This window comes from Chelonoidis abingdonii, chromosome 9 (genome assembly GCF_003597395.2).
Source record: "Chelonoidis abingdonii isolate Lonesome George chromosome 9, CheloAbing_2.0, whole genome shotgun sequence".
NCBI lineage: Eukaryota > Metazoa > Chordata > Testudines > Testudinidae > Chelonoidis > Chelonoidis abingdonii.
This window is the reverse complement of record NC_133777.1, coordinates 39279040-39349862: the sequence shown is the minus strand read 5'-3', so window position 1 is coordinate 39349862 and position 70823 is coordinate 39279040. Positions and strand designations below refer to the sequence as shown.

Genomic DNA, 70823 nt, shown 5'->3' with positions numbered 1-70823 from the left:
AGATCTCGGAGTGGTTAAGCAAACGTGGTACTTTTGCCCACATTTTCTATCTTCCTACCATCGAATAAGCTTGCTTTGGGCGCTTAATAGTGTTCTTTGAAGAACGTGCCAACTGATCTCCTCAGTTGTTTTTCCCCTCAGTCTCTGATTCCCATGGGACCTTACCTATCAGCTCTCTGAGGCTGACAAAATCTGACCAATTTGTTCCTGAAATCCATTGCCTATTCTGGCTATTCCCTTGCTCCACTCCTTACTAGTGTTCCTTAGAATTGCAAAACTCTATGATTCATGATCACTTTCACCCAAGCTTCCTTCTACTTTAAATGGTCAAAGTAGTTCCTCCTGGGTTGTTAAAATCAAGTCTAGAACAGGTTCAAGCCACCAAGTAGCTTTTTCAACCTTCTGAAATAAAAGTTGTCTGCAATACATCATAAACAGATAGCTAGAGGCTTAGATTGTTTTCTCTTAACGTATAAAGGGTTAACTAGGGAATCCAAACACCTGACCATCAGGACCCAGGAAATCAGGCATTTCTCAAAGCTCTAGGTGAGGAATTTTGGGTGTCTTTGTCCTTTGTCTTCTAAACCTCTGGCTCTCTCAGCTTCTGCGATGATTCTCTACTCTTCAGCTTTAGGGGCCTGTAGTAGACAAAGATCTTCTGCACTTCATTTCCAGTATAAATGTTACTGCATTTATCCCTGTTAACTGACATTGAGCAGTGGGTTTATGCATTGTTTGTCTACATGTTGTAGTCTGGAATGTTTGATAAAAATTGTTGTTTCATTTTTGAATAAGCTGTTTAGCTCATTTTGTTCTTTTAAGCCAATGACTCTGATTATATTGTCCACCTGAACATTCCTGTTTGTGTATGTATTTCATCCTTTCTAATTTGATACCAAGCTTTCATTTTTATAAACCTGGTTGGGATTTTTCTTTTCTAGTTGAGATCTCCAAGGGGGATAAGCCAAGCTTCCTGTTGCCACGGATACTTCTCTCTACCCAGGGAAATTACTTGCTTTTTGGGGATTAAATAGCTTTGGAGAGGGGAAGGTGAACTGTTCAACTCTCTTTGTTTTTCAAGGAGTTTAATTCCGCCAGACCTTAAGTCTTCCAGTCTCTGGTTTCAAAAGCGAGGGAAGCCTGCGGAGGAGGTAAAAGAGGGGGAAGAGAACTCACCTTTACCCTTCCTTAGTTGAGACTCAGGCATCTGAGTCTTGGGGTCCCCCAGGGAAGCCTTTGGGGAGACGAGAACTTCTCCCAACACTGGAATTCAGGCTGGTGACGGAGCTCTTATCCAAGTTCTCTCAGCTGGTAAATAAGTCTAGGGGAATTATGCTAGTACGCCCACTCATATTTTGAACTTAATAGGGTTCAGACCTTTGGAATTAACAATACCTATGTCTGCAATGCAGTTCAAGAAACTTACTGGATAGTCTGTGCCCGCAGTGTTATTTTCCCACCATATATCTGGACATAGTTGAAGTCCCCCATCACCACCAAATCTTGGGCTTTGGATGATTTTGTTAGTTGTGTTTAAAAAAAGCCTCATTCCACCTCTTCAACCTGGTTAGGTGGCCTGTAGTAGACTCCTAGCACGAGATCACCCTTGTTTTTACCCATTTTATCATCCTAACCCAGAGACTCTCAATACTCCGTCTCCTATGCTCCATCTCCACTCAGTCAAATGTGTACATTTTAATATGTAAGGCAACACTCCTCCCTTTTTCCCCATCTATCCTTCCTGAGCAACCTGATACCCATCCACACCAAACATTCCAATCATGTGTATTATCCACCAAGTTTCAAGTGAATGCCAACAATGTCATAGTTGTATTTATTCATTAGCACTTCCAGTTTCTTCCTGCTTATTACCCATACTTCTTGCATTTGTATATAGGCATCTAAGATAAAGTTTGATTGCCTCCCAGTTTTGCCCTGACCCTCCTTTCTCTCTGCCATTATAGCCCACGCTCCTCTTTTGTTTCCGACCCATCTTCAAGTCTTCATGTTCCCCACTTACCTGTGGGCTTTGCTCACCTGTCCCCATCGGACCTGGTTTTTAAAGCCCTCTCTCACTAGGTTAGCCAGTCTGTGTGCAAAAAGGGTCTTTCCCCTCCTCGAAAGGTGAACGCCATCTCTGCCTAGCAGTCCTTCCTCAAATAGCATCCCGTGGTCGAGGAAGCCAAAGCCCTCCTGGCGACACTATCTTCGCAGCCAGGCATTCACCTCCATGATGCATCTGTCTCTGCCGGGCCCCTACCTTTGACAGGAAGAATCGAAGAGAATACCACCTGCGCTCCAAACTCCTTCACCCGTACTCCCAGAGCCCTGTAGTCACTCTTGATCCGCTCAGCGTCACACCTCGCAGTATCATTTGTGCCCACATGGATGAGTAGCATCATGGGGTAGTAGTCAGAAGGCTGGATAATCCTCGACAATGCCTCTGTAACATTTCGGATACACGCGGCCCCCAGCAGGCAGCATACCTCCTGAGATGAAATGTCAGGCGACAGATGGGCACCTCCGTCCCCTCAGCAGAGAGTCTCCGACCACCACTACCCTACTTTTCCTATTTTCAGTGGTGGCAGCAGACCTCCCCAGCCTTAGAGGGTAGAGGCTCTCTCCTCCTTTACTGTAGGGGGTGATTCCTTCTCTTCTGTATCAAGAAGAGCATAACGGTTACCTATTACACAGCGGTGGGAGGGTTCACAGCAGGGGTGGAGCACTGCCCGCTGCCAGAAGCAACCAGCTGCCAGTGTCCCCCTGAGCCATCTCCTCCTCCACCAGTGGTGTGTCAGCAGTCCTGTGAACTGGGACAGCTACCTCAGCTGTGTTACTTGTAGATGTAATATGTCTCCTGAGACATTGGACACTGTCCAGGAAAAAAAAATTTGCTCGAGGATACAGAAAAGACTCTGTCTTACACAAATTCACAAACCTTTTAGCCATCCTCCTGCCTGTAAGCTCATGTTCCCACATCTGGGTAAGTGCTGCCTGGGTTTGGAGAGGATTGCCTTGAGCAGAGGAAAAGAGAGAGTGCACCTTTCAGGCACTGTGTTGCAGTATCGCCCCCTCTGGCTGCTTGTAGTCCCAGTCAGCTTTCACAGCAGTCTTCCAACAGTGGAAAACTGTCCAGGATTGTCAGATCGGCAATATGGATGCTCCTCAACCTAGCCACCGCATCCTCCCTGTTAGCTCTCTGCCACCCTGCTGCCTGAAGATTCCACCAGTAGGCACCTTCACCATTCTGCCCGCCTGGATATCAGTAAGTGGAAATTGCAAGTTACAGTCTTTGCAAAACCACACCAGAATCTGGGTAGAAGCATCCATGCTCTGGTGCTCTGTCTGGCTACAGGCGCAGGTGGAGGAGACAGAAGCAGTGCTGGCACAGGTGTTGCGGGTCTTCCTAACCATCATAAGCCTCCCTCTGTCAAACTCCCTCGTAAACTCCCCTGTCTGCAGCTCCCTTTCTGCTCTGCTCTGCTTTAAAGAGAGAGGTTTTGGATGTAGTTTGGTTTATAGGTTTTCAAGGGATTAACAGGTCACAGATAGGACCAACAAGGGACCCCCGCTCCCTTCCTACTCCCCTCCCAAACTCCCTGTTAGCAGCCCCCTGGTCGCTTGTGCGCGGCTTTATAAAGCCCTGGCCTGAGTGAATGCCCTGCCCACGGGTTAAGGCTCAGCCAATTACCAGAGGCTTCTAGCTTTCAAACCTTCCTTTGTCACTCAACCTCCAACTGCCAGCTACAGCACAGGGTCCTTCAAACAACCAAAACAAACAAATAGAATGACAAACACAAGCTCAGCACACAGCAAGTAACCCCCAAACACAAACACACACTGCAGACAGTCACTTACCCCACAGACGCTGTATTTGCTCCTCCTTCACCTGGACAACTCCCTTGCGAAACTCCTGTTATGACAGGCATGTGTTGTACCAATGTATCTTGGAAAGTGGGTTATGGGGCAGTGTTGATCACTGTAACAGCGGAGAGATGTTTGCAGGTTTTTCATCTGTTCTGGCAGCGTCTGGTGCCACTTTGAGGTGGTCTGTGGGGAACTTGCTTCTGATGACGAGCTTGGAGAGGTTGGGGGTTGTTTGAAGGTCAGAGAAGGGGGTTCAGGAAAGATTTCTTTCAGGATGGTGTCCCTACTGAGAATGGGTTGTAGTTTGATACCCTGTATGGGATCCAGTGCGGCGTGGTAGGTGACAATGAAGGATGTGTGGCTGGGAGGGGAGGGGGTTATTTCTGTATTATAGTAAGTTCTCTTGGTGTATTTGGATGGCCCATTCCATGATTACATCTACTCTGGTGGAGTGTCCTTGTTTGGTGAAGGCAGTTTTGAATGTGTTAGGGGTGTATATTCCAGACTTTCCCTTTGGAGCACATTCTGTGGAATCTGAGTGCCTGGCTGTAGATAACAGATTTCTTGGTGTATTTGGGGTGGTTACTGGATCTATGAAGACAGGTATGATGATCTCTGGGTTTCTTGTGTATATATAGTTATCTGAAGGACTTAATTGTTGCAGCTGATCGTGGTATCCAGGAAGTTGATGCTAGTGTGGGAGTGTTCCAGAGAGAGTTTAATGGACAGGTGGTAATTATTGAAGTTGTGGTGGAAATCTATGAGCGAGTTTGCTGTATGTCCAGAGGATGCAAATATCATTGTTGGGTTTTGTTGTGCATTTGTCTAGAAATTCTTCTTCCAGATGGCCCAGGAAGATGTTGGCATATTGGTGAGCTATTCTAGTACCCATGACTGTGCAAACCATGGGAAACAAAGTGTGGTGTTAAAGTAAAATTGTTATGGGTGAGGATAAAATGAATGAGATTGGTGATGTGTTTGGTGTGGTTAACTGGGTGTTGCCCATTGTCTTGTAAATATTTGAGGTAGGCAGCTATGCTGTCATTGTGAGGAATGTTGTTGAATGGGGAAGTAACATCCATGATGGCATGAATGGTGTTCTGAGGGGGGAGGTTAATGTTGTGGAGGTTGTTGAGGAAGTTGGTTGTGTCATAGGTGCTGACTTCATGGGTGCTCTGGGGCTGGAGCACCCCTGGGGAAAAAATGGTGGGTGCTGAGCACCTACCGGCAGCCCCCCTATCAGCACCTCCTAGCGCATCCCACACATCGGTGGGCCCCGTGGATCAGGGCTTCCACCTCCCTCCCCGTGCCTCCCATCCACCACAATCAGCTGTTTTGCAGTGTGCAGGAGGCTGGGAGGGAAAGGGGAGGAGTGAGGATGTGGCATGCTCTGGGGAGGGGGAAGAACTGGGTGGGAAGAGGTGGGGTAGGGCCTTGGAGGAAAGGGTGAAGTGGGGCAGGAAGGGGTGGGGGAAGTGGACAGAAAGAGGCAGGGCCTTGGGAGAAGGAGTGGAGTGAAGTGGGGGCAGGGCCTGAGGCAGAGCCAGGGGTTAAGCACCCCCCGACACTTTGGAAGGTCGGCGCCTGTGAGTCGTGTCTTGGCGGAAACTGGCCCTTGGTATGGTGAGTGGTTTGAGGATGGTTCTAGGAGTCCCAATATTCCTTCAGTAAGAGTGGCATGACCAGATATGATAAGTCTGCCTGGGTTCCCTTGTTTGTGTATCTTGGGAAGTGTGTAGAACAAGGGTTCTCAAACTGGGGGTCAGGACCCCTCGGGGGTCATGAGGTCATTACATGGGGGGTCGTGAGCTGTCAACCTCCACCTCAAACCTCGCTTACCTCCAGCATTTATAATGGTGTTAAATATATTTAAAAGTGTGTTTAATTTATTAGGGGGGTCACACTCAGAGGCTTGTGATGTGAAAGGGGTCGCCATTAAAAAAGTTTGACCCACTGGTGTAGAAGATCCCTGGGGTGAGTTTGTGAGGGATGAGTTTCTCTTGGAGTTGTTTGGGGAAGGATTTTATTATCTTAAATTCCTGGGTAAATTGTGCTGTGGAGTCTTGGAGTTCTTTATAGGTGTTGTAGAGTTGTTGTTGGCCTCATTGACGTAGTTGGCATTGTTAAGGATTACAATGGCAGCACCTTTCTCTGCTGGTTTGATCACTATCTGGTAGCTAGATTTCAGGGACTATGTGGCTGTCCTCCTGGTGGTGGAGAGATTTTGGTGAATGTGATATTTGCTAAGGATTTCAAACCCCCCCACCCCCCCCAAGCAATAAATGTAATGATCGAGTGGTTTCATCCACCCTGTGGTGTCAAGTCAGATGACTGTCCTTTCTTATGATTGTCAGTGGGTACGTGGTAATTATGAATGGTGTTGTTGTTGCAAAATTCTTTTGAGGCAGAGATGGTGGATGAATTCTTCTAGTTCTCCACATGTTAGTATGGTATCAGGTTGTATGGTGGGGCAGACGTTCAGTCCCTTGAGTACAAATAATTCAGTTCCAGTGAGGGGCAGACTTGAACACTATACAACATCAATTTATCATGTGGTGGGTACTGGTGGCAAGGTTTCTCCTGGAGGTAGTGTTCTGTGGGTTGTGGAGTAGTTGTAGATGGCCCCACTTTTTGTGTGGGATTGCTATTGTCAGGAGTTTTTTATATAGTCTTGGATTTCTTGCATGACTTCCAGGTAACTTTTTTTCCTGCGGTGTGTGGTGTGGCAAAGCAGAACTCTTGGAACATACCCTGGACAGCTGACCATCCCACTCAACCAAGTTGGTTCCAGTGGAGGCAATATGGCATGAGGGTGCTAGTACTTCCACCCATGACAGTGTCTTGTTACCCGTCACACTCTTTTTGGTCTCCTCTGAACTCTCAGGAGACAGTGCTCCAGTAGCACAAGTGACATGATCAGGAGCACATGATTCTGTGTTCTCATTGCTGTCTCATCTGTCACCACCTGCTTCTAGCAGTAATCAACCAGAACCAGTATTTCAGGGGCTCAATCTAAAGGGTAACTTTTAAATGTGTTTGTGCTGCCACTTCACCCCTGCTCTGTCCATGTAAATTACTAAGGATAAAAGGCTGTCTGCTCCCTCTACATGACTGCAGATCTAACAAAGAGGTGCATTCCCCCAGGACAACACCCAGCAGCTCCATACCTATGCTGCAATTGTCACAAGGTTGCTACTAATCACTATGGCCTAAAGAGAGAGAAGCTGCTGTAGAAGAGAGAGGAGTAGACAGTGCATGCGCCTCTTACTAAAGGTCATCATGGAAACAACAACAGATAAATTCCATAGTGTCAATAAACATCTGTTAGTACTTCCCTAAAACTGAACCACAATGGAGGAGGCAGCAAATGTGACACTTCCCTGGGGTACCCAAGATTGTGAGGCACCTCCCTACCCCCACCCTTAGAGCAGTAGTTCTCAATCTCTGGGCCATGGGCCACTTGTGGCCCAGTCACCACAGAGCTGCGGCCTACGTAACGTCCTCAGGGTCATAGAGGTAGTATTGGATGCGGCCCACATAACACATTGTGGGCCACATATCTGACCCACAATGGTAAATAGGTTGAGAACCACTGCCTTACAGTAAGGAATTCTTGTCTAGTCGCTGACACCTCCAGCCTCTGGCAGCACAAGCACTGCCCTTCAGGCTTCTGCCAGACCTCCTCTCTTTACAGATTAAGGATGGATACTTTCCAACATCTGAGTTCTCTGAGCATCTATCTGGAGATTCTAGCCTCTGATTCACTGGATACTCTCAGAACATCTTCTGTTCCCAATGGGACAGTGCACTCAGTCTTTTCAGTTCCATTGCAGAACGCGGTTCTGCTTAATACAGCATTTACACTTCCTTTCTCTATAAAGAAGTCTATGTTTATTTAACAAAGTACAGAGATTCAAATGAAAGCAAGCATAAATATCGGAAACAAAGGATACGATAAAATCATAACACACACAGCCGAAATTTAAGCAATAGGACATAATGTCCTAAGAGTTAAAGCTCACCCAAAAGCCTTCCAGTGTATTACACCCAGGCTTGGCTGTGATCTTCCATTCAAGATGCAAACCCGCTCTCAGCTTACTTTCTAGGTTAAAGATACAATAGTGTCCTTTTGCAACTGCAGATATATCATACAGTCCTTTGATCTTCATTCATAAACCGGACCCCTCCAGCTGTATGTTCTCCATAGATTTTTGTAATTTCTTGTTCATTTGTTACAAAATTGTCATATAACTAGATAGATGAGTGGTGCCTGCCTGTCAGAAAAAAGCAACGTGTTTGTCATCTCCTAGTGACCTTCTTTAACTCAGACCTGAAGGTCGTAATTTCCAGCCTAGGAACATAGCTCCTTACATATTATCCTAACCTACATTTCACAATGGTTATGACGACTGGTGTCTTACTGGCTCTGAGATCTCATATATCACCTTTTAGTGAATTATGCATATAACAGACCCAGGGATCCCTGTAAAATTCCATGCAACCCCTGTGCCCTCTGCCAGTTAGCTTCAAGAAGTTCCTGGGTCACAGCAGGAACAGACTCTAATCACACAAGTCTCCCCTGATGCTGAGTGGGGGACACTCCAATAATCACCCACCTTTCCCTGGCCCTATCAGAGAGAGGTTATACTACCTAGGACTCCAGTCTGTAAAACTGCCTCAGTTCCCCTCACACTACATTGAACAACTGGGGCTGCCTACTGAACCTACACAGAAATGATGACTGGTGAATCTGGACTGCCACCCTGCAGGTTCCCCAGCATCATCACCCAAATTCCTGCATTTGGGCAGAGAAGGGGTTTAATGTGAGCTCTACTTGCTACCTGCAAAAAAGTCTGGGACTGTTCTCCTAGTTGTCCCCAGCACCTTCCACACATACCCTGAGCTCTCTGCCAGTCAAACAAATATTAGTACCTAAGAATGGTGGGTTGTTTTTTTTTAAATTGGGGGTGGGAGGTGGAATCTCTGCGTGATTTCACATGAATTCTGGCAGGATCCACACTCAGAAGTGCAAGAGCAGTCATCTACTCTGCTTCTCTGGGCAGAACTGAGCTCTCCAGTACCCGCTCTAACCTTTCCAGAATTTGACTGCTGCAGCCTTGGATTAATGGCCCTGACAGCCCTAGCCACACCAATGCCGTAAGATTTTTTTGGAAGTAGGCTTGAGAAATTTCCCCAAAGCCTAACCCGGGGTGGGTAAATATTTTTTTTATTTAAAAAAAAAAATTACTTAAAATTAAATTTGAAATGACAACTTATATTAAGGCCTAAATTTATTATAATCTATTAAAACAATTTAAATTAAATACAAAAAATATTAAGCAATCCATGTTTGTTGCCCAGTTTTAAAGAACACACTAAACTGCTGGAACTCACTGGCTACGCACCTGGAACTAGAGTTGATGAGTGAACTCAGCTTTTGACAGCACTTCACCCTTCTTCTCAGTAGTACCAGATGACAGAATGAGGAGTAATGGTCTCAAGTTGCAGTGGGGGAGGTTTAGGTTGGATATTAGGAAAAACTTTTTCACTAGGAGGGTGGTGAAGTACTGGAATGGGTTGTCTAGGGAGGTGGTGGAATCTCCTTAATTAGAGGTTTTTAAGGTCAGGCTTGACAAAGCCCTGGCTGGGATAATTTAGTTGGGAATTGGTCCTGCTTTGAGCAGGAGGTTGGACTATATGATCTCCTGAGGTCCCTTCCAACCCTGATATTCTATGATTCTCCAGATGCAGAGAATATTTTCTTCACTTCAATTTATTCAGTTCAATGACTAATTCATTCAACAGTGAGAAAACCATTGAGTTGAAAAAGCAAAAGAGTCACTTTTCTCTTTCAATCTTTGAATAAAAATGAGGTGTGGGAGGATGAGCTTGACTACTGTTAAAATCTTTAAAGATATGGTGTCCAGAAATAATTTAAATTCACTAACGCTATAGAGCAACTGTTTCTTTAATAAATTTTAAATGCAAAACATAACTTTGATAAACTTTTTTTCTTCTTTCCATCAAATTCAAAGTACTTGTATTTAAATTTTAAAAAAATAATGCTGTTTTTGTGTTTAAGTGAATGTGAATTTCTATCCAGAGCTTGGCACAAAACACAAGTAAAAAATTTAACATAATCTAGAGTAAATAAGAAATATATCATTCAACATTTTCTATCATAGAAATGTAAATTGCTTAAATGTGTACTGATATAGTGTATTCTTCTGGTTAGCAAAAAGAAGCATCAAATTTAGTGTAAAGGCTATATTTAGTTGCAAATTAACATGTTATAGGTTGATTCTCATTTGTGGATAATCTTTCTTTAGGAAAATAACTAAAATGTACAAATGCAAAACACAATTATTAGTTAAATGAGGCTTTCTTGCTTGCTGAGGTAAATCATGATTAATATTGGTGATTTAAATCACTTTCATTTAAATGAAAATCAATTCTGGCCAGAACTGCAGCAGGTCTGGAGATAACTCTGCCTCCCGGATCACATCTATGCTCTTGCATTTTTCTAGCAGCACCACTGAGGTTCCTGTCAGCCCAACTTGTGTGCCTACATTTTAAGGGCTTGTCTACACAGGGAGACTAGAAAATTAATCTTTGAATTAATTAAAGGTATGAATTTGAGCGGCAATAAACCTCTTTGTGGACATTCTCAATCAGAATTAAAGCAGTCTATCAGCTTAACCGTGAATTAAAATAGATCAAATGAAGGCTGCTCTAATTCTGAATGAGAGGCATGTCTACGCTACAAAAGTGCTCTACCTATTTCACATCAGCACAGAGCCCCAGCAGTAATCACCAGAGTCCCACCCCCAGGACCAGTGGCCTCTTCAGGGTTATGGGGTGCACCCCAGAGAACTGTCGGGGGATGGGTCACTGCGGGGTGAGGGTTTCTGGAGTCGGGGTATACAGGGAACTCTTGGGGCTCGGGGGTGACTCGCAGGGGCTCGGGGGTGACTCCCAGGGGCTCGAGGGAGGTCACTGTAGAGTGAGAAGTCTCGGGGGGGGGGGGTATCACACTAAGGGCTCTAGGGCGTGAGGGGTCACTCCGCAGCTTGGGAAGTGTCCTTCCGCTCCCCCCCGCCAGGGCTAGAGGAGGCGCCGCGCCCCGCCCCGGCCGGGCTGAGGCGGGGCCCTTCCCCTCGGGCGGGGCCGGCCTTGTCAAGCCGCGGAAGCCTCCGGGGCGGGACTCGGCGGCCAGGGAGCCGCAGAGGCGGCGATGAGGTCCCGCGGCGGGAGGAGTCCGCTGCCCCGGGCGGCGATGCCAGGATAGCGCAGCCGGTGCCATGGTGCGGGCAGCGGCCCCAGCGCTCGGGCTGCTCCTCCTGCGGCTGCTGCAGCTTCTCTCGCTCCCCGCCGCCCGCAGCGGCCTGCCCGGCGGTGAGTGATCGGGGCGGAGCTGAGACCCCCCCGCCCGGCAGGGCCTCGCCGTGTGGGGCAGAGCCCGGCGCCCCCTGCTGCCCTGCCCGGCTCCGCGCCCCCCGGCCACAGACGCACAGCAGGGGCGGTAGCTGCCCTGAACGGGCGCTGGGCACCGGGGAGCTCTCCCGGGCTCCTGCGGTCTGCGGAGACCTGTCCTGGGAATTCGGTGCGGCGCCGCGCTGAGGGGGCCGGGTGCTCGGTACCTACGCGAGCAGCCCCTGCCCCAGGGAGAGCAGCCCGTGCGCCAGGCCGGCCGGTGTGGGAACGGGAGCTTCCCGGAGCCCGCCACCGCGCCCCTTGGCGCTCTTCCTGCTTCGCGAAAGACTGTAGAGGCGGAGGATGCAGGAAGCGGGCCAGGCTGTGCAGGAGCGATGCTGATGGCCTTGGACTAATGCCCTGGGGTCGGGGGGTGGAGTGTGGGGCGGGGGGAAATAGCCTTAATACTCCCTAAGCAGTGCCTGCGTCTCCACGCTCCATGGCTGGAGGAGGGGAGTCAGCCTCTCTCATGCTGCTTCCTGGCCTCAGCAGCCGCTAGCAGCCTAAGCCTGGAAACAGGGCAGCTGGCGGCCTGCTGGGCGGTATACCTAGAGCAGGGGTCCGCAACCTTTCAGAAGTGTTGTGCCCAGGCTTCATTTATTTGCTCTAATTTAAGGTTTTGCGTGCCAGTAATACATTTTAATGTTTTTAGAAGGTCTCTTTCTTGAAGTCTATAATATAGAACTAAACTGTTGTTGTGTGTAAAGTAAACAAGGTTTTCAGAAGGTTTTAAGAAGCTTCATTTAAAATTAAATTAAAATGCAGAGCCCCCTGGACCAGTGACCAGGACCCGGGCAGTGTGAGTGCCACTGAAAATCAGCTTGTGTGCTGCCTTCTGCAACTGTGCCATAGGTTGCCTACCACTGATCTAGAGCTTGTTGACTTGCTGTGCAGTGAGAATCCAGGAGCCACTTTGCTCTGTGTTCTGAGCTGGGTGAGGGGGCTTAGCAGTTTGTGCACGGTGTCTGTCCTCTTTCCTTCTGTCTTTCCGTGCTCCAGCTGGCTGACCCTATAGAAATTGAGTGTTGGAGGTGGCTCCTAATTTCAGCCCTTTAAACTGTGGCGATTATTCACATCATTGCTGGAGAGATGCTTGTGAGGAGCTGAGTACGCTGCGTTGGCTGAGCTCCTGTTACTTGTGTATGTGGGTTCTCCTGACTTAGAGTCCCATATGCTAACTATGTGTCATCCTTCCTGGAAGAGAGTGAGATTTCTGAACCCCTGTCCGTGCGGAATTATCACAGCCAGACACTTCTGTTCCAATGCTGTGAGCATTGTTGGAATTTGGTGATGGCAATTGGCTTGTGCAGCTTGCCTCACTCTCATTTAGTAGTTGCATCTGTGGGTATGTCAAATTATGATCTTTTTCCATCTCTTGCATGTGCTGGCAAATTCTGCTGCCTGTATTAAATATGTTCGACTGAATTTACTGCCTGGGAAGGCCATTCAATCTATAATCAATATTAATTAGCCCTGCCAGAAGCTCTCTAAATGTTTATATATAGCATAGTTTCAAAGCTGCAGAATTCTGTCTGTGTGTGTAAGATTTCATTCTGATTCTCAACACTGCCTCCTCCCTATCTGTGTAAGCACTGGGAAGACTTTTCAGAATCAGTGGGAAATGGCTATCTAGGAAAGTTCTTTGCAGTGTTAGTTGTAGGCATGTTGGTCCCAGGATATTTGAGACACAAGGTGGGTTAAAGTTAAGAGCATTCAGTCCATATGCCCTATCAGTTGAGACTCTGATTAGCATAATCAAATTCCATGGTCAGTGAGTCATTCTGTGGTGCCTTGTGGTGTTTGCAAGGACTGGAAGTGGACCAATAGAGGGTTGGTACAACAGACCTGGCTTCTGACTTCCTCACTGATCACTGGTTCTATATGTGAGTTCATCAGTGAAATGGAATTAACAGGATTTTAGGAAATTTTTTTGCTCAGCCTGTGTAAGGAGCATTTAAGCAGTGGGGAAGAAGACTCACACTGAGGGTCAGGGAGCTGGATGTGTCTAAAAAGGCAAGTCCCCTTTGCACCAAGATCACTTAAGAGGCTTTCCACACACTCCTGGTTAGTGGACAAGCTGTTCTAAAAATGTGGAATGCCATTTTGAAAACTTTTTCAAAATTGTCTTTTTTGCCCTATCCTGGCTACAAACTGGCTTGTCTGAGAAGCCTCAGAAGAAGATTATCCAAAAGATCATGGTGAGTTGTTCCCAGGCCACATCCAGGTGCCACACATTCTACTTGGAAGTCCCCTCCAGGTGGACTATCACACCCCTCAGCTGGCCTACATCCTGGGACTGCATTCTGGTGCTGTTTGGGAGGAGCATGCATCCTGCTGAGACCACATACTTCCTTTCCTAGAGGCCAGGTTTCAGTGCAAGATCCTTCCCCACCCACGCTGAGTTGGATTACGCACACCTTCCCTACTGCCAGAGGCCATTCTCCAGCTCAACTTCATCAATTAGGGAAGCATGTCAGTGATGCTGTGAAAGTTCTGTCCTGGGGCTGCCAACCCTCCCAGCATGGCATTTGCTGGAGTAATCAACCCATGCCTGTCTTGTGGCTACCATCCCTTAGCATGGCTCTTTGTTCAAATATTTGTGTTTTAACTCCTGCAGAGCTGTGAGTCCTAGCTGAAAGGGCAGATGGGGATATTCTCTGACTCCATTACAGAGCAATGGAAAGCAAACAGCACTGTGCCATTGCTTGTAATAAAGGCAGCTCAAAACAGAGTAAAATAAACGTAATTAGAAACTAAGCTTGAAAGTGGCAGGACTGATTCTTGTGGATAAAAGGTTACAAAGGTTTCTTTGACTACAGAGCCTAGCCCTTATTGACAGTTGTTCTAGTTACTCCCTCTGTATCACTTTGTCCTTGGAGTGAACAGGACTGGTGGTGACAAACAGGGCAGAACTGGGTCTTGTCATTCTCTGCAGCGGGTTAGTTCATGCCTGATCATGTTAATGCCTCAGGTTCCCTTGTCCCTGCCATCCACGTTGTTCTAATTTTCACATTGCCTGAAGGTGTCTTGCCCTCAACAGTGTCCAGACGGCAGTGACTCTGCCCTGGTTTAGGATGCAGAGGGCGGCAGGTTATAACATGGCCATGTCCAGAGAGATTCAATTGAAATAGGACCATTTCCTTCCAATCTTAGATCTGGGGAAAAACAAATTGTTCTGATGTTTGTGACTACCTGTCTGGGTTGAATTTGTCCCTGGGCTTGTCCATGAGGTATGCTGTCAGTAGGATTGCCTACGCTTTGAGAGTTGTGGTGTTTAACCTAGTGTAGATAAGTCCAGTAATGGTGTCAGCTCACGGAGTCTACTTTGTTTTCTCTCTGTGAAGTGCTTCAGCTTCTTTCCATGTAAAGTGAATCTTCAGTTTTAAGTGCATACAAAACACCATCAACTTGAAATGTAGGCAGTCAAAACATGACTTAATCATGGTTGTTCCAGATACCGCTCCTGCCAGGTGTCCCTCTGCCAAAGACTGTGATTTCAATCATGTTTTCCTATCTTACAAAATAAAGACCCACAAAAATGGGGTGTGTGTGTTTACAAGGAAGCCAATAGCACTGGTGATAGGCACATGCACAAAGGAAACAAATTGAATGCTTACTCTGTGTTACAGTGGTGCCCAGAATGCAATGCTGACCACAGGGTGGCCCAGACCATTACCTAGCAAGCTGCTTATAATCCACTAAAAAACCAGGAAGTGTTGTGTTTAAGTTGAAAGTATCCATTTAAGTAATTTGAGGTTAAGGTGCTCATAAATAGATTATTTATTTGTATTTGTGGTCTAAGACCAGGGCCCCACTGTGCTATAGGTGCTGTACACAGAACAAAGACACAGTTCATACCCCAAGATTTTTTTGGGATCCCACTACTCAGCCTTTGGAAGTAAGGAGATAATTGACATATGATTTGAACCCTCTCTTCAGACCCACCCAACAGTCTTAGCTGTCTGCTATGTTCTGCACTGAGCTGCCATTGGTTACCTAGTGGAGTTTGTATGGCCTTTGTGCTCTCTCTGAGACTCTAACAACTCCTATGGCTGTGGTACTGTATAGCAGAGTCTCCGCTGCCCTGGAGAGCCCGGTGTGGGCTGACTGCCTTGAGTGCAACAGTATTTGCAGTCATTGCTGACACAGGCTGTTTTAAGGAAGCTGCTTCTTTAAGGTTTATGTTTGGCCTTGGTTATCCTGCTGACAGAATTATCTTTCAGGCTTCCCTGGCTACTCTCTCATTGTTTGCAGTGTTTGTTCAAGTTGCTGATGAGTGCTGGGAGCCAGCTCTTAGTACAGCTGTGCTCTAGCCCCACCCTCATCTGGCATGCTGTTTGGTGGGTTAACCAACCCCGCTCTTAAGCTGCCACCCTTCCTCCCCTGGCACAGTGCACTTCTGGTGGGGGGTGGACAGAGCCCATTAGACCTCCAATGCACGGCTAGAAATCAGGCTCTGAGCTGAGATGCAGTGGGTAATTTCTGAGGGCCAAATGAACAAACTTTCCCAGCAGGAATGTCCCATTCTCAAGGATGATGTCATGAGGAAGCCAGCCCAACTGAAGGCATGAGCAAAGAAAGTGAGTTTTCCCTTATTTTAAAAAGCGAGACAACCTATCATACTTAGAGCCCTGCAAATCTGCAGATACCCACTTTATATCTGTGGACCATGTTTGTGGATTGCAGATGGGACACAGATGATAATTTTATATCCACGCTGTTCCGTAAAGCCTCCGCTCAAATGCAATTGTAAGGTCTGTAACTTGTATCATTAAGTTCTGCAACCTTTTTGCAGACTTGATAACTTCAGTTATTGTTAGCATAGCCTTTTAAGATTTGTAACCTTTGCAAGCTCTGTGGCCTTTTCAGGTTGCCACTTGTATGAACTTCCAAGCTTTGCAATATCCCATCCCTCAGAGAGAGTGTGAATGAGGGAGTGTGAACAAGGGAGTGTATGTGGGACTGGGCGGAGAGGAACTGCAAGGAGAGAGGAGCCAGGTGTGTCTGATATAATCTGCCCTAAGAAGGCAGTTATGAAGTACTGTAAAGAAAAGAAGAACTTGGTATGCATGAAAGGAACTGGTCTGGGAATGCTTCTCGGTGACGGACACAGAAAGGAAATCAGTGTACGTGACAGGAGCCGCCCAGTTCCAAAATAAGAGGAGGAAGGCATGCACACAAGCCCCTGTTTCTTGACTCTCTCAGCAGCCTGGATTCGTGACCGCAGACAGACACACCAGATCTACCATGCTTCGGCTTCTCGGCCTCCATGCTGTCTCCGGTAACACTCTGCCTGTGTAAGTGTGTGGGTGCATGAGGGTATGAATGCAGTGAATGTGTGCGTATATGAATAAGCTCCATCTCTTTTCTATCTGACCTAACAGCAGCATTGTAATAAAACTAATACAAGTGTTACCCTGGGTTGCTTTTTAGGGGAACTTAGGTAACACGCAGGGTTCTAATCATATAGCTGAACCACACCTGAGCCAAGCAAATGCCATCTCACTAATCGCTGATGAGCTGTAACTGGTGTGGGGAGCTGCCACTGGCATCACCCTCTCACTCACTCATGGGTAGGGGATTGCTGTCACCTGCCTGGGAATTTGTCATTCTTTGCAACGGCTTCCATGCCCAGCTCACCCTGTGTACAGTGTATTTCTGCTCACAATGGTTTGTCTCAATTCATCTCTTTTCTCTGCATCTCCCTTTAAATCCCACTGGCCTGACCTGTCCTCTGGATGGAACTAGGCAGGTGCTGAACTGCTCTGTGCAGGTAGCTAGACTACATGAGAACACGCTTCTACTGTGATTATTCTGTCCTTGCCCATGCCTTAATTCATCCCCATGCATCTTATGACTGACCTGAGGTGTGAGTTCTTTGGGGGCAGGGATTGTCCCTTGCTGTGTTTGTACAATATCCAGCGCAGACAGCTGGGTTCTTGGAATGCTCCTCTAAAAGATCATGTGAAAGGGAAGCCAGCTGTGATGTTTGTCTACACACACAGGTTACACTGGATTATCTATAATTGTATTGAAAACTGGTTCACTGGGCAGGGGTTTGCACCAGTTTACCAAATGAAGCTGACTGAATAAGCCAGGTGTAGACTGATTGATTGACATTGCTCCCAGCTGCTCTGTGGAGCAGAGCCTGACATTAAAACTGCAGAAAGGCTGTTCCCTGCTCAGGTTCTGTCAGATCCAACCTCTGGATGATTTAGTTGGGGTTGGTCCTGCCTTGAGCAAGGGGTTGGACTAGATGACCTCCTGAGGTCCCTTCCAACCCTAATCGTCTATGATTCTATGGTGCTGGCCTGCACCCACTGCTCTGCTCCCAGCTGCTGTCTGGCTCTGCTCAATCCTCCTGCACTACACTAATAGCTGTACTTAGCACCTATCCAGTAGATCTCAATCATTAACCTGTTCAAAGCCAAATCACCCCAAGGAGGTCAAGGAATTATTTCTGTGCCTTTGGCTATCCTTAGGGAGGATGGAGATGATCTAAGAAATGGCAAAGGCCTTGTCTACACACAATTTGTGTAGATTTAGTTGAAGTATTTTTCAAGTTCATTAAAGTGGTGCAGACACCTGTGTTGCTCTTCCATCTCTCCATATCCCTGTCTACCTGTTCTTCCCCCAAACTGGCTACTTTAAATGTTTGTTTAATTTATAAAGTGTAATGATCTACTAGCTAATCTCAAAAGCCCCCAGTAGAGTTCCTGGGAAGAGGGGGAGCAGCATGACAGTAGGGCAGGTGGAGCAATCCTGGGCAGGGAGGAGTGGGGCAGTAAAGGAGAAAGGACAAGAACTCACAGACTAGTTTATTTTTCTAAAGGGCAGGTAAAGAGAAACAAGTCTGAGTCATCCTGACCCCCTACATCACCTGAGGCTGCTCTGTGATGGTGCTCCCAGCAACTTTGAGATCTGTTGGCTGGGGTCAAAGCAGGGGTGTTGCTGTTGCTCTCCAGTAGCTATCAACTTTCTTGTGTGTTTGTAAACTTGAAAGGTGCCTGTCCCATGCTTGCCCTTGGCAATCTTAAATCAACATGATCAGTAAAGAGACCCCCTCCCCCAGTTCCCCAGAACAGATCAAATAATCCTGAGATGCAAATATGATTTACCTAGCTCTGGTATAGCACTTATCATCTGAAAGTGCTTTACAATGAAGGTAAGCATCATGATCCCATTATACAGATGGGGAAACTGGGCACAGAGAGGTGCAGTGACTGGTGCATGGTCACCCTGCAGGTCAGTAGCAGAGCCAGAAATAGAAGTTTGTAAATCTGCTGTCCACTCCACATGAACACAGTGCCCCCAGGGCCCGACAGAACCACTACGTGCTGTTCCCTACACCTGATCCTCCTGGGTAAAAGCATTAACTGAGTATGAAATATTAAAGAATATTATTGGAATGGTTCTCCTTGGGCTCAGGAGTTATCACCCCATTGAATCAAGTGAGAGCAGTTCCCCTCTCTTTAATTTACACTCTCAAGCTGTTTTTCTGCAGACCAGGGAGCTCTGTCTGCACTAGGAAACTGAAAGCCTAGTTGCTGAGTGGAAAAACTGGGCCTGTGTGCCAAGAAATTAAACCCATGGTTACCCTGTCAAATTGCAGTGCCTTGAGTGCAGGCCAGGCCCGTTACTGTTTTGAGGTATCAATCATGTTTCCTGTTGGCAATAGGCTCCCCTAGTTTCTCAGGCCCTGGGCTGCAAACACTACCTGGGGACCAGCCCAGCATGTGTTCTGCTCTAACCAGGCCCTTTATGAAGCTGCCAGAGCCTTTTGAATTACTTGACAGCACAGGTTAAACAGCACCCACTGCTCTGCTTCTTTCTCAATAGAAGTGAAATTGGTTTCAAAGGGGCCATCTTCCCCTGGTGCCAAGGAGTTTGTGGATAGAAAGAAGTAGTAATGGAATTTGGGAGGAGTGTGAAGAAGTTCCTGCTTCTCCCTTCTCCCCAGAACATTGCTGAATGTTAGGAAGCCTACACTCCCTGCAGGCTTAGAATGGTCCCGGGCCACTTGTTCCAATGCACATGGTCAGAAACCGGAGCACCGTCTGCTAATTCTCTGCCTCCATGCTCTCTTACCCTAGATGACTGGTGCTGGGATGTCTAGATTGCAATGAGAAACCCTTGCCATCCAGTCTCAGAGCCCAGGTCAGGTGACTCAGCCTCACAGGGCTATAAAATCGCAGCATAGACGTTCAGGCTTGGGCTGGAGCCTGGGTTATGAGATCCACTCTCCTGGCAGGGTCTCAGAGCCTGGGCTCGACCCCAAGCCCGTATGTCTACACTGCAGTTTTATAGACCCACAGCCTGAGCCAGCTGAGCCAAGTCAGCTGCAGCCATCCTGCAGGTCTCTTATAGCCGTGTAGATGTACCATAAGGGTATGTCTACACTACGGGATTCTTCTGATTTTATAGAAACTGGTTTTTGAAAACAGATTGTATAAAGTCAAGTGCATGTGGCCACACTAAGCACATTAATTCGGCGGTGTGCGTCCATGTATGGAGGCTAGCGTTGAATTCTGGAGCGTTGCACTGTGGGTAGCTATCTGTGACGATGTGGTTCTGGCGGGACCCAACTGAGAGTGCCAAATCAGGACCAATTGCTTAAACAGGGCAGTCACAGCCCAAGGCTGGGGTTTTCCACCTCTAAGGCAAACCAAACCAGCCAGACAAAAAGGACTTCGGTGTCACCCCACTGGCTAACCGCAAGTTCACACAAGCAATTTCCTTTAGACCACTCCAGTTCCCAATCACCACCAGTCCCACACGTCCTGGGATGAATGGGTATGAAACCAACACCATCAGTAAAAGAAAAAGGTTCTCTGATCCCAAATGGACCAAGCCGCAACCCAGGTTAATATGTTTATAGAGAATATTTAAGTAAAGATGATACACACAGTTTTGGGCGATTGTCAGTCATTAGTCCATCGGGGCACAATACACGAGTATAAGGGGATGCTGGTATTTGGTTATGGGTTTAGTATATAGTAAATACAGTACTGTATAGTCCCATGCGGGGTGTACGGGTGGGTGGGTCAAAATCATAGGGTAGGAGCAGCAGTGGAGCGGTACACGCTCATCTAATGGGTTACACATAGTATGATTAGAGCAAGCGGGCCGGGTAATGGGGACAAGGGTGGACCCTCACGTGGGAATCCAGATCGGTGGGTTCAGGACTCAGGGGATGTAGTTTTAGTAGGGGGGTTGTAAAGGGTTTCCCCCTCCCCCCCGTGGGGTGTGTGGAGCCACACGCTCACTCCTGGTACTGGCGGTGGCGGTGATTTGATGTGTTCGGTGTAAATGTCCCTGGACCACCGGATAGTGTCCGAGACCATCAAACGTCTCATGAGTCGCGCATAGCGACGGCCCACCAACAGGCCCTAAGTACACATTCGTTACAGGTGGTCCCAGTGCGCCTAGCGCCCCGACGATCAGGGCATCGGTGTAAACCTCATAGCGCCCTTTGCCCGCAAGGTGTCAGTCAAGGGCCATATTTTTCGAGTTTAACGGGCTCGGGCTTCGCGGACGCCGGGGTCCTGTTTCTCGAACGGAATCGTCACGTCGACAAGGATGAAATCTTTTTCCGCTCCGCGTCCGCGTGACGACGATGTCTGGGCGCAGGGGCTGTCGGTGCGGGGATGGTGCGTTGACTGCACTCTACCGAGGTGTGGGGCGATGGCTTTACTAGGCGGTCCTGGACGGCGTTTGTGGCGCAGGCTGCCCAGGCTCTGGCATGGGGCTTTGCAGCTGCACAGGACGTGGGGCAGGGTCTCCAGGGTGTACCCGCACTTCCTGCAGGCTTGTTCCGGTTCCCGGTACACCTCAGATCTCCCACCAAATCACGCTGTGCCAATCCTTTAGAATCTAAAATTAAAGTTATTCATAAAAGGAAAAGATAGAGTAGAGCTAGAATTGGTTAAATGGAATCAATTACATACAGTTGTGGCAAAGTTCTTGTTTTAGGCTTTGTAGCAGTGATGAAGTAAACGACAGGTTTAAATCCAGTTTCTGGAGAACATCCCCCGCTGGGATGGGTCATACAGTCCTTTGTGCAGAGCTTCAGATTGTACAAAGTCCCTCCAGAGGTAAGAAAAGCAGGATTGAAGACAAAATGGAAGATGAGGCCTTTGCCTTATTAAGACTTTCCAGGTGTAAGAACACTCCTTTGTTCCTACTGTGGAAAGTTACAGCAAAATGGAGTTTGCAGTCACATGGGCCAGTTTCTGCCTACCTTGCTGAGTCACAAGGCGTATTCGCCTCTCTCAATGGGTCAGTTGTGTAGGTGATTGGTCCTTAATGGGCACATCAAGCAGGCTAAGCTGAGGCTGGACACCAAGCTTGTCTGGGTGTCTCCCAGAACTGCAGCACCAATTTGAAAATCAGAAGCATACAGCCCTATCTAATTTCAACTACGGAAAATGATACAGACAGCATAATCATAACCAGTAACCCGTAACCTGTCTTAGACAACCTTATATGACCCCCTTTACATAGATTTAGTGCCGACTACAGAACCTTGGTTGCAACCCATGTTCTATATGGTTTCCCAAGTTATATCACTAACGTCACACTATCCCATAGTTCCTGCGCGTCTCCCACCGCCCATTGATTCTGGTTGAGAATCCGAATGGCATGATGGGGCCAAAACAGTGTCGCGGGTGATTCTGGGTAAATGTCACTCAATCCTTCCTCCGTGAAAGCAATGGTAGACAATCATTTGCGCCCTTTTTCCCTGGATGTCCTGGCAGATGCCATTAGCACAGCAACCCTGGAGCCTGTTTAGCCTTTGTCACTGTCACTGTATGTGGTACTGGATGCTGCTGACAGACATGGTACTGCAGTGCTACACAGCAGCATTCATTTGCCTTTGCAAGGTAGCGAGACGGTAACCAGCCCTATATCACCATCCTGCAATTGGAAATTGGCGATGACAGTTATCAATCCTTTTGTACACATCTACTGCTGTCATGGGTGCTCCTGGCTGGCCTCGCTGGAGTCGGCTGGAGGCGCATGGACAAAAATGGGAATGACTGCTCAGGTCATTCCTTCTTTATGTTTTGTCTAAAAATAGGCAGTCCTGCCTAGAATATGGGCAAGTCTACTAGAGAACCAGAGAGCACAGCTGCTCCATGTCAAGAACCCCAGGATCCCGCAGAAATGATGAGTTGCATGCCATTCTAGGGGTGCCCCTGCAACAACCCCACCCGTTGCTTCCCTCCTCCCACACCCTCCTGGCTACCATAGGCAGTGTCCCCCCATTTGTGTGATAAAGTAATAAAGAATGCAGGAATAAAAACACTGACTTTTTAGTGAGATAAAAGAGGGAGAGCAGCCCCCACTGCTATTATAGTCCAGGCAGTACGAATCTTCATAGACATGAAATGGGGGTGGGTAGGGTGAGGGACTCAGCCCCCAGTTGCTATGTTGAGGAGTGTTTCAATCTTTTTGCACCATCGCCAGGAATGACCAGAGTCATTCCCATTTATTGCCAAGGCGTCCCCGGCCGATCTCACCGAGGTCAGCCAGGAGCACTCACGAGATGATGAGAACGGTTTCCAAGCCTTTTGTACCGTCTGCCATCAGGAAAGGAAGAGGAGAGGATGCTGCTGTTCAGCGCCGCAGCACTGCGTCTGCCAGCAGCATGCAGTAGACATATGGTGACATTGAAAAAAGGCGAGAAACGATTTGTTTCCCTTTTCTTTCACGGGGGTGGGGAGGGGGATAAATTGACAACATATACCCTGAACCACTTGGGACAATGCTTTTGACCCTTCAGGCATGGGGAGCTCAGCCAGGAATGCAAATGCTTTTCGGAGACTGCGGGGACTGTGGGATAGCTGGAATCTTCAGTCCCCGCTCCCTCCCTCCATGAGCGTCCATTTGATTCTTTGGCTTTCCCTTACGCTTGTCACGCCGCACTGTGTTGAGTCCCTGCTATGGCCTCTGTCTGGAGATTTTTTCAAATGCTTTGGCATTTCGACTTCTTGAACGGAGCAAACAGGAAATGAAATTCAGAAGTTCACGGGGCTTTTCCTGTCTACCTGTCCAGTGCATCCGAGTTCAGATCGCTTTCCAGAGCGGTCACAATGGTGCACTGTGGGATAGCTCCCGGAGGCCAATACTGTCGAATTGCGGCCACACCAACCCTAATCCGAAATGGTAGTACCGATTTTATCACTACTCCCCTCGTCAGGGAGGAGTACAGATATCGATATTAAGAGCCTTTATATAGAAAAAAAGGGCTTCGTTGTGTGGACGGGTGCAGGGTTAATTCGGTTTAACGCTGCTAAATTCGGTATAAACGCATAGTGTAGGCCTAAGTGGTCTGTACCCACAATAGCCTCCTGGCTGTTGCATCCTATAAATTTTGGTTAGGGCTGAACTTTTCACCCCACCTGGGTGCTTTGTCCCCTAGTTACTGGGCAAAAGAAACTTGAGTTTGATCTCCATGTTTGTCTTGGGCAGCATGACTCAGACTACTCTGCTGTACCTCTCTGGTGTAATATTCAGGCCAGAACACTGGCCTGGCCCACCAGTTCAGAGTCCTGCTTCCCCAGGAGACTCTGAGATGCTGAAGGAGTCCTTGGCTGTGGACCCTCAGTGCCTAGCCCTGTGTGCTTGTGCGCTCCCTGAGTTGCCTTGAGCCACCTTGTGTGTGACCATGTCCTATTGGCCTTTCAGGGCTAGGAAGCAAGGCCAGGCATTGGAAGGTGCATTTGAGAAAGAGATGTCAGGGGCTGAGGATTGACATGGTTCTTTTCTTAGTGATGCCACAGCCAGTCACTGAGATGCAAAGTCCTATCATGCCCCAAAGCCACTAATGACTTCTGCATGCCAAGTCCAAGACCTCTGTGTGAGCCTCATCCTCCTGGGTCCAGCTATCTCATTTTGGCCCAGTTATTCACTCCATCCACCTTCCACTGGGCTTTTGTGGCTGTTTGCTTGGTGGCTTTACTGCCTCCATCATGTCTGACTGTGCCACTAGCATCTCTCTGGCTGCCTTCTCCCCTTCCCCTCCTGAGGGTCCCTGCAGGCTGTCTCTGTCCTTGGTCTCCTCCCTTCTACCTTGACTCCCATGTTATCCGGTAACTAGACTGCATGGGATGTAATGTGTCTATCCAGCTAGGCAGTGCCTTTCCTCCACCTCTGGCATATCCTGGCTACTGAAGGCTTGGCCTGCATGAGAGTGTGATCTTGCAGTGTGACGGGAGTAGTGAGATTGGCATCTGTGTCTGGTTAATGCTTACGGTGTTGACTGTCCCTCTCACAGGAGCAGGGCTAAGGTGGCACATAGGTAACTGACTGGATTGTGTCAGGAGGTGAGAGCACAGGGTCCTGTGTGAGAAGTCGGTGAAGTAACGGGGGGTTTTCCAGTGACACTAGAACGCCCACATATCCCTGTGGATAGGACCTACATGTAGGCTCCCTAACCTCTGCTCTCTCCCTTCCAGACCTCCTATACATCTCTGAGTATTTTTCTCAGAGTGCCCAGAAGCTGTCCTTCTACAGCTGGTATGGGAACGCCAAACTCTTCCGCTTCCAGGTGCCGGAGGACACGATTCTGCTGCGCTGGCTTCTGCAGGCGTCCAAGGGGAAAGGACCTGAGTGCACCAGTACGGAGATCACCGTGTATGTATAACCTGGCATCCATGGAGGTTGATTCTAATCCCCTCCCTCCTTAAAATTCCTTAGGGGCTGCCCAGAGGGGAATTTGCCTGAGCTGCAACTCCTGATTTTTTTGAAGGGTTAGTTCCTCCCTCTGTGTTTTGCACTTCTGTATGTTTCTTGTGCATTTAAAATCTGTGTATAATGCATTTTCAGCAAACTCAAACTGTGAATTTGACACATGCTCACCAAATAGTTTTGGCCAAAAGCATTATTTTTATGAGGAGGGGGTGGCCAAGGCCGGCTTTAGGAAATGCGGGGCCCGATTCGACGAGGCCCCGGCAGGGATGACTAACCCGGCAGTGCTCTGGGTCTTTCGCGGCAGTGAAGGACCCGCCGCTGAAGACCCGGTAGGGAACTGCCCAGTGAGTACATCTCCAACCCCCGACCCCCATGTCTTGCTCCCCTCAGAAACCTCAACCCATCAACCCCTCCCCGCTTCTTGTCCCCTGACCATTCCTTCCCAAGAGCTCCCACCCTAACTGCCCCCCAGAACCCCACCCCCTACCCAACTCGCCCTACTCCCTGTCCTCTGACTACCCCACCCCATCCACCACCACCCCGAAAGACCCCGGCCAGAGTCGGGGTCAGGGCCAGGCGGGAGCCACTCGCCTGAGGCCGGGCTGGGGCTGCACTGGGCTGTGCCGCACCTCCCTGGAGCCCTCTTCGTGCCCACCCCCGCCTCAGCTTACCTGCCGCTGCTTGTTTCCAGGCTTCCTGCGCAAACATCTGATTTGCGGGAAGCAGGGGAGGGGGAGATGAGCTGGGGCAGGGGCGAGGCAGACAGCTGTCGGAGCTTGGGAACAGGCTCCAGCTCACCGCTGGGCGCAGGGCCCGATTCGGGGGAATCAGCCTAAAGCTGGCCCTGGGGGTGGCCGTGTCTCCCTTATAAGCTGCAGGCCAGTCATTAGGGCACCGGCCTGAGGTATGGGAGACCCAAGTTCAATTTCTCCCTCTGCCTGATGTGGAGCAGGGATTGAATTTGGATCTCCCACACTACAGGAGAGTGTCCTAACCATGGAGCTATGAGATGTTCTGATATGATATGGGGCTCAATCTTTCCTGTGGAAATTGTTCCACTGTGTATAAATAGTCATTGAAACAAAAACATTAACTTGGGTGTCTCACCTCCCAGATGGGAGCCCTAACCACCAGACTATAGAGTCATTCTTGCTCACTCTCTCTGGCCCAGTGATTGTCTGTGTATTTATACACAGTGGAATAGCCTCAACAGGAGAGAATGAGAGGTTAGTCAGGGCCGTTCCTACCTATTCTGGGGCCCTACGCAGCCCCCCCCCCGTGGGAGGGTGTGGGGGGGCCCCAAGCCTCTGCAGGGGTGAGTGGGGCTGGCCCAAGGCCTCTGCGGTCGGGGGAGGCAGAGGGGGCTGGCTTGGGAGGCAGGAGGGAATCACCCCCTAGCACTCACAGATGGCGCGGAGCGAGCTGAGGCTGGATCCCTGCACTTCTTGCTGCCAGTGAGTGCAGGCCTGGCCCTGCTGCACTCCTCAGGAGCGGGAAGAGGTGGGGCAAGGGCTGGAGCAGTACGCAACTGCGCAGGGCACCAGGAAATTTGCTGCCCCAAGTTTCCTGGTGCCCTACGCAGCTGCATACTTTGCATATGGATAAGGACGGCTCTGGCCCTAGTTTGTCACAACCATCACCTGTCCCCAGGGGCAGTGTTCGTCACACCTCCTTTGAAGGCATCGTACCCCCCTGCCTTTGGGTTCGCAGAGGGCCTGTCTGTTTCCATGAGAAGTGTTGCTGTATCAGGAAAGCTGTAAACTCTCAATATTGTAACTTTGCAAGACTTCACCAAAGGCAAAGGATTCTGTGTGGCTGGGCAGACGAGTGTGCAGGCAGCTAGTGGGGGTCTAGCTAGGCTTCCCAGCACTGCAGATTGAGGCTGTTGGGGCTTTGAGTCTTGGCTTTTCCTGAGCTTGATTAGCCTCTGAGCTAGATCTTACTATACTGCTGCCATCCACCTCCCATCCAGCTGTGAGCTCTGACCCACAGTGGCACTTGGGCAGCTGCAAGTTTGGGCACAATGCACCACTGAATGGCAGGCGGTGGGACTGGCTGGCACAGCTGAGGTCTTAGTCTGGTAATGTAGAGTATCTCAAAAGGTTAGGTATGGTTGGACTGGATGACTTAATAGGTCTCTGTCAGTGAATGGTATGATCATTTATTAAGCAGCATCCCTGCAAGTGCTGTCGGGACCAGTACTGCAGTGAGAGGATAGTGGGCTTCCAGAGACCACATTGTATAATACCTGCCATTCTAACCCTCTGCAGTCCCATAACTCCAGAATTAAAGGAGTGTAATATAATTAATGGCAATTAACATGGATTTTTGGAAATTGATCCTATCAAACTCACTCGATATCTTTTTTTGATGAGAATACAAGTTTGATTGATAAAGGTAATAATGTTGATGTAATAGATTTCTGTAAGGCATTTCACTTGTTACTGCATGATGTGTTTAAAATAAAATTAGAACTACAAAATTAACATGGCACACACAACATGGATTAAAAGCTTGCTAACTGATAGGTCTTAGGTAACTGTAAATGGGACCCATCATCAAGGGGGGGTTGGTTCTAGTGGGATTCAACAAAGATCAGTTCTTGGCCCTATGCCATTTACATTTTTATTAATGACATGAAAGAAAAGAAAATCATTTCTGGTAGAATTTGCAGATTCCACAAAAATTACGGGAGTGGTAAATAATGAGGGGATAGATCACTGAGACAGAGCAATCTGGTTTGCGGGTAAACTGTGCACAAGCAAACAAAATGCATTTTAGTGTGGCTAAATGTAAATGTCTAGGAACATCCTGGGAAGCAGTGAGTCTGAAAAAGAATTGGGAGTCATGGTGGATAATCCACTGAACATGAGCTCCCCATGCAATGCTGTGGCCAAAAGGGGTAATGCAATCATTGGATGCATAAACAGGAGAATCTCAGTTAGAATAGAAAGGTTAGAAGTCTAAATACAAAGATGGGTGAACGTGATTACCTGGTATTAAATGAGGATATTGGTATAATAGGCATCACAGAAACTTGGTGGAACGATGATAATCAATGGGACATGGTAATGCTAGGTACAAAGTATACAGGAATGCCAGAGTGGGTCATGCTGCGGGGGAGTGAAAGAAATCATAGAGTAAAATGTAGTAAAAATCTTAAATGAGTCAGATTGTACCTTTTAGAATCTCTATGGCTAGAAATTCCATGCTTGAGTAATGAGTATAGCAGTAGGCATATACTACTGACCACTTGACCAGGACGGTGATGGTGATAGAGAAATGCTCAGGGAGATTAGAAAGGTTACAAAAACAGAAAATGTAATAATAATGGGGGATTTCAACTATCACCATATTGACTAGGTATATGTCACCTTAGGACATGATGCAGAGATAAAATTTCTAGACACCGTTAATGACTGCTGCTTCAAGCAGCTAGTCCTGTAACACACAAGGGGAGAAGCAATTCTTGTTTTAGTCCTAAATGGCACATAGGATCTGGTCCAAGAGGTGAAAATAGCTGATCTATTTGGTAATAGTGACCATGTAATTAAATTTAATAATCTTGTAAGGCGAGAAAATACCAAAGAAACCCACCCCAGTAACATTGAACTTCAAAAAGGGGAACTACACAAAAATGAGGAAGTTAGTTCAACGGAAATTAAAAGGATCAGTCATAAGAGTGAAATGCCTGCAAGCTGCATGGAAACTATTTAGAAACATCATAATAGAGGCTCAATTAAATGTATGCCACAAACAAAAAAGAGAAGAGAACCAAAACAATGCCACCATAGTTAAACAGCAGAGTAAAATAAAAAGTTAGAGGGGGAAAAAGGCATCCTTTAAAAATTGGAAGGTTTCAGAGTAGCAGCTGTGTTAGTCTGTATCCGCAAAAAGAACAGGAGTATTTGTGGCACCTTAGAGACTAACAATTTTATTTGAGCATAAGCTTTCGTGGGTTACAGCCTACTTCATCAGATGCATCTTGGGATATAGCTCACAAAAGCTTATGCTCAAATAAAATTGTTAGTCTCTAAGGTGCCACAAGTGGGTATTCACCCACGAAAGCTCATGCTCCAAAACTTCTGTTAGTCTATAAGGTGCCACAGGATTCTCTGCTGCTTTTACAAGTACTCCTGTTCTTCTTAAAAATTGGAAGTTGTATCCTACTGAGGAAGATAGCAAGGAGCTTCAAGTCTGGCAAGTCAACTGTAAGAGTATAATTAGGCAGGGCAAATATCAGATGCTGGATGACAGCCAGCCAGTCAGTGGGGCCACTGGATGATCAAGATGCTAATGGAGCACTCAAGGAAGACAAGGCCATTGCAGAGAAGCTAAATGAATTCTTTGGTCTTCACTGATGAGGATGAGAGAGAGATGCCCACACTTGAACCATTCTTTTTAGATGACAAATCTGAGGCTTGTCTAAGCTGGGAAGTTTCTGCGCAGTAAAGAAGCTTTCTGTGGTGTAACTCCTGTGGTGTGCACATTGCCAAGCCACTTTGTGCCTAGAAACTCCTCGGCTGCAATGTTGCAAAAAACCACCTTCAGCTATATGTCTCGGCAGTGTAAACACATTACGAGGCAGAAAACAATCAATTGGCCTCCGGAAGTGTCCCATAATCCTTCAAGTGGCCACTCTGGTCATTGTTTTGAATTTGGTTGCCCTGGAGACATGCACCCCTCCCCTTTCAAAGCTCAGGACACAAAGCAAACCATTAATGTGGAATGCTCATGCTGTTGAAATCAGAGGTGGTGTGTGTGTGTGTGTGTGTGTGTGTGTGTGTGTGTGTGAGAGAGAGAGACTGTGTGTGTGTGAGAGAGAGATTCTTCCCCCCACCTCAGGACTTGTTGCTTCCTGCCACTATATGCACTTACAAGACAACATGCTGACATGCTCTCTGTCCCCCAAAACACACTCTCTCCTCCCCCACTCCATACACACACACACACACACACACACTCCCTGTCACACACACTTCCCCCCCTCTCCCCTTCAGTTGAAAAGCAGCTCCAATCTAGTAGGATGCCCATGGAACAGTGGGATTGGGAAACCTGCATCATGTGATGCTGTGCCTGCCCCATGAGGCATTGCAAACCCTTCCCAAAGCACCCTGTGGCCAGTTGCACAGTGGAATCGTTACCAGAATGAACTGCTCTCTTTGCCATTGCAAGAGCTGCTAAAGTGGATGCGCTCCACTGTCACAAGGAGCACAGTGTGGATACGCAACAACGGTTTAATTCCAGCGCTTTAATAAAAGTGGTATAACTTGTTGCACAAAAACTTGCCAGTGTAGACATACCCTGAGAAACTGTCAGAGAGTGAGGTGTCAGTTAAGGAGGATTTGGAACAAGTTGGTTAATTAAACCATAATAAGTCACCAGCACTAGATGATCTGGAAAAGGGGGAAAACAGTGAGGTGGTAAAGTTTGCAGATGATACACATTTACTCAAGATAGTTAGGTCTAAAGCAGACTGTGAAGAGTTACGAAGGGATCTCGCTCAACTGGGTGACTGAGAAACACAATGGCAGGTGAAATTCAAGGTTGATAAGTGTAAAGTAATGCACATTGGAAAACATAATCCCAACTATACATATAAAATGATGGAGGCTAAATTAGTTGTTACCACTCAAGAAAGAGATCTTGAAATCATTGTGGATAATTCTCTGAAAACATCGTCTCAATGTGTAGCAGGAGTCAAAAAAGCAAACAGAATGTTAGGAACCATTAGAAAAGGGACAGATAAGACAGAAAATATCATAATGCCATTATATAAATCCATGGTATGCCCACACCTTGAATACTGTGTGTAGTTCTGGTCTCCCTATCTCAAAAAAGATATAGTAGGATTGGAAAATGTACAAATAAGGGTAGCAGAAAAGATTAGCGGCATGGAATAGCTTCCATGTGAGTGGAGATTAAAAAGCTTTAGACTGTTCAGCTTGGAAAAGAGATACCTAAGGGGGGATATGATATAGGTCTATAACATCTTTGAATGGGGTGGAGAGAGTGAATAGCGAAGTGTTATTTACCCCGTCACATAATACAAGAACCAGAGGTCACCCAATAAAATTAATAGGCAGCAGGCTTAAAACAAATATAAGGTAATACTTCTTCACATAATGGGCAGTCAACCTGTGGAACTCATTGCCAGGGGATGTTGTGAAGGACAGAAGTATAACTGGATTTAAAAAATAATTAAATACGTTCATGGAAGATAGGTCTATCAATGGCTGTTAGTCAAGATGGTCAGGGACACAACCCCGTAGTCTGGGTGTCCCATAACTTCTGACTGCCAGAAGCTGGCAATGGATGACGGGAGATGGGTCACTCTATAACTTGATCTATTCTGTTAATTCCTTCTGAAGCATCTGGCACTGGCCACTGCTAGGGTCCTGGGCTAGCTGGACAATTAATCTGACCTGATATGGCAGTTTTACCTCTGTATTTGGCACTGGTGTGACTGCTGCTGAAATACTGTGTCCAGTTCTGGTGACCACAATTCGAGAAGGATGTTGATAAACTGGAGAGAGTTCAGAGAAGACCCATGAGAATGATTAAAGGATTAGAAAATATGCCTTATAGTGATAAACTCAAGAAGCTCTATCTACTTAGCTTAACAAAGAGAAAGTTAAGGGGTGATTTGATCACAATTTATAAGTATCTGCATGGGGAACAAATATGTAATAAAGGACTCTTCGTCTAACAGTCAAAGGTATTACCTGATTCAATGGCTGGAGGTTGAAGCTAGGCAAGTTCAGAAAAGGGCAACAAAAATTATTTGGGGTATGGAACAGCTTCCATATAAGGAGAAATTAAGAAGACTGGGACCTTTCAGCTTGGAAAAGAGACAACTAAGGGAGGGATATGATAAAGTCTATAAAATCATGACTAGTGTGGAGAAAGTAAATAAGGAAGAGCTATTTACTCCTTCTCATAACATGCAAATGACATGCACATGCAGAGCTTGTGTGAGGACTCACTGAACTGCATCAGCAGAGCTGGGAGCAGGACTTGGTGCTGCAGGTCATGATAGATACTCCTGGGGGAATTCTGTGTCATTGCATGTGCACAGAATTCATGGCCCCCGCAGATTTCTTTGCTTCCCCATAGAAAAAATGACTTCTGGTGGGGAAGCAAAGGGAAGCTGCAAGAGCAGTCACACACCCCTCCGCAGCAGCATAGGCAGCTTGGTTTGGGTGCCTGGAGCAGCTGGTAGGGATGTAAATCAACGCCAAGAGGGGAGTGCATGTGAGAGAGAGAGAGAGAGAGAGACACTCTCCCTCTCACTCACTATTGCAGCATGCTCAGCATGGAGGGGCAGGGCTTCGGAGTGTTTCTGAGGAAGTAGGCATGGGGCGGGCTCTGTCCCCTAAGGCAGAGCAGAACATAGCAGCCTGCCTGCTTAGTGATTTATTCCCATTGTCTTTGTGAATTCCCCCAGGAGTATAAAACAGATGTACCAGTTTTAAGGTTTCTTTACATTGCCAGAGTGGTGTAGAAGACAGTATGGCCTTATACATGCTTATCGTGCTTTAGTGATTAGAACTGGTCTAAATTTTGGGACTGAAAAAAATTTCCTATCAAAATGTGCTCCAGGAACTGTTTGCTACTGACCTTTCTGGAGATGGTCAGTAGCCAATATAAATTGTGAGTTTGATTCCTCTGCCCTCACTTGCTCTTCAGTTGCCTGTGATGTAACATGGAGTATATAGCTGCATATATTTGTTGACTCAAAATAAAAGATAAAACCTAGCTATATTACTATTAGGCAAGGGGGGTTGCTCCCCACTCCTGTTTGCTATCCATTATATTGTAGTTTAAATAAATTACCAAAATAATTGAAACCAGTGTGATATATTTGACAAATAAAATATACAGAATTTTGCAGAATTCAAAAATATTGTGCGCAGAATTTTTAGTTTGGTGCAGAATTCCTCCAGGAGTAGATAGAGGTGCATTGGCTGAGTTGTGGGTGGGGGGATGGGAATGCAGAATTGTAGTGCATTAATGGGGCTGAGTGGGAAAGCTTGCACAGCTCCAACACCAGCTCACCTGCTTCTGCCAGCATTGCCTGCCCTCTGCTCATAGACACAGTGCTCAATGAACTGCTTTTCTTGTATTATTGGTTGTGTTTTCCAGACAATGGGGGTGGGGAGGAGAGCCAAGTAGACTTTTAGATCTGGTCTACACTGCAGAGTTAGATCAATGGCAGGCAGCTTACATGGACCTAGTTATGGAAGCGTCTACTCTTCAGTTTCGCTCCCACTGATGTAACTTCCCTGCTGGGCTGACTTAATAACTTCACGTCCATGAGTAGCAGAGAGTCAAAGTTGATGGAGATAAGTTAATGTGGTGTCAGTGTAGACTAGTGGTCCCCAAACTTTTGAGGGTTGTCTCTGCCTTGTTGGGGCCAGGAGTCAGGCCATGGCTTAAGCAGGGGGAATGTGGATGCAGTAAAGGGGCAGAGGCTGGGGCTGCAGCTGGAGGTGGCTCTGGGTCTGGGTCCAGAAGTGGGGCTGTGCCCAGGGACTGAGGCTAGGAATGAGACTGGAGCCATAGCCAGGCTGTGGTGGGGACCAGCAGCTGGGCCTGTGGCCAGGTGTGGCTCCGCTCCCGGCCCTCCCGCCAGCCTCCTCCCCAGGTCGGGAACAGAGCCGCAGCCAGTGGCTGAGGCGGGTGGTGGGGCTGGGAGCTGGGGAGGTGGCTGGAGGGTGGGACCGGAGCAGAGCTAGGGACTGGGGAGGGGCTGGGTGGCTCTCCCTCTTCTCTCCTCTCCCTCCCACCCTGTGGGGACTGGTCCAGGCCCTGCTGCACCCCCTGGATGTTCCTCCATGTCCCCTGTAGAAGGCATGCCCCACAGTTTGGAGACTTCTGTGTAGATGCCGTGTTGCTTATGTCAGCTCATACTGGCTTTCAGGAGCCATCCCACACTGCCCCACGCTGACAGTATGCTGACTAGCGCTCCTGGTGAGGATGTGTACCGCTGACACAAGGAGCAAAATGTAGACATGTACAGGCTATGTAGGTAGATGTAATTTTGTAGCCTAAACATGGACTTAGCCTTTCTTGGGGCCTGGCAAAGTACCTTGAGTATGGTCCCTTGCAGCTTGCTCTCTCAGAGGCAGGGAGTGGTGCTGCAAGCTGAATTTCCCCATGCTCTTGGACCCAGCTCTAACTGCACTCTGCTGTTCTCCCCCTGAAATGCACACAGCTCTCTCCTGCACTCCAGACTGAATGCATCTCTAATGCCCCACTTATTTCTGCAGTTGATTCACCACTTAGCTCCCTCTTCCCTGTGGGTAAAGCCCTCCTGTAGACATTGCTGGCATAGGGTGATGCCATTCTATAATGAATGGTGCGGCTGCCGCTGGAATCCCGTGGGCAGGACTGGCCACCCAATCTGAAAAAGGAAACTGCAGAATTAGAGAGGTTCAGAGAAGAGCAACATGAATGATTGGATCTGGGAAAACTCTCCAGTGAAGAGAGATTGAAATCCTGAGATTGTGCCCTTAGAGAGGAGAGGGATAAGAAGTGATGTAAGTCAGTTAAATAATTGTCTAGAGGTGATAGATTGGGAGTGTCTGTTCTTTCTGTTTGATAACACCAGAAAAAGGGGAATGTCAATTACTTTAAAAGGGAACAAATTCAACACTGATAAAGGAAATGCCCTTTCATACAGCAAGTAATCACCACAGAGTTTTGTTGAGGCCCAGAACTTGGCAAGATTCAGAGAGGAATTGGACACTTCCTGGGTAGTGAGAATATCCAGTTGTTACAGTTTTGGAAGGACTATAAACCCTCCCACATTAGAGATCAAGCCATCTCCTGCTAGGGCTAGGAGGAGATTTCTGAAGGAAGTATGTTATCCCACAGTGCGACTGCAGGGTTCTAGCACCTTCCTCTGAAGCATCTGGTGCTGGCCGCTGCCTGAGACCGGATACTGGACTAGATGGATCTTGGATCTGACTCAGCCTGACAATTCCTATGTCCCTTTGCTGCTGCAGCCCAACTTCCTGCCTGTGGCTGCTTGAATTTAATCAGTCACTGGTGTCTGGACCCATCTTCTCTTGGTGCTGGGGACACATGTTGGTTGCTCTCTTATTCTGATCTCTGTCCTGTGCTGGCTGAAATGGCATCCCCATGTTGGTTTGCACATTGAGTACACTGGTGGCTGGAGGGGAACGTGATTTCTAAGTTCAGACCCCTTGAGGACATCCTGCTGCTTTAATTATTTTCCAGGCCAATGAAATGTTCCCACTTTCTTTTCCACAAGAGGATTTGCCAGCAGGTCAAGAGTGGGAGGGGGCAAGGCAACATCTGGAGTCCAGCTTGCAGCTCTGTGCTCTCCTTGGGACCAGGCTGCTGCCTCCTTTCTGCTCCCCAGTTGATCCAGTCAAGCCTGGCTGTTGCTGTAGGTGCTCATGCTGCTGGAGGGCGGGGATGGCATTTAATGTGCATCCTTCCCTGCTTTATCTTGCAGCCACTTCAGTTATGGAGCCCCTCCTGTCATTAACCCACTAGGCACTCGGTTTCCCTCAAATGCGACTGTCCGCCCATCCTACAACTTAACCATGACTCTGAGCGTCACTCTGCAGAACAGCACCTTTGTGAACATCACCACCCCAGCTGCCGGAGACTGGTTCATTGCTGCGCACCTGCCTCAGGCTGCAGGCAAGATCGAAGTAAAGGTAAGGGCTACAGGGGGCATGAGTCCAGAATCCTTTCACTGGTCCAAGGCCCCCAGCAAGGGAAGCCATAGCCCGTAGTGAGGAATGGAGGTAACTGTTCGCCATGGCCTGTGCAGCTGGGCATGGAATGGTGTTCCAGCCACAGGAGATTCACTCTGCCATCCCTGGGTTACCCGTTTGCAGCTGAGATGTGGGAGAGGGGCTGCATGGGGGTGGAACTCTCTGAGCTGTCCATGCACGCTTGGATCATGTCTATGTTCCCGTGGTAAATGGGAGCCCAGTTGGCATCCAGACAGGGTGCGAAGTGGTTCCCCCTCCACTGGCACACCAGGCCATACAGCGAAAGACTGTGTGGGAGCTGCACCCCTCGCTTCTGGGAGGAAGTGATTTTCTAGAAGATCTGCTCTAGGAATTATTGTAGCATATTTTTCTGGCCTGTGTTCTACAGGAAGTCAGACTAGTCGGTGGTTCTCAAACTGTGGGTCGCGACCCTGTTTTAATGGGTTCGCCAGGGCTGGCTTAGACTTGCTGGGCCCCAGGGCCAAAGCCAAAGCCTGAGGGCTTCAGCCCTGGGTGGCAGGGCTCAGGTTACAGGCCGCCTGCCTGGGGCTGAAGCCCTTGGGCTTCAGCTTTGGCCTCCCTGTCCTGGGTGTTGGGGCTCAGGCTTTGCCCCCCTCCCCTCACCCCCAACCTAGGGCGGCAGGGCTTGAGCGGGCTCAGGCTTCAGATCCACCTTCCTGGGGTCATGTAATAATTTTTGTTGTGAGAAGCGGGAGAACCCCTGGACTAGATGATCACAGTGGTCCCTTCTGTCCTTGGTATCTGACTCCCCCAGGAGGGATAGACAGTCTTTGCTGGAGCCAGACTGGCTGCAGATGCCAAGGGGACATTAGTTGGGGAGGGGCTTGAAAAATGTAGCCTGTGCCACACAATTAGGCTTTTGTCCAGAGACTGACTTGAGAAATTCCACCATTCTCCTGCCTCTACCCTGAGACAGCTGGGTTCAGAGACACTGCCCTAGGAAGGCATCTGTGTAGAGCCTTTCACCAGGGAGAGGTATCCTGAGGGGCTGGGGACAGGTGGCATCAGGGCTGCTCTGTGTAACAGTGGGAGAGGCCAGGGTATCTGCTGGCCCAGGTTGGCTGGTTCTGGTTCTGACCTGTTTTGGGGGTTCTCATGGCATGTGCTAGGTGCAGAGGTTCCATTAGTACAGACTGGCTGCGGGAGGAATCCAGATTCCACTCTGCTTTGGCGCGGCAGCTGGGAGCTCACTCTGCCTCCTCCCGTAGGCTCCCCTTAGGGCATAGAATCATCATAGAACTGGAAGGGACCTCGAGAGGTCCTCTAGTCCAGTTCCCTGCACTCAAGGCAGGGCTAAGTATTATCTAGGCCATCCTTGACAGGTGTTTGTCAAACCTGCTCTTAAAAATCCTCAATGATGGAGATTCCACAACCTCCCCAGGCAATTTATGCCAGTGATCAACCACCCTGACAGTTAGGACATTTTTCCTAATGTCCAACCTAAACTGCCCTGGCTGCAATTTAAGCCCATTGCTTCTTGTCCTATCCTCAGAGGTTAAGAAGAACATTTTTTCTCCCTCCTCCTTGTAACAACCTTTGATGTACTTGTAAACTGTTACCATGTCCTCACTCAGTCTTCTCTTCTCCAAACTAAACAAGCCCAAATTTTTCAGTCTTCCCTCATCCTCCTCACCTAATGGGCTCTGCTCCTTGACAGAGTCAGGCTGGAAGGGGGAGGCTGCCTGTCCCTGGAGAACCAGTGGCCTGCACTGAGTTTGCCATCTGCTGGGAGATGCTTGCTCCTCACTATCTCTGGATTGAGTCAGATTCTCTCATTGAAAAGGGTGTTGGTGACTCGGTGACTGTTGCGCTGTCTCCCCATGCCATGCTGCCTCCCTGCCACGGCTGCCAGCATCCAGTGATCCACTTGGCACCTCACCTCTTCCACCTTTTCACTTTATTCTGCCTCTTAGAGTCCTCTCTCGCTCAAGCCCCCCGCTTGCTCCCCATGTCACAGGAACTCCACTGAGGAAAGCAAAGATACCATGTGATATGCTGCCCGGTATCTGCTTCCGGCGCTCTCTTCTGCCCCAAAGGCTCCAGGAGGAGCCAGGAGTGTGTCAGATTGGTCTGCTGGCTGTGTGGGCTGCTCTGACACAGGCTGGGGCTGTGGGGCAGCACGTGGCTCTGGGGCTGCGTTCACTGGAATGAGAATGGGTTGGATGTGGGACAATTCCAGGAGCAGTAATCCTTGGTATTCGTTAGAGCCAAAGATCCCTGCATACCTGGGTCAGCCTGAATGGAGGACTCTTCTGTGTGAGACACCTGCTGCTCAAGGTGAGGGACCCACGTGCAGACCCCGTGTGCAGTGCTCCACGGTTAGCAGGCAGAAGCACTGCAGAGAGGTGGCTGGAGGAATTAGGGCATGGTTGTGGTGCAGAAGATGTGGGTTTTCAGAGGAGAATGGGGCATGTGCGGGGGGTGGGGCATGTTCTGGGGGCTGATTACTGGAACACAGTGAGATGCACCTTCAGACAGACTAGCTGTACTGCCACTGCTTGGGCTAGAACACTGGTTCTCAAACTTTTGTACTGGTGCCCCCTTTCACATAGCAATCCTCTGAGTGTGATTTCCCCCCCCCCCCCATAAATTAAAAACACTTTTAAATATATTTAATGCCATTATAAATGCTGGAGGCAAAGCGGGATTTGGGGAGAAGGCTGACAGCTTGTGACCCCCCCATGTAGGAACCTTGGGACCCCCTGAGGGGTCCCAACCCCTAGTTTGAGAACTCCTGGGCTAGAGTATCGCTGTATGTGCAGGCAATGGCAGAGGAAGGAGAGCGCTGGTTGGAAGTCAGACTGGCTGATCTTTCACCCAACAAAGCAGTTTTCGGACTGGCATTCTGTGGCTGCTGATTCTAAGTTGCCTTCCTGCTCTCCCTGCAGGGTTTCTCCACTCCATGCGCCTATATATTCCAGCCGGACATGTTTGTGCTGAGATTTGTTGATGTCCCTGTCCTGCAGCCAGGCACTCGTCTGCAGCAAACCATTGCCTCTCCTGCTAGGCCACTGCATGTCAAGTAAGTGAGCATGACAGCAGAGATTGCTTGAGGCTGCAGATGGGGCTTCTCTCCCACAGGTGCTGGCCTAGTAGATGCGCACACTAATCTCACAGAGAGCCCTTGGCTGCCTTGCACCTCGGAGCGAGCTAGAGCTGTGATAGTTCCCCTGGGGGGATGGGGGAGGAGGGGGTTGTACTAAATGGGGCCCCACTCCTTCAAGGAGGGGAAAGACAAGCTCCTTCATGGTGCTTTTAGAGACACAGTTACACATTGCAATGCACATTCTGGACAGGACTGTAGCAATACAAACCAGAGTGACCTTATGCTGGGCTCCAAAGCCCCTCTGGACTCACCCTGGGAGGGTTTCACTTTTTAAGTCTACAGGTCTTCTCCACCCCTAGCGCCCCAGGCTGGCTTGTGTTCAGAGCAGGTGTTGATGGCTCCCATTCTTGCAGGATCTTTATCCCTGAGTACACTGCTACAATGCAGTTCACACTGCGGAACTGTGTGGTGAACAGCACAAAGGCGTGTGCCATCCGGGTCGTGCTGGGCTCCATCATGCTGCCGCAGTCCTTCCAGAAAACCCTCAGCTGCAAGGGGACAGCGGATTGCAGCCTGGTCCTCCATTCGCCCCCATGGGAGAAGTGGCTGCAGATCATGGCAGAGAATCTGAGCACCGCCAATGCCAGCGTCTCCTTTGAGATGATTGCCTCCTTCACAGGTGTGCTCTTGGGTGCTGCCAGATATGTGGGGAGGGGCCAGTGTGCACATCAGTCTGCCATGTCTCCACTCGGCTTTCACAAGCACAGGCTGGCTTGCTCCTGCGCTCTTCCTAGAGGGGGAAATGGGGCCGGGGGAAATAGAGGTGGGACAAGCCCCATGTCTTGAGAGGGACAGCCTATACCGTGTGACTGGATGTAGTCGTGTGGGTCACTGTCCCCTGTATCCCTGCTGCCTGGCATGGCCAGCCATTGAAGCTTTCCAGGAGGCTGGGATCCAGTTGTGCTTTGTGTGTACTGCTGCTTGTTAAATGATTGACCACTGGCTGTGAGGCCTCCCTGCTGTGTGCTTACAGCTGATTCTGCTAGGCAGAGCAGGAGGCCTGTGTTGGGAATTCAAAAGAGCCCAGGGTTTGTGAGCCACAGACTTCTTCAAAGGCCATTGGGGCATCAGAGGCTAGCTCAGGGCACTGCAGTGAGAGAGGCAGCCTCTCCCCTCCAGCACTGAGGCAATAAACATCTGCTGGCTCTTTGCCAACTCTGCAATGAGCCTGGTCTCTGAGTGATGTGGGGCAGGCCACTGATGTATTGGATGCCCAAGACTCGTTTGGCTCTCAGAGCCGGGTTTCGCTATGGGGAGTTTATCTAATCCTTGAAATGTTCTTAACAAATTAGCTTTCAGAAACTCTTTTCTCCTACCTGATAAGAGGGCTATGGGGGCCCTGCCTTCTGCAGCTGGTGGGCTCTCGAGGCAAGAGAAGAGCATGTAGGGAAGCAATGTCTCTAGCTGCTGTAGAAGATAGAGCTTTGGGGAGGGGAGGCAGGCGCTGAGCTCAGTAATGGGGCACTTTGGCCCCTGCGAGTACCTGGTTGTGGTGACCTGCTGCCAAAGCCAGTGGAGCGCTGAGTATCACAGCTCAGATTGTGACCCCGGCTTTGGGGTTTATTCCTGGTCCTGTAACTGGGCTCGAGGCAGATTTAACCCCCCCGCGCTCCAGTGCAGCAGCAGCAGCAGCAGGCCCATGGGAAGCTTTGGTGCCTTGTGTACATGGAGCAGTTATGCGACGACCAGCACTAGTGCCCCATTCTCGTGTGGCAGCAGTTAGTGCGGCTGCCCCATGCTCCCTGTACTCAGTTGATGTTAGCAGACAATGAGAGGTGTCAGTGACTCCCTATCCTGGGTGTCTTGCCTGTGCCTGGTGCTCTGCTCACAAGTGGGGGGACATGGCAGTTCCGGCTCTCCGGCCTTCATCAGGCCCCTAGGATAGAGATTTCAACACCAGTTTTTCCAGTCACAGTGGGGCTCTGAAAGGGACACTGCCAGTGCAGGTGTGTCTAAAACTGCTATAACAGTGAACAGGTCCTGTTCCTGTCACTCAGATGACTGGAATTGCAGGGGAAGAGGGGAAGTCTAGGCATCCCATCCACTTAGTATGTGCACCTCTACAAGTCTCAGCCCCCTAGAGGGGTGAGGCCTGGTTTCCAGCCCTGGCCTTAGGATCAAATGGCTTTGCTTGGCAGTGCTATGAGCTAAAGGCCTAGCATCCTCCTAAGCAATGTCCTCCAGTTCCAATGAGCGGTGTGCTCATGGTGGTCTCGGTCACGCTAACCTTCCCTCCTTTCCTCGTTGCTCTGCAGCTTGCAAGCCGGGGAGCACCAATTCATTCCTTAACTTCTACAGCAGCCTGAATCAGAACCAGAGCACTCCAGCCCTGGCCGGGGGTCGCAATGCCAGCACCCTGGGAATGTTGGGGAACACCACTCTACCCGCAGTGGGTGCTGCAAACAATGTGTCCGACCCAGGGACCTTCTGCCTTCAGAATCAGCCTGTCATCCGTGAGGACCTGGACGTTGCCTCTGTGAGGTTCAGAGTTATAAATGGGCCCAGCATTCCTGTCCACTCTGAATTCCCCACGCTTCTCCTCTTCAACTTGAATACTGGCATGGACAGTGGAGGCACCCTGGTGGTGAACCTGCTGCTGAATGAGGTACAGTGTGCTCCCATGTAAGCTGTCACCTTTATGTTGACATCTTCTCTCTCTAGTTGCCCTGCCATGCATGGATATACATTGTTTGTGAGCCATCTGGGGAGTGTAGGTGCTAGCAGAGGTTCAGGGGCAGACCTGGGGAGGCTGGGAGTTGGTGGGGAGCCATGGGAGAACCTTCCTATACATTGCTTTTCATCTTTCAGTTTCATAAAGAATTTTACAGATCTGCCATTCTGTATCTAGCATGTCCTGCCAGCTGGCTTAGGATCTGCGTGGGAGAAAAGGTCCTGACTGGGGGGCCAAGAACTGTTATTTAGTCAGTGTCTCTCAGTCACAGCAGAGCAGAAAAGCTTAGCCTGTGGAGAGGCACTGGGAAAGAACTTGAGCTTTCACAACAGCCCTAGCCCAACATCACTGAAAATGGTAGGTTGCAGAGCCTCCCAAACAGCTGAGAGAAGCAGGGGGCTGTTCACATTAGCAAGGGAGGAAGGATGGTCTAGTAGTTTAAGACATTGGCCTGGGACTTGAGACATTTTGGTTCAAGTCCCTGCTCTGTCAGAACCTTGGGAAGTCACAGCCTCTCTGTTGAGTGATGGCAACTAAAATGTATTTCTCCATGCCTGTGATCTGGCAAAACAATATGCTAGAGTGAACAGCCTGTGCTGGGAGGTCAGATCCACCCTCTGTTCCCCTTCTGGGGAGCTTCAGCCTGATGTTGATGAATGACTTGGGCAGCGACTTGTGAGCCTTTCAATGAGCATGTAATAATACATGCACTGCAGTGCATGCTGTATTACTAGCAGCACCTGACTAGAAAACTTCCTAATGCTCCAAGCAGGTTAGTTTCACCTCTTGTCCTGGTGCATTGTGGGTGAGAGCAATCTCCCGGATCCATGACTGGTCAGCATGTGGCAGTTCTCCAAAAAGGGCCATATTTTTGGAGTTTAATATACCTGCCCTCTGTACACAGGCATCATTTATTATTAAGTACATTTACATGAGGTATGATGGGGAGCTGTCAAGTGGTTCCATAAGCCTGTAGATGAGGTGAAGTAGTGGTACCCAAAATGAGGGTAATGTTTGCAGTTCCAGAAACACTGCAACGTGACTGACTACAGCTTTTACTGTTAATTACAACACCGTAATGTGGTGGTTATTGGTCAAAGCTACCAAATGAGAACATATTAAAAGATTTTTATTATGTTGCATGGCCAAGTATTTTTTTTTTCCAGAAATGATGAAGCTGTCTAGCATGTGGCAAAAATAGCAAATCTCAATATTTTCCAATATGGTGACATGAAAAGTTTTCACATCGCATATTCTTAATCATCAAAGTATCTCACAAGTGATTATAATAGTTTTCTATATTTTCAGCTGAAATTTGCTGACCAGATCAGTCTCTCACTGAGGGTTGTGTACCAGTAGCAGTAGATTGTGTGCCCATAGTTCGTACTGCATAGTGGGTAGATGTAAATATACATGAATTCCTAAAGTAATGCTTCTCCATTTGTAAACTTTTGTGCATACAACGTAACATGTAGTCTGCTTGGTAGAAGGTTTTAATTTGTAATTGCCCACGGATGTAGTGCAGTACTAGCTTTTGTTCTAGCTATTCTAGAAACTAGCTTTTTAATTCAGTGGTGCTTATGCACAGGTCATTATTAGTGTTCGAGATGACAATACACAGCTTCATACTGGGCTTCAATCAAAGTGCTCACTGAACAAAAATGGCAATTTTGATACTAATATATAGATTTAATTTAGCACGAGTCTGTGTACTTGTACAAAATGAAAAGCGGTAGTAGTGGGGGTGGGAATGCTAACAATATGCTTTGGAAATTTTACCTCTACAGGGAAGTTAAATATATAAAGACAGAGAGAATACAAGCCCTTTAAAGTTTACATCAAAGAGAAAAAGGCTCTCCACAAACTTCTGAAAAATGTTTTGTATTTCAAGAAAATCAAAAGAATGCAAAACTGTCAAAAGCCACCAGTACTGAACAGAATTCTGTGACGCTGGCAGCAGACTCCAGGAGAGAGTAATTGTGTTGGCGGCCTCTGCATTAGTTTTCTAGTGTAGAGGATTTGCTGCCAATGCTCTATCACAGAGGTTGCTTTCAGAAATGCAGACATGAGTCAGTTTTGGCACACCAGCAGAGTTGTATTGAACCCCGGAAAAAAAATAGACTCTGAAGCTGGTTAAAAAAGCATCATGTTCATCTGCATCTATAACCATCGGAGCAATCCCGTCTTCCAGCGACAGGTCCCGTTGCATTGTTTGCTTGAGAAAACCACATGAAAAAGATAAGAAACTTCATAAAATAGAAACATACAAGAGAGCAACCCTTCTAAGGGAGCCAGCACGTCAAAGCAAAGATGGTGACGTTGCAAAGAATATCTGTGGAAGACTTGATTGCTAAGGATGCAGTTTGTCACTCAGTATGCCTTTCTTCCTACTTGAGTAAAGTGACTCTTAAAGCAAAACTATCCAGTTACACTGCAACAATACAGTCACCTCATTTTATCAGCTGATTGAAGAGATGTACATAATATCATTGTATAACAAGAAGGCTCTTTTTCTGTCCAAGCTGCTACAAAGATACAGAGCCCTACTTCCTTCGGATGTCGAAACTGTAAACTGTTCCAGCAGCAAATTACAGGCAAGATTAGAAAAACCACAATGGTTCTGCACTTCATTTCATTTACAGCATGGACAAGGCAAGTCTGCCATTGTTCTGTGCACTGTGGTAACATTAGCTGATGCTATCCAAGCTGCTAGTAATCTGAAACAGGAAATTAAGTCATCTAAATGTTTTATGGATGTTCCTCTGGTGAATGAGCCTGATCAATAGCTTTCAAGTGAACAAGTGGTTTTATATAATTCTGCTTCAATTTTTTTTGGTCTGAAATAGCCAAAATGAAAGCCTCAGAATATTATCCAAAGTCAGGTGATTGTAGTTCAGAGGTCAGCTACTTTTGTGTTCCAATTGGTGCAGGAGTTTGTCCTTTGGCTGATTGATAGATAAGAGGCATATAATTCAGCCAGCAAGAGGTATCACCCTTCAGAAGACATTTAAAGAAGATAGCTCTCAATTGCAGAGTGCATCGTATTTAACAGTTCCAAAATTATCATACCACTGCATGTAAGCCTTCCTGCACAGCTATACCATGAGTCTGGGTCTTGCAAATTAATTGATGTATTACACATTCCTGGATTCTACATCAGTTATGATGAGCTCAGTTGGCTCATCACTACTGCTGCAAAAACTGAAGTAGAAAGACTCCAGGGAGGTATGTTCATTCCAAATGAATTTATACCACTTCATGCTGGTGAAAAGCTTCTCCATGGAGGAGATGATAATATAGACATCAATGTAGAGACCACTGATGGAAAGAACACCTTCCATTCAGTGACTAGAGTGCTATTTCAAGACCAGTCTACAAGTAGTCCAAGATCACAAGAAATATCACTGAAGTGTGGGAAAGAAAAGTCACTTACTCTGTCTGGGCAATCAGTGTTTGAAAAACCTAGAACACGTCCAGAACCAACTTGCCATGAAAAAGTACTTAAGAAAATAAACTCTTGTCACCTACATATGAACGCTGTCTGAGATCTCTCCTGGTGTCTTTTAAGATGACTACCTTGTGATATTCTGCCAGTACCAGATGCTGGTCCTGCTGCTGTTCGCACTCAGGTGGTTCCATTTTGGCCTGGTTTCAACCACAAACTTGCAACAAAAAAGAGCACCTACACAGTAGTTTCATATACACCTATTGTGGAGACCAAACCAGCTGACATGGCCACAATCTATCCTACAGTGCTGAAATGTAAGGAAATGGCAGCTATATGCCATTCAGACCATGGATCAGCAGCTGAATGCTGTTGCTCTGCAAGTGAAATGGACTGTCCCAAATGAACTTGATACCACTGTGATTTTTCTGGGTGCTTTTCACACCTCGTGCTGCTTTAGTGCATGTACTGGGAAATTTTGGGGAAACACAGGATTGCAAGACCTTCTTGTTGATTCTGATGTATATGCAGCTTGTACTGCAGCTCAAATGCCTGTTGGTTAGCAATTCAATCATGCTCTGTGTGACTTGCTTCTAGCATTTGAGGCCCTGAGAGCTCTGGAACTTTATTCATTTGTTCAGTGGTGCGAGCAAAGAAGAGATACTCTTGTAGTTCCAGCATTTGTCTGGCAAATGTTGGCTGATGCTCAAAAGGTGTTTGAGTCTGAAGATACTGAGTCCTTACAACATGTTGTTAAAGAGATGATGCTGTGACTCAGCATATGCTACCTACTGGAGGAATATCAGATAAGGGAGTATGTCAAGCCTCCTACATTCAAATTCTGGGATCGTTTTCTCCAGGTTATACAGATACTACTTCTGAATGTCCGTACAGAGCAAGAAGATGACTGGAAACTTCACCTATGCTCATACACAGCGTGCGATGCTACCATGTTCCTTTACTGCAGACAGGCCATAAAGAAGTACACAGTGCCTTTGAATCTGGCATTTGCTTTGTGCCAGGCTCCTGGTTCTTTCAGTGAAATTTGGAGGAGTTGATGTCATCTTTCATGTGGCTGGTGTAGAACAGCAACTACAATTTCACCTGAAGTTGATCGAGCCAAATGGCTACAGCAGGAGTAGCAGAATTTATTGCAATAATGCCTCCTTCATAATTATAAATTGGGCAGTAGGTAGTGATATGTTCGATGGTCTGTTGTGGGGAACCATACTCCCATGCTTGGGAGTCCTTGATTTTTCATTTGTGCGTTAGATGTCCACATATACCATGATTGGTTCAGATTTAGTTCAGAGTTGACCAAGATGACAGTGGAAAGTCAAACCCAGGAACCTTATGCATGGGATTTGGCACAAGGTGCTTATTTTTAAAGTCTTGTTTAGCCCAATCTGTTTTCCAAGCCTCCTCCTGACCGTAGCCTGATTGCATGAGGCTAAATGAATGTTCCCTGAAAGGCTTGCGGGACTTAAGATGTTGTGACGGGATGTTGTTAAGGTCTTGGTGGATAGGAAGATGTCTGTTTTCTAGGATTCGCTGAGCTTTGCAGAATGGTGCAGCAATTCAGCATATCGGTGGAGGAGTGATGTTAGAACAGATAGCCATGATGTTGGAGTTGACCTGAGGGTTCCCATGATGCACCGCATCACTGTATTCAGCTGGGTAGCCACAAGTCACCTGTGACTGCATCTGCTCCATACCAGTGCACAATATTCAACTGCTGAATATACAGGTGCTATTGCAGATCTTCTCAGTGCTGGTGCATCCCAGGTTGTACTTGCTAGTGTCTGGATTATGTTGGATCTCAATTTTACCTTTGCAGCTACCTTCTCAAGATGATTATGGAAGGTGAGCATGTGTGGTCGAGTTTCACTTCGTGATATGTTGGAGTGTAATCATGTCGCACATTTTTACCACAGAAACCTACTTTCAGTGTGGTTTTGGCACTTCTGTTATCAAGATAAAATGTGCTTACTATCGTTTTCCAAGGGTTTGGTATGAGCCTCCATTTCAGGGAGTCTTGTTCCATAGTTTGGAGGTTCTCAGTTAATGCTTTCTCATGTCATGGAAGTTTGATACTTTGATTGTCATGGCAAGATCATCTGCTTATCCTAATTTTGGAAGCATGTCACTTATGTAAATAGTAAAAAGGATTGGAGCAAGTACAGAGCCTTGTGGTAGCCCGTTTTTTATGGTACGGGATGAGCTGGTCTTATTACCCAGGTACTCCTGTAGGCATCTGTTACTCAGCATGGTCCACAGCTGGTGAAGTGTTTGGTAGGAAGGTATAATTGTAGCAAGTTTCAGCATCAGGCCTTTAATCCATACAGTATCATACGCAGATGACAGGTTGACAAATACTGCACCAGTCATTAGGGTTTTTTTAATAGCTATCTGTGGTGGGGTGATGTCTCACTGGCACGGCGCCTCCTGCTGGTCGTCCTGGAAATTAGCTCTCCAGCATATGGAGCGCCTTCTGCAGGCTGGTGTCTTGCCTGCCACTGGCCCCCGTGTCCCTCCCGGACTCTGGTGCCCCTCTACATCAGGGTTCTGCCTCCTCACAGTAACCCACACCCACCATCCCCACCTTGCCTCAGTAGCTACTGTCAGTAACCATCTAACCCCCACTCACTGGGGCAACTGCTGTCTGTAAACAACTCATCATCAGCAAGGGGAGTTGGATCAGCTGCTTCTGCCTATCTCTGGGCTTCCCCTCTGCAGCCCCAGTATTTTTTGTAGGCCTTCAACAAGGCCTGCAGCCTGGGGTTTTACTAGGCTGGAGCTCCCCAGCTCCCTCTGCCCTTCCCCAGCAGTGCTCCACCTCAGTACCCTGCTCAGCTACCAGGCAGCCCGGTCCTTCTCTCTCAGGAGCTAGAGAGAGAGTCATCTTGAGCTCCTGGCTAACAGCCCTTTTATAGGACAGCTGTGGCCTGACTGGGGCGTGGCCCCAGCTGTTGGCTGCTTCCCGAGTCAGCCTAGCATTTCACAGCTGCAGCCCTCTCCCAGGGCTGCTTTTATCCCCTGTTCTTCAGGAGTGGGGCAGCTGCCCCATTACACCATCCTCAATGTGAGTTGTGATTGCCAGAACTTGGTCATAACAGCTACATTTTGGCTGGAAGCCTGCGTATTCAACAGGAATAATTGGTTCCATAAAAGGGCATATTCTTTTAAGGCTGATACGTTCAAGAATTTTATAAGTCATGTATAGTAGAGTAATTGGCCTATAGCTTTCTGCTTCATCAGTGGGCTTTCTAGGCTTTGGAATGGTAATTACCATTTTCTCATGCCATATTTTAGGGATTTGTACTGTCCTTAAGGTAGCAGACTACAATGTTGCTAGCCATTGAAGTCCTTTAGGATCAAGATGGTGGAGGAGTTCCGGCGGAATACCATCAGGGCCTGCAGCCTTCCCTTTTTTCATGGATACCCTCATATTGCAAGAGACCCATGTTAATAATGACCAACAGGCTAGACGCTACTGTATCTATGGATACAACCTAATGACTAGCAATTATCATCCTAAATGTGGCTTGGCAATATACATCAAGGACACCATCACAGATTTTAATATTCCACCAACTGAAAAGGAGACCACATTTACCACAGCTATCAAAGTGGGGGAGCTCCACATTATCAATGTCTCTAAAGCCTCTAGCATAAGATGGCCAAAACCAGGATATTCCATGCATTTATGCAGGTGATTTTAATAGTCACCACACTAAGTGGGGCTATAAAACAAATGAAACCGATGGCAAAGATCTCCTGGGCTGGATGTCTGCACAAAGACTTACAATGAATTTATGCACTAAAACAACAGTCAACATTCTATTCAATCTGCTGGCAACAGGGGTACAATCCAGACCTAACATTTGTGTCTAAAGACCAAAGTGGTAACACTCTCATCACATGAATTGGCATTTCTGAATAACCAACACAGGCCTATAATCTATATAGGCATAGAAATTCCTGTGTTTTTTCCAAAACAGGTACTATGATGGAATTTTGCTAAAGCTGATTGGGACGCCATCAAACAGACTGTTGAGAAGACTGTTGCAAGGATTCTGGTGAGACCACTATGATCTCAGCAGTTTGTAGGGCTCCTGAAAGGAGCAGGAAAGAAGAACATTCCCCGAGGTGTCCGGAAAAAGCACACTCCCTGATGGATGACAGAGTCGCAGGAGTTGCTCCAGCAATACAATCAGACCAGGAGCTATCACACTGCAAAAGCTCTACTATGCTCCCTTGACACAGCAAGATGCCAATGCTGGCTTGTCTGCATGCAAAACTTTGATTTTACACATTCAAACTGTCGAGCCTGGACACTACTGCAACATCTTGGGGCCACTAATCTCACAGAGCATTGGCCACCAAAAATCCAGCCAAACTCAATAGCTTCCAAACTGGTAGAGAATACAGAAGGATCATTTGATAAACACACAAAAAGAGAAGTGTATCAACAACTCTACTGGACACTTGCATCAATCTCCCAGGAGAACCTTCCACTGTAAGCACTGAGAAAGTAAAAGAAGGACTTGCCACAATGAAAAAAGGGAATTTGGAGTGACACGGCAACAGAGAAAATGGTCATCAAAGACTGAACAGGCTGCAGTGGGACTGTAGGACTGATAAGAAAGAAGCCAGCTCGTTAGACAGACCCTCACAAGACATACCTTGAATGAAAATGCGAAAGCAGTGAGGAGAAAGAAGTGGCCTAACAAATCCTTGTGTCTGCACTAGAGAGGAATGAAAAGCATGTTTCAGCTCTTGACAACCACATCAGCAACAATATGATAAACCCATTTGACCCTGACTCAACATCCAGGGGCGCTTATCCACATATCTACTGGACTGCATGTCACATCAGCTGTACAACAGTCTCTGCTGAAAACAGTAGTTGTTGGTGAAGAACAAATGGAGAGAATTGTGAGTGGTGCACTTGATTCTGGTAAGACTCATAGCTTCTTCAGCCCCATCAAAAAATTTGGCAGGTTGGGAAAGGGTGACGGACAAGCCTCAATTTCTACAGCAAGGACGTTAGTAGCAGTGCTCTATGACCAAAGTGAGAGAGAAAAGAAGACCTACAGAAACCTGAATTGCTTGTGCCTCAGTGTAGCCATCAAAAAGGACAAGTCACTGGCCAAACTCCCACCATGTATGGACAGTTTTGAAGAGCATGTCAAAAGAGCAGCTTGGCAAACAAAGATCTGGATATCTTCACACAAAGGGAAACCAGCTTTGGGTCACTATTGTAACATGGCTGAAAAAGCGTAGATGATGAACTACTTCCTGTATTCTTCAAGGGCCCAGTGGCATCTGAGCTTCTATAAGACCTTATCTGTGCTGCACCCTGTTGTTACAGGCACAATCAGTTATGTCCGCACAATCTTCCCTGCACAGAACTGTGTACGTGCCAAGGCAATGAAGACTATAGTAACCCATGTGCTCTCAACACAGATATAATGATGAACAAGATGGCAGTATTGACTAGAAATATCACCAATGCTATTACATTTCTACATGTGTCATTTAAATGTTTTAGATTTTGTTTACCCTTTGGATTGCTGTGATGCTTTTGAGTCACAAAGAAATCTAATTTTATATCTTGAAATGATACATAGTCACTAAACTAACAGAAACAAATGGAAATATTTCAAACTGGTCATGTTAACTTGCTGATGGTGTCATCCCTGTTTCTGTGGTAACATTACCACATGACAGATCCACACCATACCTCATCTTAAAGCGGACATAATAAGCTTTCAGATGATGTACGATGTGCACGTGTGTAGAGCGGGAACATTAAGTCAGCAAAATCATTGGTGTCTGCCATTTGCCTATAAGTCTCTTTGGTAGAGTCACTACTTGTGCCCTAGCATGGCTTGCCCAGAGAGCAGCAAACTGTTGCCAGATGGGTTTGTTCTACAATCTGCAATGCCAAACGCTGTGTTTGGGAGATGTGGGGAGGTATGAAGTGATATAGCTGGGAAATGTTGTGGAGAGGGCTGTGTAACAGCATGAGGCAGGGGTTGGTGGTAATGTGTGGTGCGTTGAGCAGAGTAACTTTAGGAGGAGGGGTCAGCTTAATGTTGTTTCAGATCTTGTGTGTTTTGTTTCCTCAGACTTCCCTGAGCATAGGCAATGCTAGCGTGTTCGCGTGCGTGAGTGCTGCCTCTCCAGTGCTGACCCTCAACACCACACGGAACTGCAGCACAGGTACGGGCATTGCTGGCACCCACCTCTGGGCTCTGCTTGTATTCCTGGTTTAACATTTGGGTCCTGGAAGCATGGTCTCATGGCTGGTGCTGGAGCCTGGCAGCACTGCAGGTCCTGTTTGATAGTGATGGTCTGTTTCAGCCTGAACCATCCTCTCCAAACCTTGCCCCCTGATTATAAAGGGTCCCTGTGGAAGAAGCTGCCTGTGCTAGCGAGATAAGGGGAAGATGCTGTTGCCACTGCTGCTGCCTAGCTTCCTGGTGGTGGAATGGGTGTAGTTGCTATGCTGGGGATCTCTGGACCTTGTTCAGTAGCTGAGGGAACCATCAAGATTCTGCTTACACTGTGGAGCACTGAGCACCAGAGGAGTTAGCTACGGTGGGAGCGCTGGTGCAGTGAGTAGCCGGCTGCTGGTGGTGATTTAAGCCCTTACTCATCCTGCTGTGAGCAGGGTAATGTCACACGGTGTCATACAGCAGAGACGCCCCGGGCCAGCCTCACCTGGGCTCCCAGTGCTGTGAGGCCCAGTGGAGCTGAACCAGTGGATATCTTTGGACACTGTCCCTAGTGAGGACGGGGGCTTGGAGAGTGCTGAGGTATAAGGTCTGGGCTTTTCCCATTACCCCATGTCCTTGGTCATGAGGGCTGGCTCCCTGGTGTGCTCTGATCTCAGGAGGCCAGTCGTGGAGAGATCAGACTGCTGTGGGGAAAGTATCTCTGACTGCTCCACAGCTCAGGGGATTGGTCTCAGCCTGGTATTTCTTTGGGTCTTGTCTCTTTCCCTTCTCTCACCTACCAAGGCTCTGGAGTCCCTGGGAGTTCTTAGCCATGTCATGTAACTAATGGCAAACACCCTTTTTCTCTGAAGCTTTTTTCCAGGGCTACCCTCTGAACGTGAATGCGTCCTCCACAGAAGCAACACTGATTATTCCCTATCCAGAGACTGACAACTGGTTCCTTTCCCTGCAGCTCATCTGCCCATGGGGCCAGGGGTGAGTGTGCGATGGCGGCCAGGAGCTCCCCTCGACAAATGCCACCACACAGACAAACTGCACCACTGTGCTGCCTAGCGCTTTGCCGTGGGGCAGCATACCTGGCACCAGGAGACCACTGGCACGAAGCCTCTTTGCTCTCACCTGGAGGAAGCAGTGGTGGAGGCTGGTGCTGGCTTGCATTCTTGCCTGCCCAGTGGCCGTGGAGGCTGCCTTTTACCTGACAGGTGCTGCAAACGGCCATGCTATAAGTGAAAGTAAAACTGCTGTCCTACAGCTCCGCAGAGGCCTCTGCAGCCTTAGGTTGAGAGCATTTCTCTGTCATTTGAGACCTGCAGAGGCTGAAGTCACTGTCTCTTCACTGAGAGTTGGACAGTGCAGCTGCAGGCCAGGAATATCCAATCACCATCAAATAAACTCTGGCCCAGGGTGGCTCACAGTGCTCTGTGAGGCCTGTCCAGATGACTGGCTGTGCTGCTTCACCTCAGTGGTAACTCATCTCCCAGCCCCTGAGAAGTAATTCTTCCAGCTGGTAGGACTGTGGACCTCAGGGTGTCCAGTGGCTTTCTCGGGCCAGCTGAACTCTATCTGCACAGAACATGCAGCTGCTTCACTTCTCTGGTATAAATTTACCTGATCTGGTGCTGATCCTGCAGTGGATGAGACTGAAGAGATGGGGGCTGCAGGTGGTGAAGGGAAATGGGATTAATGGGAAGCAATCGCTCTACCCAGATGGACAGGATGGGAGCCAGGCAGCTGAGCCCATCACCCTGGGGTAGCATTCTCCCTACCTAGCTCATGTGCCTTTGCTATACAGCCAGCTCACCAGTCTGTTTCCTGTGCCCTCATCAACTCCCTTCAGCCCCATTCAGCAATCAGTGTCCCAGCCAGGTCCTTCTCTCTGGCCAACAGCAAAGCATTCTGTGTGAAACAAGAAAGGGTGAGCATGGTTCAAAGAGGAACCCAGGCCAAGATGCCCAAACTTAGAGGCCTACAACCAAGTTTCCAGGTTCACAGCTCCTGGCTGGAACCTCCTGTCAGCCCAGGTCCCATCCATACAGGTGTCCAAACCTGGGGGCCTGAATCCGTATTTAAACGCGTTGGCCAAGGTACTCAAGAACCCATTCAGGCCAGTGAGCGGGTCACTAAGCATCAGCCAGGCCAGAACCCTCCCACATGTCCCATGTCTATGGCAGCGGAAGAGAAACTCCCATGGGATGCCCCCTATCTTCACTCCGAGTGCTCCGTGCCCCTCCCATTCCCACTGTGCTTCTGTGGGTAACAACAGGAGGTGGTTTGAGGTGGGAGGTATCTGGGTTGGGTCCATGCTGGAATGTTTACATCCATCTCACATGCTGCCAGGGACTGGGTGGCAGCATCGTCCTCAGAGACATTTCAGAGGAATCTATCCAGAGCCCTCAAAAGTACTCTGGGTTTTGTCCTGCGTTGGGTTCCCTAGATGGGGGGCAGGAGGGACAGGCCAGTTGGGGGAGTCAGGCTCTTCCACGATACCCGGGGGGGGGGTCTCTATTCTCCTAGTTCTGAGGAGCCTCCTCCCCACACCCATTTATCACTGTGGTCCATGAGGCTCTGGAGGCCTTGGCACTCCACTTTGGTACCGTTATGGCTGCTCCATAGCATGCAGCAGGAGAAGGGTTGGTTCCCCAGAGAGGTGCCCGCTGTCCGCAGCATTCCTCCAGCCCCTGGAGAGGGGCAAGTCTACTGGTGGAGATCAGGTCACTGGCAGCGCAGCACAGGGAGCCCAGCACACTGAATGGGGGGACTGGCAGGGTGACATCAGCCCCAGGATCTCCTGGCCCCAGTGCAGGGAGGGGCTCCAAGCTGTGTACTAGCCCTCGGTTACCCAGGGAAGGGATCAAGGTGCTTTCTGTCAGTAGCAGGTGCCTCTGCACAATTAGGCTCATCTGACAGTCAAATCTCCTCTGGCTACAGGGAATGTAACAAAGCAAAAGCCAAAGTGACCGTCTCCATATACCTCACCCCCTGCTTCGATGACTGTGGGACATATGGACAGTGCAGTCTTCTGAGAAGACATGGCTACCTCTACGCAGGCTGCAGTTGTAAAGCTGGTGAGTCCCCTCTCTCTCCGGAGCCTGGGCTAGCCTCTGGCAGGCCTGCATGTCCACCCTCAGGCAGAACTTCCCCTTTTCTGTGTAGGGACTCTAATGTGAGGCAATGGAGTCCAGGGGCTCCCAGAGTTGGAGAGTGCAGGGTGAAACCACAGCACCCATGCAGCCCCTGCACAGGCAATGCTCAGAGACCCCCGTGCTAGTGAGCAGCACTGGAATATCCCACCTGCAGTGGCCACAGCCACCTCCAGCTTGGAACACCTGGGGAAGGGCCCCCTGGCTGCAGCGCTTGCTGCTCTGGACCCAACTTTCCCTTCCTTATGAAAGTAGCTTCAAGACTGTGATCTTCCAGTGGCATCACTAAAGGACAGCAATGCAGCCACTCCTGGGCCAGGCTACTGGCAGTGAGACAAAGGCTCTCACCTTTAGGAATGAAGTGATCCACAAAGAGCTCCTACATGTTTCTTGGCTTTGCGAGCCATGACCCTGTATCAGATAGAAAATAGCCCAAGGAAGATGCAGGATGACTTGGCTGGTTGCCTGCATGTGTTAGGCCTCATGTAACCATCGGTGGGTGCCTGGTCCCTGACTCTCGCAACATGTTTAAGAGTTACAGTGTGGATGGGATAGAGCTATGTCCCTGTAGACCTTAACCCAGTTCCTGAGACATGGTTAGGTCCTACCTACCCTCCACTATTCATTGTATTATGCTGAAGCCAGCACTTAGAATTCACAGATGGGCTTCTAGAATTTCCTCCTAAATTGCAGAGCTGGGAGAACCCCTCCAAGTCTTTCTTGAAAACATGCAGGCACATCAAACCCAGCATTTTGCACTTTGTGGACCTTTCCATGAGTGGCCTAGCAGGGCCGATGAATACTGGAGAGTGTTGGCATGAGCTCTGCAATTCCTAACTGAACATTCACCCTACAAACCTGTTCTGGAGAGCGACACCCATCCAGTCAATCAACAGAATTGGCATCCAATCAAAACTAACCCGCATGCCTGGACCTGGGACTCTCAATGGCTCAGAGCAAGTGCCTGGCAAAGCCACTACAGTCTGGGGTTTCACAGTAATTACTTAACACATCCTTCCAGCTTTGGACAAACTTGAGAAAATCATAAGCTCTTCACAGACACAGAGGTGAAATTTGCCCAAAACTCCTGGCTGTCTTCAAATTCCAGCCAGTTGGTTCCTGGTTGTCTGACTGCAGCCATGTGGCCCTAGAGCGAGAATGCAGCCTCCTCTGTAAACTGTGGCACTGGTTTTCAGTCCTGGTTCTCGGGCTTTGCAGGAATCTCCCCTTTTGAGCCCCCACCCACCGGAGGGCATCATGCCCCAAGCCACTGATCACTGTCTGAAAAATAGCTTAGCAAGTAGGGAATGCCTGTTGTGAGTCACCCTGGAGATGGAGAGAGCCCTGACCTCCAGGAGGGATTGACAGACCCAATGCAGCTCATCGACAGCCATCTCCACTAACCCCCACTGTGCAGGAGCAGTATGGAACCTCTCCAAAATAAGGGTTAGGCTCTGCTGGGATGTTCCCCAGGCTTTGGGGTCTGGGCCAGTGCCAGCGTAAATTGAAGACTGCACCCCTCCCGGGGCTGGTACATCACTGTGTGCTGAGAGCAGGAGTGTCACTGGCTGAAGGTTTCAGATGGGCAGTTGGAGCCATGTTACCTGGGGGTATGGCTACACTTGGAATTTCAAAGCGCTGCCACAGCAGCGCTGCGGGAGTGCTGCCACGGCAGCGCTTTGAAGTGTGAGTGTGGTCAGAGCGGCAGCGCTGGGAGAGAGCTCTCCCAGCGCTGCACGTAAACCACATCCTTTACGGGTGTAGCCGTGCTCCCAGCGCTGCCGCCCTCATTACACTGACGCTTTACGGCGTTGCATCTTGCAGCGCTCAGGGGGGTGTTTTTTCACACCCCTGAGCACAAAAGTTGCAGCGCTGTAAAGTGTGAGTGTAGCCAAGCCCTGAGACTCTTGGCTAAGCACCACGAGCAGGAAGGGATGTAGTGTCCATTTGTATCTTGTTACTGTGGATTTGACCAGCTGATGCACATTGCCTATTGAAATCACTGTGACTCCAGCACAGGAATCCTCCCCGAAGGTGCAGTCTGCCCCATTCCCTGCCAAGCTGAGCTGCTGCAACAGAGCCTGAGGTTGCAGGAGCAGGGGAATAGGCAGATGGCTAATGCAGCAAGTGCATTTGGTCACCCACAGGATCTGGAGAGAGGAGATGGAGAGGGATGTGGAATTTGTCACATGTGGGGATGGGTTGTGAGCGCCTTTTCTAGGGAATCCTTAGACAGCTGTTGGCATATTATGGAAGCCCTGGAGACATACCATTGTAACCTCTCTCTGCTGTGTGCCAGGTTGGGGTGGATGGAGCTGCACTGATAACACTAAAGCCCAGTCTGTCGGCTTACAGAATCTGGCCACCCTTCTGCTCACACTCAGTAACCTCATGTTCCTGCCAGCCATTGCAGTTGCTCTGTATCGCTACTACCTGGTGGAGGCTTCTGTTTACACCTACACCATGTTCTTCTCCACGGTGAGTCATGTCTGTTTGCACTACCACCCAGCAGCAAGTTGGTGCAGGGTGTTGGGCCCTCCTCAGAGGCTATAGCCACTCCACTACCCCCACCCTCAAATTGACTGCTCCTGTAGCCTGCTTCTCTGTACCTGAGAGGGAGAGGCTTAGCAGGAGGGTGCTCTCTTCCTATAGCCCCCCAGTTCTTGGGAATGCTCACTGCCATCAGCTGGGCACCTCCAATGGAGAACAGACCCGTTAAAACACATATGCCCCGCCGCATGTGAACCTTCTGCCCATGCAGGTGAACCTGACAGGGCTGCTGCTCCGTCCGAAACTTAGCATGAAAAACATCCTCATCACCCTGCCTCCTTCCAATGTTATGTTAGCGTCTCAGTCGGACCCTGACCAATGGGAACCTTGGGAGAGCTGTGTGGGGCTGGGGTGCTTGTCTTGTGTGTTAATTACCCTGTCTCCCAGTGAGATTGATTTTCTCTCTGACTGGGTGCATCCCTCTGTAGGGCCTGAGGCAGACATGGACCATGCAGGCCTGGGGGGGAAGCCACAGTGCACTCAGTGACAGCTCACACTCTGCCTTGGCTAGCTGGGATAGTGGCCTGGAGCCTGGACCTTCCATTTAGCCCCTGAGAGGGCTCATACGGGCTCATATCTAAAGTATGAAATGTCTAGTACCAGAACAGCCTCTCCACTCCCCCACTTCAGATTGGGATGGGAGCCCTGGGGTATACATCCAGTGCTGTTCCTAGTTCCTCCTGCACTGAGTGCAGGGAACTCAACAAGCCAATGAAGCAACTGAATCTCTGCAAGGAGGCGATGGTCAGGCATTAGTCATGACCGAGCAGGGCAGCAAGGAGGTTTGCAGAAGGGGAGTGAGGGTGAGGGGTGCTGCTACTATGACTTGAAACAGTGCAGTCTGCAATGAACAAAATTGCCCAGCTTCCCCCCTCGCTCCACCTGATTCTTGGGCCCTATGGGTGAACTGCAGAGCAAAACCGCCACTGCCTTCAAAACCTGTTTACTTTGCAGCTCTTTTACACTAGAAACATCAGGTGCTCCCTTCCCTTCTCAGCGAGGAAACCCTTGGCGAGATCTCTGGGGGACGTGAACAGGGATGTCATGTGGGGCTGATCTGTTCCAGGCACTTGCAGATGGGCCGCTGAGTCTGTTGAGAAACCAGCGTTTCTTCCCCCTCAGCCCTTAGCAGGCCTGTCACCAACAAATACAGTTCAAAAGCAGATGCTCTCCATGCCTGCAACAAGGCACCAGGAGACCCTCGCTGTAGGTACTCATAGCTCCAGGGCTGAGCCTTTTGTATTTGTCTACCAACTCCATCCAAAAAGGAGCTTGGCCATGCGAGCATGTCGGCCTTCTGCTGCACTTGACTCTTCTTGTTCCCTGCCTCTAGTTCTACCATGCATGTGATCAGCCAGGAGTCGCTGTGATTTGCATCATGGATTACGACACTCTGCAGTACTGCGACTTCCTGGGCTCCGTAGTCGCCATTTGGGTGACGATCCTGTGTATGGCCCGAGTGAAGAAAATCTTAAAATACGTGAGTAACAGGCATTCGCTGCACAAAGCACCAGTCACCCTGCAACATGGCCCTACCACCCTGCTTGGGGTGGCGGGGGTGCCACATGAGCCATCTGCTGGGCTAATGGGGACAGCTGCTACTTCTGTTTGGGAAGACTGGGCCTCCCCGTTCCTTGACCATGGCTGAAGCAGGCTGGAGTTTGTCTGTGACAGGGCACTGCCAGTGCTACCCAAGCAGAGCTGTGCTGGGGTGGTGGGAAACGAGACCTTCCCCACACAGAGTCCTCAGCTGTGCCAGTATCAGGCCCTCCAGAGCTGGTTTGAGTCAAACTGCTAGAGATTCACCGCTCTCTCAGCCCCTGGTCTTAGGCTCCCTGCAGACCCTGAAGCAATAGCTCTGAGAGGGGTGAATTGCCTCATTCATTTCAATAGAGCGGGGCCTAATGATTCATTTCTCAAATATCCTCATTGTGAGCATGCAGAAAGGAAAGGGCTGATAGGGTTAGGCAGGTCTGCGCTCAGTACTTCCTGCCTTCTCGCTCAGCTGGGTCAAGCTGGGAGAGGCCAACACGCCTGCTCAGTTTAACCCCTCCAGCCCACGTGTTGGTGGAACCACCCGGCCTCTCCAAGCAAAGAACCAGACCTGGGGTCTGTCTTCTGAAGTGGGAAAAAGGCATTTTTTCATCTATTTAAAAAAAACTTTTCTAAAATGGCTGAAGGGATTTTAAGTCAACTTCCAAACAAATTCTCCATGCAGCAGTGACTCGGTGAATGAATGTCCAACTGAATGTGTGGCTAAGTTAGGACTGCAAACCCTGGGCAGTCTGTGAATGGTACTGACCCACCTGGACCATTGTGATTCCTATCCTGACACCCACCCAACTAGCAGAGTAGGGAGAGGGCAAGTTTCCTCCTGCTCTGGTCCTTCAGAGATCAGTTTTAGCTGAAGAACCCAGGGGAATGTCGAGGCTGAGACCTGTGGTGCAGGAAGTTGCTTGTCACAACTGACTGGGACTGGCTTCTTAACCATTTCTTTTCCTGCTAGCCCCAGAGTGCAAAGCTGAGCTGCGGTGAAAGCAAAGGGTTGGGGGATAGGAGGACTGGGTTCTGGTCCTGACTCTGCCGCTGATGGGCTGCGTGACCTGGGCCAAGGCATGTTCCAAAGTGGCCCAGGGTTTTACGTGCCCGGTGCGAGATACTTGGCTTGACAGAGCCAGAGCACCTTCGCCCTGCTGGGTGCAGATGGGGCTGAGGGGGCTCAGGACCTCAGGCAGGCCCAGTGTCTCAGGCTTACTGGCCACTTAACCCCTCGGCGGTGTCAATTTTCCATGTGTCAAATTGGAGAACGAGTTCTTTGGGGCAAAGCCTGTGTTATATTCTGTGTTTGTGCAGCACCCAGAGCCTGACTAGGGCCTGTGTGTAGGTGACGAGATGTCCCAATTTTATAGGGACAGTTCTGATTTTTGGGTCTTTTTCTTATATAGGCTCCTATTACCCCCCCACCCCCACCCCCGTCCCGATTTTCACACTTCCTGTCTGGTCAGCCTGTGTGCTGCTGCAATACATTCAGCTGAATCTTCCCATTCCGACTGGCTCTGTTCCCCCTAACCCCTTTTTGCCATCCCCCTTCAGTTAGCTTTAGACTATCACACGTCTCCTTTATTCGCCCTCACTGAGCCAAACTGGAATCTCTCCTCAGAACTCATCTCCTGCAGCTTCCTGACTATTTGTGTTGGGGAAGCACTGTGGAGCCCAGCCTGAGCCAGGGCCTACTGTGTAAACACACAACACCAAGACCATCCCTGCCCCAAAGAGCTTTTCTGTTGCTCTTCTCTGACCCTCTCCAGTTTCTCAGCATCACAGTGTGCTCAGCACTGAACCTGCTGTTCCAGAGCCACATTGGCAGGGCGAATGTGGCGCTTCTGTCTGTCCAGGTGGCATTTTTTATGCTGTGCTGTTGTATCCCACCCAGATTCCGGAACCTCTCTGCAGGAGTCTCCCTTCCAGAGACCCAGCGTTTTGAGTTAGGACATTGGCACCCACAGGAGCCAAGTGACTACAGTGCGCTGCACAGCACTGCAAGGCAGTCTGGTAAGTATGTTCCTGATGTCAGTGTTGTCCTCTTGTCTTGCTTAGGTTCTCTTTGTGCTGGGGACCCTGTTAATTGCCATGTCCCTGAAGCTGGACCGCAGAGGGATTTGGAACATGATGGGCCCCTGTCTTTTTGCTCTCATCATCATGATCATGGCATGGGTAAGTGACTGCTGGGCTGGGGCGGTGCTCCATTTGTTACTGCTTTCAGAAACATGTTTTTAACAAGGTGGGAGCAGAGAGGAACTGCCATAGTGGCTGAGTGGGATGAGATCCCTGACTGCCCCGATAAGTAGGCCTCAGGCAGCCCCCCCTCTCCCCATAGATCAGGGTGACCTGGGGATGCACTGACCCTGGTGAAGGGGAAGGCTTAGCTGCTTTCAACTTCTGTCTGATCCTTAACTTGTTGCCACAAGTTAACCGAGGAATTCCCAGGTTACCAATCTGGCCCGGCCCAGCTGCTCTGGCAGCTCTAACTTGCCGGCACATCTCATGGCCAAACTCTGATTGCTGGCTACATATTTGCTCTGGCCCTTTAAAGGTACACCGACCGTGACTTGGTTTAAATGTGTAACTTGGTTGTTCTATGAACTGAAGGTATTTGGGGCCTTGAATACAAAATAGATAAGGCCAGGCATTGCATCATGCTGGGGCGGATTCTAAGCTTCCTTCCTCAGGACTGAGATGGTACAAGTGACCTCTGTTGCTGGGAGGTGCAGACCTCTTAGTTATCAGTTTGTTCCCCGGGTACCAGTGTGAGCGTCTGCTGGTCCCACAGAAGAGGTGGACCTGTGCTGCTATAACCCTTCTCTGGTATTGTGCCTTTAGGTCTACCATGGAGTGAAGCGCCGCCATTGCTACCCCACCTCATGGAAGCGCTGGGTTTTCTACCTCATTCCAGGGATCACCTTGGCTTTTGTTGCCATCTCGGTGTATGCATTCATGGAAACCAATGACAACTACTATTACACGCATAGCATCTGGCACATCCTGGTGGCCAGCAGCGTGGCTTTCCTACTCCCGCCTCATGACAAGCATAAGAAGCCCTGGGCCTGGTCACAGAAGCTCATCTGTCGCTATCAGATATGCAAAAATGACCGCGAGGAGCTCTATGTGGTGACCTGAGTCGGACTGGCATGCAGGGCTACAGGCCAGAGGGATGGAGGACTTGCTTGGGCCCGTCTTCTCCAGATGAGTGAGAACTGCCACCTGTGCATGCTCAGAACTCAGTAATGCACTTGTGGACTAGCCAGGGCAGCACAATAGCTGGGCCTCTGCCTCTGGGCAAAATGGTGACAAGTCCCCACACCCTTCCACAGGATAGGGAGAGGCTTCTAATGTGTTTTTTATAAAGAAAAGAATAGCCTGCATCCACATGCCACCAAAAAGATGAGAGCTCCATTCCCTTCTGGCCATGGCAGTTGGTCTGGGGCTCACTGTTACCTACCATAGTGAGGGCTCTGGCACCAGAGCTCCTCTCCAGATGCCAACTCCTCGCAGAGGACTCCAGGATGGTGCCTGGCTTTGTTTCCACTAGGAGTTCCTGTGGTTTCACCTCGCTTTGCTATGGAAAGGGCAACTATGCCAACTGTGCATGAGCTGGAGCTGGTGGCCTCCTTCAGCAAGACATGTCTCTCTCATCTTGGCATTACTGGCCCATCCCAAAGCAAAACTCTGGAAATAGAGGCATACTGTGTCCATGTGTTCTAGAATTAGCGGCCCCTTTCTCCATCTCCATAATATGCTCAACAGTTTGAGTCCATCACATCCTGCTTTGCGTTAGGGGAATAGTAACTGACATGGAAATACTGCCACTGAAGAACTAAACCCCAGATCAGGCTACTGTTTTCACTCCTGTTCCTATCAAGTGTCAGGTAGCAGCTGCTGGAGTTTGTTTAAATGCCCTTGGCGGCTATAGCAGTTCTTGTGATTGCAGTAAGTACTTGAGAGAGCATAGATGAGTCCTGGATAGGGGGTCTGTCTTACGAAGAGGGGGCAGAATGAGACTGTCACGTCCCATATATTGGATAGCTGTGTCTTGTTGAACATGGCAGGACAAATTTTCAACCTGGACTTAACTAGGCCTCCCTTTCCACAGCTTTGAATTATTTGCATCCACAGCTGAGATCATGCCCAGGGCTGTCCTTACCCATACACAAAGTACCAGCTGCGTAGGGCACCAGGAAATTTCCTGGTGCCCTGTGCAGCTACATGCTGCTCGAGCCCCTGCTCTGGCTCTTCCCCAGGGCCCCTGCCTCTGTTCTGCTCCTTCCCTGCCCCACCTCCACTCCCCTGAGGACTCCAGAAGCGGTCGGGCCTGCACTCATGGGTAAGTAGAGCAACTCAGCCCCAACTGCTCTACTCCCCTAGCTCCCAACTGCGCTGCCGGTGAGTGCTGGGGAGCGGTTCCCGCCTTCCCCCCAAGCCTGGGAGCAGAGCAGCCTGGGGCCGGGTCACTCCACTTCCCGCAGGAGGTGGCCATCCCCCCTCCTCCCCTCCACAGAGCTCCGGAGCAGGGCCCCGCACAGCTCCGGAGCAGGGCCCCGCACAGCTCCGGAGCAGGGCCCCGCACAGCTCCGGAGCAGGGCCCCGCACAGCCCCCCTGGGGCTGCCCCCCCCCCAGTCTTCCCTATGGAGGCCTGGGGCCCCACATAGGGCACCAAAATAGCTAGAGACTCCCCTGATCATGCCAATGTCAAAGTGCATGTACCAACCAGGGGATCAGACACCTCAGCAAACTAAACTGCAGGGGCAAAATTGCAACTGCAACTATTTGTGTGCAATTTGTGTCATGCAAAAGGAGGTCAGCACCTGAACATCTGGCCTGGTGGATGTTCAACGTATGCGACTTCTGGCTTTTCCCTCAGGGATGCTGACTATTTCATACTTAGGTCTGATGTGAGTAGAGTGTTGTATACAATATGGAGTCTGACTGCTATTTGACATCAAGGATCCTTCCTTCATGATGATCAGCTGCAGAGGAAGACAGCAAAGACTCTGTTTAAAACATGTGGTTGGGAGGAGGGAAGAGAGTACGAGCTGTTTAATTAAGGGCACTTTCTCTGGGTAAGATTATTTGGCTTTTGAAAAGTAGCCCAGCATTTTGCCAGCTGCTTACAGTCTCAGACTTTACCCTTCTCTAGCAACTAATCCAGCCACCAGCTAACTTAAAGTTCCAACAAACTGTCTTCGGGGAGCTGGACTGGATTTGGTGCAGGTAAATCTGGGGAAGACCTGCAAGCTGAGTTGACCTGCATCTTGCTCCTGGAGTAGAAGCAGAGTTGAGAACTTCACATTGGTTGCCATATTTCTTTACAAATTAATTTTTTCAAACAGATATACAGATGAGCGAATAACACTCATTGTACCTAGATGAAAAAGCCACTCATGGAAGGAAAAAAATGGTTATGGCTGCAGGCTATTTAGAAACACTTGTATCTCTTCACTCCGTGCTACAGGTAATATGAATTTATATGGAAGATGCTGAGCAGTAACACTAAGTGTTGTGGTAGTCTGACTTTTTAGTTGTTCCAAGCAACATGAAGACAGGATTTTTATATTGATATATAATGTCCCAAATCCACCGGCCTTTGTTATTCTTCTATAGGCTTGGATCTCTGTCTTATTGTTCCTTTCACTTCCTGTAGCAAGGCTCTTGTTAGTAATTTTGTACCTGGTTGGAGCAGGATTTCAAACACTCTGGGATTCCAATAACTTAAATCACCAGTTTTTAGCACTTTCCCATCAGTTGTCACTACTTAGTTGTAAGTTGAGCACTTGGCCTTAGAGTATTGTAATACATTGTTTGCAACTCTTTCATACATAGAATGCTGCATTTGCAGCTTTGATGCTGCATATTAACTAGATGGAGCAATAATACTCTAATTTATGCCTTTTTAATATAGTTTTCAATGCTGTGAAGCACATTGAGCTTTGGGATGGGTGAGGTGGGTAAATCCCTGTAATTATTTTGCTAGTCTTATTCCTCTTCACCCCCAACACTATGATGGAAAAGAATTATCTTGTATAATTTTACTGGGAGAAATAAATATTTTGTCAATTACCTCGGGTAACATTTGAGCAGATGCCAATATTTAAATACTTGATTTTTTTGCTGTAATATTTGTGGTTTAATTTTATTTTATATAGTGAATTTTAAAGCTTCCTGTTTTTATAAATTAATAAATGTAATTGTACTTGAAATCATCCAATCTGCAATAGCACTTTCTGGAATGGGATTTTATATTTGTATGTCTTAAGGCAAGAAATCAAATAAAAAGCAAAACAAAGTTCTGCAGTCCCAGCCAGTCTCTTCTTTCATGGGTATGACTGTGTGGTGATGGTGCCCTGGAGGCTGATGTAATCTCTCCATAGAACAAGCTTAACATAGACAGCGGTAGTGCATGTTCCTCCTTCCCCACCAGTGAGTCCCCTTTCCTGGCTGTAGGGAACCCACTGTACAAGGAAGAAGAGAGTTCAGGATTTGTGGCCCATTCAGTCCATGGCCTCTCTGCTGAGACCATGTTGGTAGCTTTTGTGGTGTGCATAAGTATCCAGTAGGAACTGGCCTGGGAGCACCAACCTGATTGCACGTAGAGCACTGAACAGGCAGGCAAAGACATGGACATGGTCACTTCCTGCCAGGGTTACTGGCAGAAAAGCTGAACCATAATCTCCCTTCCTCATGTAGGGGAACCCTGACCAAACATCTAAAGCAGCATAATTCAGTGAAATTGTTTCTCCACTATTCCTTGTGTGTGTCAGTGCTAACCTTATGCCCTCATCTTCTGTCTCTTGCAAAATGTTCTATTTATATTATTGTAGCTGGGTCTAATTTTCTGGTGTAGACCAGCCCAAAGACTCTAAACTCTTGGGTCTGCATCCAAAAGGCCTATGAAGACAGGAGGTAACTGCCCAGGACAATAGCTGCAGACAATGGATTAGCCATTCCATCTCATTTTATATCTGGAATAGAGAGTGAGGAATGGCTGGTCTGGATTAGCATTCTTCCATCTACCTAGCTACCGCCTCTTTGGGAGGTGGATTTATTACAGCAAAGGGAAAACCCCTCCTGTCACTGTAGGAAGTGTCTACACTCAAGTCCTACAGCGGTGCAGCAGTAATGGTTAAGTATAGACATAGTCTAGCAAATGGATAATCTACCTCAGTTTAGCAGGTACAGCCTCCCATGCACTATGTACTGGAGTCAAGAAGGAGGGGATCTTTCCTGAAATAGGCAGTTCCTCCAGCCTCCTCCAAGGCCAATGGCAAAGCTTTTTGTGGGAAATCTCAACTCCGTCACAGACCTCAGTGAAGATGTACTCTTCACTGCACACTGGAGAATAGCTCCTCCTGCCTTTCCTGGCTGGAACATGAATTCTGTGTTTGCCTTGAGAGTGAACCATAGTACTTTCCCATATTTCATGGGCCCATTTCTGTTCATGTGCACAAGGCAAGGACTCACTCCAGAGCAGAGTGAGGGCCAGCAGGGCTGTGGGAGAGTGTGGCTGAAAGGTGATGTTCCCCTAACCATTTACTATTGCGTGCTATCCACCCCATCTCACCCTGCACAAGCCACCAGCACTGGCAGCTGAATCACAAGGTCTGATGCAGCTGAAAGCCTAAAGCCACAGATACAGAAAACTGCAGGTAGCAGACTGCACAGCTCTTACCACTCACCCTGTACAGGCTGTCAAAGGTCATACAAACATACTGCTTTCAAAGCAACATCAACCATGCCAGAAAAAAATCACTCTTATTCCAGAATAAAAGCATTCACAAAGGGAGTTATACCCATCTAGCTATAGTGGTAAAATTATACCAGTGGAATCAGGCCGGTAAATTGTCTACAATCCATAGAGTGTCCGATTGGGGAGGGGTGGGGGGGAATAGGATCCAACTAAGATTAAAGCCCTGCTTGAAAATAAGAAAGTAAAACAAGCAGAACCTCTTGTGATGCCGGCACACCAAGTCAGATCAGGGCCACAGGCCAATTCATTTCTGTTAGTACAGATCAAAGTGTTTGTATAAAGTGGTGTTTAAACTTCATGAAAACTAATGGGATATAACTTGCATTATTTTCACTTGTCTGTGTCCTGTTATAATTTAACAGCAAAAATGTACAGCGTGTATACTTCAAAGAAGTCTTGTGAAATGCTAATTTCAAAGCAAGCAGCCATTATGTATGATGGTCCGAGGACAAAAGACTAAGTGCATTCCTCACTATTTTGCATCAAAGGAAAACCCCATGTGGGTAGAGACACAGCTTGCTTTCTGTGTCAAGAAACTATAAATATGATTCAAAGAAAGCTCCTGTATCTCTGGACTGTTTGGATTCTTACAAGGAAGAGTACCAGATGCAAAGCAGAGATCCCCACAGGCAATCTGAGTACCCTGAAAAGACTTTTGGGAAACTGGCGGTTTATCACATCACTGCCACCATTTGGAACTACAAACTCTGACTCACCTGCTAATATCTTTTACATGCTTTAACCTCTCAACTCTTACTTCCTTTTCTTAGCTCAGTTACATTACTATAGAATTGGCTGCCAGTGTTGTCTTTGGTGTAAGATTTGGAGTACCAATTGATCTGGGGTAAGTGACTAGCCTCTTGTGACTAGGAGCAACCAGATATAGCGTGATATGGGTTGGGGCATGGACTTACCTCCTGCGGCTCCTGGTCAGCAGCGCATCTGGGGTGCAGCAGCAGGCTTCCTGCCTGTCCTGGCACTGCAGACCACGCTGCACCCCAGAAGCAGCCAGCAGCAGGTCTGGTTCCTAGGCTGCTGCTCTCACCTGCAGGCACTGCCTTCCCCAGCTGGTGTTCGGGGAAAGGGCAGTACCTGGAGCCCAGTAGCCCCCGCCTAGGAGCCAGACCTGCTGCTGGATGTTTCTGGCACACAGTGCGGTGTGGGGAGAGGACTTTTAACAGCCTGGTCAGCGGTGCTCACCGGAGCCGCCGCGACCTAGCGCCTTACGTTACACTACGGGGTTGCAACCCCCAGTTTGAAAACCACTGCGCTAAGGCATTTCAGTCACAGTGAGCTACAGTGCGCACTGGGGCCCTTTTTGGGGGTGGTCAGTGGCTGGTTTTTCTGCATCTTGGAGGTGGCCGCCCCAGCCTGATCTCAGGCCCGCACCCCGCTGGAGCTGGGCTGAGCACAGGCAGGGCCCTGGAGCACGAGCTCCGGGCAGCTAGACTCCCACAGCTCCGTTCCCGCCCCGCGCAGGCGCCCTCTGATCCTCTCCTCGCTCTTCCCCACTCGCGCTTTCTCCAAGCCCCGAGACGAGGGGGCGGGGCTTGCGAGTGACACCAATGGCAGCCAATGGGAGGAGCCTCGTAGACGCGCAGCAGGGCCCGGTTTCTGTTTCCGGTGGCAAGAGGCGGGGGTTCGGCCTGTCTGCGCGAGCGGGGGTGACTGTGGTACGTGGGCTCGGGCGGGGGGGGCGGTGAGAGGGAGCAGGGCGGTTGGGGGCAGCGAACAGCCGGGCCGGATTAGCCTTTGCGGGCCCGGCGCCGAGCATGGTGTGGGGAGGTCGCTCCCCAGAGCAAGGGGCCAGCCAGGGGCATTGGGGCGTAGCACGGTGGGGCCGGCCCCGCTCCACCCAGCCCAGTGCAGGGGCTCTGTACAAACCGGCAGTTGCCAGACAGACGCACACTGGCCCACCCAGCCCTGTGCTGCCAGCGTGTCCCTTCCGCTCGGGGGTGGGCCCGTGCGGTGCCACACAGCCCCGACTCCCTATGCCCAGCGTCCCCCAGAGCTGCTATGCTCAGACCCCGCTCCCCCCCAAACCCTCCGCCACAAATGCATAGGGGCCTGCACGCCACCAGCACCTGCCGCACAGCCGCACCACTGCTGCCCAATGCACTGCCCCACAGCCCACCGCCACAACTACACAGCACCCCACCACGTGTCAGCATCCACCCACGACTCCCTACACCCAAGAACTCTCCCCACTGGACCCGCAGCGCCCCGCCCCCCCCCCCCAGAGGAACCACTCCCTCATACCCTGGGTACACTCACCGGCCCTGCTGGAAGGTGACAGCATCTCCCAGGCTGAGCTGGAAGCATGTCCAGGGCCGGTCCAGTGCCAGGTGGGGAATCACTCTAGCCTCTCTGGAGTGGCACAATTAGGCCACGGTCTGCCCTAGCCCTAACCAGACTCCCTCCAGGACTCACTTGCCTGGAAATAGGATGACCATACATCCCCTTTTGTCTGGGACAGTTTCCTTTTTAAGCCCAGTCCTGGCCATCCTGACTTTTTTGACAAATATCCGATATCCTAACCGATCCGTTCTGTTGTCTGTTAACAGCAACCACTACCTAATGCCGCTACACAAGTACCCTCCGCGGATCTGGGAAGCTCTGAAACTGAAACAGGGCATCTATGCCCGTCTGCCTGCTCATTATCTCAAATCACTACAGGATAATACACAGCCCACCCCAGTTCACTGGAAACCCCTTGGGGTGAAATATAAATTAAATCCCAAAACAGGCCAACGAGAGCGAGTGCAGGATGTTCCTATCCCAGTCTACTACCCACCAAAGTCTCAGCAAGGGCTCTGGGGAGGAGAAGGCTGGATTTCTGGCTTTCGGTATGCTGGCAATGACAAAGTGAGTGAGTATGAAGTGCGTAGGTGCGTTCCCATCTTATGGCTTCATTTGTCTGCTGAGTGACTGGACCAATGCTAGGAACAGGAAGCAAGTATGTACTGAGTGGCTGCCACCACCATACTCACTAGCACCAAAATCAGAAGGGAGAGAAAATCCTCCCCCCATTCAGTAGCAGGGAGCTTGGGTGGCTGTTGCTGTAACTCTTACTCTTTTTTCTTCACCAATAGTATCCGGGCTTCCAAGTTAGGGTTTATTGTCCCTCTTTCTCCCACCTGCTCTGAAGAGAGCATCATATGAACTGTAGTCTACTATACTTTCATTTGTTAATCTTGAGAAATAATTCCTGTTTATGCAGTGTTGTAATGGGCCGAGACCCAACCACTTGCGCAAGAGGAGCTGCTGTAGCCTTAATGTTGCCAAGGCTGCAGAGCTACAATACAGTAAGAGGAGAAGAGTGGTAGAAAGCAAAGTCATAGCTAAAGTCAGGCCCTGTGAGGAGTGATAAATTTAGCCCCAAGTGGTTTAGAAAGGGGCCCATGCCTCCTGAAAGTCATTGCTTTTTACCTGGTGTTCTGCAGATAATTTTATGATAAGAAGCAGAGTTGGGGAGGGGCATGCCAGGGTCAATTCTGGCCATGAAGTTTGGAGGTGTATTCCGAAGTGCTTAAGTAATGACCTTCCTGGTAACTAATAAACTTAATGTAAGTCACTTTTTTTCTCCTTTTGTGAGGGCATGGATCTTGTCTCCTATTTACATAGAGAGTTCTTGCCTTCAATGTATTTATTCAAGATGTGCTTTATGTAAAACCATATTTTCAGACCCCTAGACTGTCCTATAACTTGCAGGCCTGTTCCTGTGGGATTTGACTGTGTTTAGCATAGATAAGAGACCTTGAGCACCAGCCTCTTAAGCTTAATCAGGAATAGAGTTAAACTTGTTCCGTCTAAAAATGTTATTTTCAGCTTGGCACCCTTCACTAGTTTATAATATAAGACCAGATACTAGTCCAGGGGTCGGCAACCTTTCAGAAGTGGTTTGCCAAGTCTTCATTTATTCACTCTAATTTAAGGTTTCACATGCCAGTGATACATTTTAATGTTTTTAGAAGGTCTCTTTCTATAAGTCTATAATATAGAACTAAACTATTGTTGTATATAAAGTAAATAAGGTTTTTAAAATGTTTAAGAGGCTTCATTTAAAATTAAATTAAAATGCAGAGTCGTCCCCCCCCCCCCCCCCAGGACCGGTGGCCAGGACCCTGGCAGTGTGAGTGCCACTGAAAATCAGCTTGTGTGCCACAGGTTGCCTACCCCTATACTAGTCTAAGTTGTTTCATTAAGGGTGATGCTTAAAGTATGTGTTTATGGTCTGTAAAAATGATACCTCATTACTTCACAGAACCTGCTACCTGTGCATATTTAGTCTTATCTGTTGACTTCACAAATCCAAACAAGTTCCTACTCCTGTTGGTACTGCAGTGCCAGTACAGCTCTGGAAGAGAACTGGTGCCTACTCTTGTTTAGATGTATGGCAGTTCTCCAAAAAGGGTCATATTTTTAAGTGTAATGTATCCACCCTACACACACCCACGTTATATATTATGTGAAAATTTATTTAAGATGAGGTATAATGTGGGGGTATGTCAGCCTGTAAGTAAGGTGAAACAGTGGTACCCAAAATGAGTATAA

General features: G+C 48.7%; 2 protein-coding genes across 11 annotated transcripts in view; both read left to right on the top strand.

Annotated features, from left to right (window-relative positions):
- Positions 1 to 11057: 11057 nt before the first annotated feature.
- Positions 11058 to 64809, top strand: PGAP6 (post-GPI attachment to proteins 6). 10 transcript variants are annotated; one of them, XR_012656521.1, is made up of 15 exons: positions 11157 to 11262; positions 16549 to 16637; positions 24801 to 24978; positions 35522 to 35729; positions 38699 to 38832; positions 39270 to 39535; positions 41172 to 41521; positions 51167 to 51260; positions 52129 to 52252; positions 54206 to 54342; positions 56717 to 56895; positions 58301 to 58447; positions 60565 to 60681; positions 61348 to 63023; positions 63094 to 64809. XR_012656521.1 is itself a non-coding variant. In XM_032781576.2 (15 exons), exons 2-15 carry the CDS (start codon positions 13536 to 13538, stop codon positions 61642 to 61644), a joined length of 2307 nt encoding a protein of 768 aa, XP_032637467.1. In that variant the 5' UTR covers positions 11193 to 11262; positions 13509 to 13535; the 3' UTR covers positions 61645 to 64809. The 10 variants fall into 10 exon arrangements, 8 of the variants coding, with proteins under 8 accessions (XP_032637465.1, XP_032637470.1, XP_032637468.1 ...); XM_032781576.2 differs by adding an exon at positions 13509 to 13538 and having other exon boundaries at positions 11193 to 11262; positions 16549 to 16621; positions 61348 to 64809; XM_032781575.2 differs by adding an exon at positions 13509 to 13538 and having other exon boundaries at positions 11193 to 11262; positions 16546 to 16621; positions 61348 to 64809.
- Positions 64810 to 67864: 3055 nt separating this feature from the next.
- The window catches only part of MRPL28 (mitochondrial ribosomal protein L28), a 15263-nt gene continuing 12304 nt past the window's right edge, over positions 67865 to 70823 (top strand). The window contains exons 1-2 of the mRNA XM_032781582.2: positions 67865 to 67942; positions 68834 to 69134. Of these exons, the coding sequence (XP_032637473.1) occupies positions 68847 to 69134 (288 nt within the window). The 5' untranslated portion in view covers positions 67865 to 67942; positions 68834 to 68846. The remainder of the gene's footprint in view (positions 67943 to 68833; positions 69135 to 70823) is intronic.

Coding starts and splice junctions, on each gene's coding strand:
- PGAP6 (XM_032781574.2), top strand. CDS start 11,169: ATGGTGCGGGCAGCGGCCCCAGCGCTCGGGCTGCTCCTCCTGCGGCTG. Junction 11,263..24,800: donor CCGCAGCGGCCTGCCCGGCG/GTGAGTGATCGG, acceptor TCTCCCTTCCAG/ACCTCCTATACATCTCTGAG. Junction 54,343..56,716: donor AGGCTGCAGTTGTAAAGCTG/GTGAGTCCCCTC, acceptor GCTGTGTGCCAG/GTTGGGGTGGATGGAGCTGC.